The following is a 55,036-nucleotide window of genomic DNA, read 5'->3' as shown; positions in this document are numbered from 1 at the left end:
TAAGTAAAGTGAGTTTCTTAGAAAAGAGATTGGGAGTTACATGTGTTTTGACTCAAATATCCTCCCATGCAAAACAAAACAAATCAAAAGATATACATATGTGTGTGTGTGTGTGTGTGTATATATATACACACACACGGATAACTAAAAATAAGTATCATTGATAAAGCAAAATAAAGAAGGGGAAATGAAACACAAAAATTAAACTGAGATTAGTACTAGGAAATAAACATTTGTAACACTTATGTTTTGCTACTCACAGGCACAAGATGACACCAGGATGTATGTATTGGATAAAAAATATATATATACACACATATGTATACACACACATATACACATACACATATAAAATACACACACACATGCACACACGTATATATGCTGTTACAGATATTTTATCCCTCATTTCTCGGGGAAGTAAATAAATAAAGTACTGCAAATAAAATAGGGAATTTTAAGAATATAAAAAAATAAAATAATAAAAAATAAAAAAATCCCAATTTTTACAGTGCTTTTATTAAGAAGGGCGTATTTTCCATTACTGTGCCTTATAATTACCTTAGAAATTGGCAATTATTTAGAAATCATTCATTTCTAAATGAATGAGAAATTTCAAATAAGAAAACAGTCCTAGATTAAACCTAGATGCAAAGCAAAACTAGGAATTCTTGTTAAGGGAGAGAATGCTAGTGATGGGTAAAAGTTGGGAAGAAGATTTGAGGAATTACCTTAAACACGCTTTTTACACCAAAGAAACCTAGACACGCTATTAGGCTACAACTGGCCCTAAACAATGTTTCTGAAATATAATGCCTTCAAATGTATTCAAGCTGTCATTCTTTCATTTGAATACTATTAAAGTCATGGCATTTAATTTTCCTAACTTTATAAAAAGTAATGAAATTAATGACATTCTGTGTTTTATCTTCTCCCATCTTCACCTCTATCATAGTTCACATAATCATTTTCTAAATAGCACTCTCTATTTCTGTTGATTGCTCTCTCAATTAATTAACTTTTCCTGTGATTTTAAATATTAGTTCTCTATGCTTCTTTAGTAATTTTATGCTCCATTTTCTCAATTAGTAGTTATAGCTACGAGCAATATGCCATCATGAAGAGGGTTCAAAGGTTATAGATTATGATTTTCTTTAAATGTGAAATAACTGTTTAGATGGTATTTGCATGGTAAAAATGAAAGAGAGAGACAGATTTACTGTAAACTTTTCTTCTTTGTATCTTCCTTCAGATTTCTAGCAGATTGAATTATGTTAATATGACAAATATTTTCAAGTACAAAATGCCTTTGAGGAAACAAGAAGCAGTTGATAACTTAAAAAGTCAATCTGAGATTTACTTTTTAACAAATGTCAGCAGTTACAGAACTGGAGTGATGAGCTTATTTATATTCTTTCTCAGAGTCTTAATTTGTTAATCTGATATGAACTTAACTATATAGTTTAGAATAAAACTATTTGTTCTATTAATTTTTGTAGAACTACTTTATACTTTTTTTCAAATTATTTTTTAAAGTCTTTGAAAGTGACTTTACAAATATTGTGCTTTGTGAGGAAAATATCTTTTGTTGAAAATAACAAATAGCTCATTAAGTCTGTGGTAAAGTTGAAATATTGACTAGAACTAAGAACCAGAAATTTTAGGAAAAATTCATTATAATAAATAAACACCAATCATTTTCAAAGTTTACTTTCCAAAAAACACCATTGAATTGGCCTAGTTTTTAATTATACTTCTTTCCTATGTTCAGAAATAAAAGTAAATAGAACTTAACTTCTACCAGGATATACACAATAGGGTGAAAAGTATTTCCTTAAATGAAAAGAAATTTAAAAATTATTATCAAAAAATATTTAGAGCTTGTAAAACAATTCACCAACATTGAAACTCTTTTACTTCCAAATAGTCTTTCAAAAGATTATGTCGGATAAATTTGACTAATTATTTATTATCTTGGTAGCTGTAGCAGGCAGTTTACATAATAATATATGCAGCAGAAATAGCCTCCGAAATTCAGCAGAAAATAACTTCATATATTATTGTTGAGTTAACAAAAATACCAGTCAACTTGTTAAAAAAAAAAATCCCTCAGATGTGATTTGACAGAATTACAGTCATTTTACCAAGGAACGAGTCTGATGAAGACACAATTACCATTGATGCTGGGCCCTGTGTCTACCTTGGTGATTCTATCACTTGATTTGAATGTGGATACTTTTAGAAGTCCCAGTGCTACTACGTCATATCAAAATGATAAGAGTAAAATTAAAAAATAGATAAATTAGATTACATCAAAATTAAAATTTTTGTGCTGTAAGTAATATCAAAAAAGTAAAATGACCACCAATATTTGGGATATTTTCAAGTCATATGTCTTATAAGGGGCTTAGATCTAGACTATATAAAGGAAACTAATGACTCAATGATAAAAACACAGGCTGATTTTAAAAATGGACAAATAATTTTATTCCAATATTTCTCCAAAGAAAATATGCCAAAGGCCAGCAAGCACATGAGAAGATGCACATTATCATTAGTCATTCATGGAATAAAAATTAAAACCACAATACAATGCTACTACATATAAAATTAGATAGTAAAAATCAGAAGACAGAATATAACAAGTGGTGGTGATAATGTGACTACATTGGAACAATCATCCATTGCTAGTGGAATGTGAACTATTACAACCAATTTGGAAAATAGTTTGACAGTTTTCAAACAATTTAAACATAGATTTATAATATGATCCAGTAATTCAACTTCTAATTACATACCCAAAAGAAATGAAAACCACAAAAATCCAGAAAATATCTTGTACATGTTTATATCAGCATTACTCATAACCACATAAAAGTGAAAAATTTCAAAATGTCCATAAATTGGTGAATAAATCAATAAAATGTAGTTTAGCCATGCAATGGAAGGTTACTCAGCAATAAAAAGGAATGAAGTGTTGTACCTTCTATAATATGCATGAACTATGAAACATCATTCTAAATGCAAATAGCCAGTCTCAAATGATGACATATTGTATGACTCCATTTGTACAAAATGTCTAGAATAGCCAAATCTATAGTAAAACAAAGTAGATTAGTGGTTGCCTATATGTGAGGAGGAGAGAGATAGAGAGTGATTGCTAATGGGTAGATTAGACGTGATGAATATGTTCTAAAATTAGGTTTTGTGATAATGGTACAACTATGAGTATTCCAAGGAAGCATTGAATTGTACAATTTGAGTGAATATTATGGTTTTGTATCTCAATAATATAAAATATTATATCAAAATGAAGCTGCTAAAACATGTAGTTCATGAAAAAAATGTGTGATTTGGGGTACTATATAAAATTGTATTGTATGACTAGGTAATGTATGATGGGTTAAACTTTTTCTTTAATCTCAGTCATAAGTAAATGGTGAAATAAAGTTTGTCGGTTTATTAACAGAAGTAAATGAAAATTAACTTACGTAGACCATGTTATCTGGATATACATTCAAAATTTCTCCATCTTTCTAATGTATTGACTTTTTAATCCTTAAAAAAGTCCTGCTTTTACTTTGAAGACATTCTATACATTAAGTATACATTGTTTGGTATAAGTTTAGTCATTCCAGCTCTCTATTGGTTACTGATTACTTGGTATATGGTTTCCAATTTCTTTACTTTAAAACTATTCGGGTATTTTAATTTGAAATATATCACAGGTAGAGGGCAGACAGTATATCATTGAATCTTGTTTTTATTTTATTCCAATCTTACAATCTTTGCCTTTGAACATCATGTGTTTGTAATTTCTGTTTAATGTAACTACTAATATAGTTGAATTTATGTCTGATATATGGATGTGATATATATATATATGTATACATGTATATCTATATATCTCTCACATATGTATATGCATATATATACACATGCTGCCAGCACAAAGAAGCACTGGATCCTTTTAAGTTAAACAAATATTATATTATATCCTGTCTCTATCTCCCATTCCTATTTTCTCTCTCTTGCTCTATTATATGTGTATATATAGTATATAAAGCTTGACACACTACACGAGTTAATATTGCAAAGCTACTTTCATATAAATGACATACTTTTATAGTTTATATAAATATTTATATAGTTCAGATATTACATATTTATAGGAGTATTTTATAATTTACATTATGTATTTTATAAAAAGTTCAGATATTTATATAAATACATGTGTATCTCAACATATATATAGTTTTATAGTCTCCTATCTGCCAACATGTATATGCCATTTCTAGTACTCTTGACTCCTTGTGGATTCCAGTAAAAATCTGTTTTCTACAAACAACTATTCTTTTATTCTTCCACAAATTTCCTACACCCAGGGTACTGCATTTCTTGTCACTTTGTTTGTAAATTACACTTTAAGTTCTGGAATACATGTGCAGAACATGCAGGTTTGTAACATATGTATACACAGGCCATGGTGGTTTGCTGCACCCATCAACCCGTCATCTACATTAGGTATTTCTCCTAATGCTATCCTTTCCATTGCCTCCCACCCCCTGACAAGACCCGGTGTGTGATGTTCCCCTGCCTGTGTCCATGTTTTCTCATTGTTCGACTCCCATTTATGAGTGAGAACATGTGGCATTTGGTTCTCTGTTCCTGCGTTAGTTTGCTGAGAATGATGGTTTCCACCTTCATCCATGTCACTGAAAAGGACATGAACTCATTATTTTTTATAGCTGCATAGTATTCCATGGTGTATATGTGACACATTTTCGTTATACAGTCTATCATTGATGGGCATTTGGGTTGGTTCCATGTCTTTGCTATTGTGAACACTGCAACAGAAAACATATGTGTGTGTATGTCTTTATAGTAGAATGATTTATAATCCTTTGGGTATGTACTCAGCAATGAGATCGCTAGGTCAAATGGTATTTCTGGTTCTCGATCCTTGAGGAATCGCCACACTGTCTTCCACAATAGTTGAACTAATTTATACTCCCACCAACAGTGTAAAAGCGTTCCTATTTCTCCACGTCCTCTCCAGCATCTGTTGTTTCCTGACTTCTTAATGATCGCCATTCTAACTGACATGAGATCATATCTCGTGATTTTGATTTGCATTTCTCTAATGACCAGTAATGATGAGCTTTTTTTCATATGTTTGTTGGCCATATAAATGTCTTCTTTTGAGAAGTGTCTGTTCATATCCCTCATCCACTTTTTGATCGGTTGTTTTTTCTTGTAAATTTAAGTTACTTGTAGATTCTGGATATTAGCCCCTTGTCAGATGGATAGATTGCAAAAATTTTCTTCCATTCTCTAGGTTGCCTGTTCACTCTGATGATAGTTTCATTTGCTGTGCAGAAGCTCTTTAGTTTAATTAGATCCCATTTGTCAATTTTGACTTTTGTTGCCATTGCTTTTGGTGTTTTAGTCATGAAGTCTTTGCCCATGCCTATGTCTTGAATGGTATTGCCCAGGTTTTCTTCTAAGGTTTTTATGGTTTTAGGTCTTACATTGAAGTCTTTAATCTACCTTTAGTAAATTTTTGTGTAATGAAGGGGTCCAGTTTCAGTTTTCTGCATGTGGCTAGCCAGTTTTTGAACACCATTTATTAAATAGGGAATCCTTTCCCTATTGCTTGTTTTTGTCAGGTTTGTCAAAGATCAGATGGTTGTAGACGTGTGGCATTTTTTCTGAGACCTCTGTTCTGTTCCATTGGTCTATATATCGGTTTTGGTACCACTACCATGCTGTTTTGGTACCAGTACCATGCTGTTTTGGTTACTGTAGCCTTGCAGTATAGTTTGAAGTCAGGTCCCGTGATGCCTCCAGCTTTGTCCTTTTTGCTTAGGATTGTCTTTGCTATAGGGGCTCTTTTTTGGTTCCATATAAAATTTAAAGTAGTTTTGTTTTCTAATTCTGTGAAGAAAGTCAATGGTAGCTTGATGGTAGCTATCCAGCTTTGAATCTATAAATTATTTTGGGCAGTATGGCCATTTTCATCATATTGATTCTTCCTACCCATGAGCATGGAATGTTTTTTTCCATTTGTTTGTGTCCTCTCTTATTTCCTTGAGCAGTGGTTTGTAGTTCTCCTTGAAGAGGTCCTTCACATCTCTTGTAAGTTGTATTTCCTAGGTATTTGATTCTCTATGTAGCAATTGTGAATGGGAGTCCACTCATGATTTGGCTCTCTGTTTGTCTATTATTGTTGTATAGGAATGCTTGTGATTTTTGCACATCTAGTTTGTATCCTGAGACTTGGCTGAAGTTGCTTATTAGCATAAGGAGATTTTGGGCTGAGACGATGGGGTTTTCTAAATATACAATCATGTAAACTGCAAACATAAACAATTTGAATTCCTCTCTTCCTATTTGAATACACTTTATTTCTCTCTCTTGCCTGATTGCCCTGGCCAGAACTTCCAATACTATGTTGACTAGGAGTGGTGAGAGAGGGCATCCTTGTCTTGTGCTGATTTTCAAAGGGAATGCTTCCAGCTCTTGCCCATTCAGTATGATATTGGTTGTGGGTTTGTCATGAATAGCACTTATTATTCTGAGATACATTTCATCGATACCTAGTTTATTGAGAGTTTTTAGCATGAAGGGGTGTTGAATTTTATTCAAGGCCCTTTCTTCAAATAGACCAATAACAAGTTATGAAATTGAGGCATTAATTAACAGCCTACCAACCAAAAAAGCCCAGAACCAGACAGATTCACAGCCGAATTCTAACAGAGGTACAAAGAGGAGCTGGTACCATTCCTTCTGAAACTATTCCAAACAGTAGAAAAAGAGGGACTCCTCCCTAACTCATTTTATGAGGCCAGCATCATCCTGATACCAAAACCTGGCAGAGACACAACAAAAAAAGAAAATTTCAGGCCAATATCCCTGATGAACATCCATGTGAAAGTCCTCAATAAAATACTTGCAAACCAAATCCAGCAGCACAATAAAAGCTTATTGACCACAATCAAGTTGGCTTCATCCCTGGGATGCAAGGCTGGTTCAACATACGCAAATCAATAGACGTAATCCATCACATAAACAGAACCAATGACAAAAACCCTTGGAACTTTTTATTTGTATTTGCTTTTATTTATTTGACCTTTCAAGTTGCAATGCAGAAGAATTTGTCATTCTTTAATATTTCTGTGTGCACTTTAAACCTCAGACCAAATATGTTTTATTTATCAAAACCAACAAAATGCTCTACGGTGAAATTAGTCTTATAGTTTATTTACATCTACATGGTATTACTTACTTTGTCTTCCAGGTGTGTGTACAATACTACTTCCTTGAAGGCAGGAAAATGCTTTGGCTCTCTTATTTGTGGACTTTGTATATCAGAAAGAATCAGTACAGCACGTTGTAAATAAAGAAGTTCAATTACTTTACAGAATTGAATTCAGCAAATTAATACCATTATTATTTAACAAACCTAGTTATATTACCTCACACTTAATCAATGTTATTTATGGCATTATCAATGTGAATTTGATACAGAGGAGGAAGATGAGCCAGACATGATTAGCTATTCAAACAGACAAGACTAATGAGTCATAGTCCTTTTCACTAAGTTTGTAAAATCTGCATAAACATATAATGCCACACAAAGATTGAAGGACTGTGCTCGATGTATTCAAAGGGGACTTGGGACACTCAAGGAATAAGTTTTCATTTCCATTGGTAGATGGAAAAGCCATAAAACTTCTTAACAGGAGGATTTTTGAACGATGAGAAGGACATTCCTGCTACAGTAAGAAAAAGCACCAAAGAATAAAATAGCATGATGTGTTTGACGTGCTTTATGTTGATTATTATGGCTGCAGCCCAAATTGCAAGGAGCTAAACAAGTAACTTATGAAGAACCTTGCTCACTGTGCTACAGAGGGTTTGTTCTGCTGTAATTTTAGTGACCTGATTTGATTTCCCTTTTATTAAATAAAAGTCTCCATTTGGAAACTATTAAAATAATATAGGTAAAAGTTGAAAGATGATATTTTACAAATGGGATTCTTTGTGGTAACATCATGATAGACATGAGATAGAGTATGACAAACTTTTAGGAATTATAGTAGAGATGAAACATTACTAAATGTATGTGAACTAAAAGAAAAGCAAAGTAAAAATAAAAGAAAATAAGTGCATTCTGAACTCCTGGCAAAGTTAGATCAGTCAAGGATGAACTTCCTCATAGAGATAGAAAACAAAGTATGATGATTAAATTGAAAGGCAATTGTATAAGCAAAATATTGTTGGGGTTGAATTTGAGATTATTATATGCATAAAATTGATTTGCTGCATAAATTTAAGTAAAATTAGCATACAGATAGTGGTGTGAGAAACAATGACCAGAAGAGTGAATAATCATACCCAGTATAAAAATGCTTAGTATTTGTTGAGCATTTATTTTTTATTTATTTATTTTTTAAATGGAGTCTCGCTCTGTCGCGCAGGCTGGAGTGCACGATCTCGGCTCATTGCAACCTCCGCCTCCCCAGTTCACGCCATTCTCCTGCCTCAGCCTCCGGGAGCAGCTGGGACTACAGGCGCCCGCCGCCACACCTGGCTAATTTTTTGTATTTTTAGTGTAGATGGGGTTTCACCGTGTTGGCCAGGATGGTTTCGATCTCCTGACCTTGTGATCCGCCCGCCTCGGCCTCCCAAAGTGCTGGGATTACAGGCGTGAGCCACTGCGCCCGGCCTTGTTGAGCATTTATTAACTGTCTTTGTATTTTACATGTATTAACAAATCTAACACACTAAACATAAAAGGAAATTAAGACACGGACATTTTAAACCACTTATCCAATTTCACAAAACTAGTACCTATGCTTTTAATCACTGTCGTGTATTACCTCTGAAATAGAAATAATCATAAAGAAAGTAGCATTCAACTGTTATCAAATGAAGTTGCAAGAGAGAACTATATTTTACAATTAATTTACAATCTTGGAAAGATATTTTTAAATGTAGTCAGAAGCGAGTTTGGTTTGGCAGAGTAAATTGATGGTGCCTTATGGTGACATACGTGAGCTGCATTTTTTTTTTTTTTTGCACAGTTGTGTAGCAGTGAAAAAAGAGACTTAGTGTGTAGAGGCTCAGAGTTTAACACAAAGACTATTAAGATAGGAGAGATTAAAATGCTGTGAGATTATGGGAAATTAATTAGTAGACAGAGATTGAATGTATGTGAGAAAGAGGAAAAAATTCCTAGTCCTGAAGAAATTGAAGCAGCTGGAATAGAAATCAGAAGTGAAGGGATTAGTGTTAAGCTACAGGAAATAAAATCACTTTCTCTGAGTAATAAAAAGAAATAAGTACATGTAGAAGTACTTTGGGATTCGGTTTTACTTTTTGGTTTGGGGAAGGCAGTTTAACAGATCTGTTGGCTAAATTGACTATTTCATCTTTTTTTCTTGGTCAATGCTGTAATTTAATATAATAGTTTTAGAAACAATTGGCAGTGAGCCCCCCATCTTATTTGAGTGCAATGTGAGTACATAAGTTTCTTTATATGTAGTAGCCATAAAATCCACCTGTCACTGTTTTTTTGTTTAAAGAAATTATAAAGCAATTATTAGAGTTTTTTTCCAAAGGCATGACTCCTTACTGATGATGATGAAGTGATAAAAGCAGATAAAAAAATTATACTACAAACTCAATTTCTTTTACATTTTTGTGAAAATATTAACTCATAACACATAGATGTGTGTGTGTGTGGGTGGGTGGGTTGGTATTATATATATATATATATATATGGAAAATTGATTATATGAATTGAATCATTCTTGTCCTATCCAACTAAATCAGAGAATCAGGGTCAAGGAGCCGGGAGAAAATCATTCAGAGCACATAGCATCTGCTCCAAGAGTTAAATACTCTACAAGTTCAGCTGCTAAAATCATCTGCTGTAATCCTAAGACCAGTTTTACCTGCCAGTATCACTCACCAATCAAAGCCTGCAAGCTCCCAAAATCTTCTCTGGTGCCAAGAAACTTACTTCCACAACAAAACTTAGTATTTCTCTTACCATTTGACCCAGCCATCCCATTACTGGGTATATACCCAAAGGACTATAAATCATGCTGCTATAAAGACACATGCACACATATGTTTATTGCAGCACTATTCACAATAGGAAAGACTTGGAACCAACCCAAATGTCCAACAATGATAGACTGGATTAAGAAAATGTGGCACATATACACCATGGAATACTATGCAGCCATAAAAATGATGAGCTCATGTCCTTTGTAGGGACATGGATGAAATTGGAAATCATCATTCTCAGTAAACTATCGCAAGGACAAAAAACCAAACACCGCATATTCTCACTCATAGGTGGGAATTGAACAATGAGAACACATGGACACCGGAAGGGGAACATCACACTCTGGGGACTGTTGTGGGGTAGGGGGAGGGGGGAGGGATAGCATTAGGAGATATACCTAATGCTAAATGACTAGTTAATGGGTGCAGCACACCAGCATGGCACATGTATACATAAGTAACTAACCTGCACATTGTGCACATGTACCCTAAAACTTAAAGTATAATAATAATAAATAAAAATAAAATAAAATAAAAAAACTTACTATTTCTCTACTAATAAACCTCCCAAACTTCCCTTTGTGCTTTGGACATACCGAAGACCACACATCCTTTGTGTATGCCTCAAACTGCAATTCTTACTTCCAAAATAAAACATTTTAAATTTAGATATTTATCTCTATATTGTATTTGATTTTGACAGTGTATGTTCAGATATACATATAGTTGAACGTCCTATAAATTTGATATAAAATTTAGTAAAAGAAAAAATAACTTTATAAATTTATATACACTTAAAAATAGCATATCTTTACTTAACATTTTAAGTTACTTTTAAGATGCAATTTTATTCTTACATATGATTATCGTATTAATTTGAAACAGATTCACACACAACTGACTCACACAGAATCAGAGAGATTATGTGCTTATTTTACCCATTGTATTGCTGATGTGGCCATATTTAATATAAAATTCATTTAAATCATAAAGAGACACATCTAATACTTGAATGAGTATATAATTTATCAATAGCACCAACATAATGCATAATTATTATTGTATATGTTTACCATGAATTATATTATTGGTAACCATTACATATAAAAAGTTAAACTTTATACTCTTATATTAATGTATTTTAAACACAATATTTATTTCTTCTGTAGTAAAACACTTGTAGCATGTAGAAAATAATCAGCATAAACATTTAGGTGTAAAATATATACATAAGCAACATTTTTTTGGCTGCCACTACATAAACTGCACTAAAATAATTAATAATGATTTTATTATTTTCTTAAAAATATTAGATGCATATTCTTATTTAATTTATAAACTTACCTCACCAAGTCATATTATAATCTATCCCCATTTTACATATGAGGAAACCAGGGTAGCTAGGTACTATGCTAGGAATTTACAATAGCATAGGAAAAATGCAAAAGCATTATTTGCCTTCATGGAGCATCTATTCTAGCAAGAAAGACAAACACCAATCATGTGAAGAAACAAATGAATTAAAAATTACTAGATAAACAATAACAAAAACAGAGGTGGAGAAAACAGTCCTAAAGGATTGACAGCAACAGTGAGTTGCTTATATATATAAGGAGTTACTTATAAAAACAACCAGAAATAATTTCTTTAAGTATAAAGGAATAACAAGTACAAAAGTTTTGAGTAGAGGGAACAATCCTAGTAATTCTAGTAATTCATAGAATAACAAAGGCTAGAATTCTGTGAGTGTGTGTAACATAATGAAGCTGGAAGGATAAACAAAAGCTATATCTCTTGATCACTTATAACCTGATCACTTATAAGCCTGATCACTTATAACCTTGATAGCCACGAGCACGGAGGATTGAAATTGAGCATTTCTTCCTGTGCTGGGCTGTTACTTTGTACATGCGTACGAGTTCAGAGAGCATTTTCATCTTCTACTTATTCTTCTCTTTCACAGTACTTTGAGCTATTCAGGAATAGGGCCTCCTCTTTATTTATCCACAAATCAGGCCTAATACTGGTGAATTTTTAAACCACAATAACTTAAATGAATGATTTCAACTGTAGAAGATTTAATAATGGCTGTTTCCACTCACTAATGTATATGAATTACAATCAGACACACAGAAAATTTGTAACATCATTTTAAAATTCTGTATCAATTGCTACTCTCCATAAATCATTTTTAGAGTAAATGTAATCTTCGGCCATAAATTTCATATAGTAAGTGTACCATGCCTTTTCATTAAACGAGTAGTGTAATATAATGGGCAACCAATCTGTTTAACATCTTTTTAAAAACATCAAATATTTATTTAAAAATACTACCAAAAATCTTACATAATATTTGATTGTATTGTTTGCATTATCATTTTCTTCAGATATTAAAAGATGTATATTTAAAAATTGTTACATTCATATGGGCCCTTTTGTCTGATAACATATAATACCACTGAAAATTTTTCATAAGGCATTGAGCTTAATATGACTAATTTATGTCTTGCTCAAATTGTATCATTTTGATCTCTCTTCAATGCATTCATATCTATTCCTTTTCGTTTTTATATGTCACAAAAAAAATCATATCACAAAACATCTGCCAACAATTTGCTTTTGGGCTGAGTCTGATAGATAAGAGACAGGGCAAATTTGGAAAGGCTTATTTTTTCCTTGTGATTTTAACATTTTATTTTATATTCCTGTTTTTTGCTGCACTCCAAAGTCATTTTGACCCTGAGCAGAAAAGTTCAGCCAGACTTCTTTTTTTCTGTCCTTCTATGTCTTCATTTTTTACCTTGCGGTTTTATTTTTAAATGTTGCCAATTTCAAAACTTCTTTTTTTAATCAAATTCTTCATTCAGTACCTATTTTCTGGATGTTGCTCTTTAAAATTGTAATTGCCAATTTTGGTCTGATCCTCATCTAGCTTTAGAAAAGCTCCTCTACCAAGAAGGAGAAAAAACTACCGATTAAAATCTAACCTGACGGCCGGGCGCGGTGGCTCACGCCTGTAATCCCAGCACTTTGGGAGGCCGAGGCGGGCGGATCACGAGGTCAGGAGATCGAGACCATCCCGGCTAAAACGGTGAAACCCCGTCTCTACTAAAAATACAAAAAATTAGCCGGGCGTAGTGGCGGGCGCCTGTAGTCCCAGCTACTTGCGGGCGCCTGTAGTCCCAGCTACTTGGGAGGCTGAGGCAGGAGAATGGCGTGAACCCGGGAGGCGGAGCTTGCAGTGAGCCGAGATCCCGCCACTGCACTCCAGCCTGGGCGACAGAGCGAGACTCCGTCTCAAAAAAAAAAAAAAAAATCTAACCTGACTTTGGAGCTAATGGATAGAAAGCCATGTTGAAAATCAGTTTAGAATTGTGAGAAAACAACAGACTGTGCATTTTACGCAAAATTTGTATAAGCCTGTGAGCTTCAGGGGAATGGGCAACAACAGCCAAATTTCATTTAAGAAAAAATAAATAAGAAAATTAGTGTCGTTTTGTTAAATTTAAATGCAACTCGTTCAAGGTTTCAGAGACCCAAAACTTCTATTATATTTCCTTAGTAAACTCATACGATCTTTCTTCTAAAAGGGAAAGCTGCTTTGTTTCTAACACACCCTAACCTTAGTCTCTATGCGTCAACTCTCTTACTATTTCTTCAGTAAAGCATATATCCTCACGCCTACAAATAAAACAAAGTGAGATACAAACTCCAATGCTTTTTTTTTTTTTTATGTCTCCCAGGCTGGAGTGCAGTGGCGCAATCTCTGCTCACTGCAAGCTCCACCTCCCGAGTTCACGCCATTCTCTTGCCTCAGCCTCCAGAGTAGCTGGGACTACAGGCGCCCTCCACCACGCCCAGCTAATTTTTCTATTTTTAGTAGAGACAGGGTTTCACCGTGTTAGCCAGGATGGTCTCCATCTCCTGACCTTGTGATCCGGCGGCCTCGGCCTCCCAAAGTGCTGGGATTACAGGGGTGAGCCACCGTGCCCGGCCTAATATTTTGTATTTTTAGTAGAGACGAGGTTTCACCATATTAGCCAGGATGGTCTGGATCTCCTGACCTCCTGATCCGCCCGCCTCTGTCTCCCAACAAACTCCAATGCTTTTAAGCCATTTTAGATACATGAGTCACTGGATAGCTGCTAAATATTAACCTGGGAGTGATGGTTGATTCTTTTGAAAAAGAAATAGTCAGTGTCAATGTTTCTGTAACAGAGACCAATAAACTGGAGAAAGGCTGATAATTATCTACAAATTGTAGTCCATGATAAAATTCTTACTGTTTAATATTTTTAGGTTTGACATAGAAAATATATAATAAATCCAATTAACACATTCCAAACAAAACATTCTTCTTTCATTAAATGACATGTGATATATTTAACATGATGTCTTTCTAAAAATATATATTATAAATAAAAGTTCAAAGAGGTATGTGATCATTTTTTAACTATGACAAATATCTACTTTTCTTCAGTGTTTCCAATATGACAGTTTGTTGTTCACTTGATCGTTATCTCATTTAATCTTCAAAACTGTCCCATAACCATTATGATAATTTTGCCAATTACTGAGAAGTCATATAGTTTGCTTGTGTAGTTGATAAATACTTCCTTTACACGTACTTTTCTCTTGTTAGACTCACAAAAATCCGAAATAGTATCATCATTTCCATTTTGTAGATTAAGAAACATAGAGATACTCGCTGAAATGCAAATAAAATTTTGATATTCTGTATTAACATCTGCTTTAAAACTTCGAACAATTGCTACCTCTCATACTTAACACTCACTTGATGTGTAATCCAATGATATTAGAACCAATTGTACTATATAGATCATTTCCTTTTCTGTATTGAATAATAAATTGGAGTGTACCAAAAGTAATTAATAGTCTTCATGGTAAAGATCGGCAGTAAATTGAAAGATTCTTTAAACTTTGAGCTTATTCATTCTTCCATTGAACATTGATTACCAGGAGAGCCTGTGATTTTAATGGCATTATACATAATAATTTCAATTTAAATGAGATTTTGAATATTTTAATAAGCTATGTAGTATTTCCAATAGAATCTATAATTGACATCTCAAAGAAAAACTTTCCTTTTATGCTTTTTATGCTTGAACAAGTTTCTAAAGAGCATTTATATAAAATGCATTTTAACATTTTAATATTGATATTAATGTTTGACACCAAAAGTTGGTAAATTCAGTTTTCCAGAGTACTACCTTCTTCAAAGTGAAACGTTAGAGACCATATTGACCCAAATAAATAGGTCAGAATTTCAAAAGAGTTTTCAAACTATCGTTTAATTGCTCTGAAAAATCTTTTCTTTTGTATTTGTTTAGTGTAAGACTTTCATTCCCATCAGTGCACAAACTTACTCTTTGAAATAGCCAAAAGCTACTGTGATTTATTTATAACACTCTAATACAGTTGACCCTTGAACAAAATGAGGATTAGGAGTGCTAAACACCATGAAGTCGATAATTCATCTATAACTTTTGACTCCACAACAACTTAACTTTTAATAGCCTGTTGTTGACTGGAAGGCTTACTGATAAAATAAACAGTCAATTAATACATATCTTATATGTTATATGTATTAAACACTAAGTTTTTACCAGAAGATAACCTAGAGGATGTTACTAAGAATATCATAAAGAAGATAAAATGTTATTCATTAACTGGAAGTGGATCATTATAAAGGTCTTTGTCCTTATCATCTTCACCCTGAGTAGGCCAAGAAGGAGGAAGATAAGTTGGTCTTTCTATCTTAAAGATAGCAGAGGCAAAAAAAAAAAAAAAAAAAAACTTGTAAGTTGACCACAGTTCAAACCCAAGTTATTCAAGGGTCAACTGTAAATGGCAGTTATGTTACTGAATTGGGTTTGAAATATTAGTCATTATTAGTGACATCAGCTAACATCAGCTGTGTTATATCCAGTGTACCCCAAGTCTTATATCCAGTGTACTCCAAAATTCAGTCCAATTTATATATTTACTCCCAAACTTGTGATTATGCTAAGATTGGTGTCTGATTATAATTGAATAAATTATTAATAAAGCAATCATTCTAATTCTTCTCTGAAATATTCATATTTCATAAAATATATTTAATTAAACTTTTAAATATGTTATTTGCAAAATTGGAAGACACAGTGTAGGAAAAATATTGACAAATTAAATTTACCCTTGCTAGATTTTTACCAGAAGTTAATGTTTAAAAAAAAAATTCAATATCAAACAAATGTGGTAGAGGTCAAAGTATCTCTTCTCTCTCAATGAATACATGTAGAAGAAAGACTTCAGAGAATATTTTAAATTGACAGATCTTAAAATGTTACCATTGTGATAATGAAAAAACATTAATAAATTCTCTAGACTAAAAAAGACAAGTGGGCCGGGTGCGGTGGCTCACGCCTGTAATCCCAGCACTTTTCGCCTGAGGTTGGGAGTTCGAGACCAGCCTGACCAACATGGAGAAATCCCCATCTCTACTAAAAATACAAAATTAGCTGGGCGTAGTGGCTCATGCCTGTAATCCCAGCTACTCAGGAGGCTGACGCAGGAGAATTGCTTGAACCCGAGAGGCGGATGTTGTGGTGAGCCGAGATCACGTCACTGCACTCCAGCCTGGGCAATAAGAGCAAGGCTCTGTCTCAAAAAAAAAAAAGACATGTGATGCCCTTTTTTTGAGAATCCTGTGTTCCAGAGATGCCCACTGAGATTGAATTCCTTGGTGTGCCAACAGAGAGGCAAACCTAGGGTAGCTCTCAAATTAAATAAGCAGGAGGCCACTAGCATGAGATGGTCTCCCATATTTTGAGTTCCTAAGTACAAACCGCAACCTAATTTGGGATTATAACAAATGGCTACATCTTGGCCATCACAAACAGTTGGGCTTCAGCCGTTCACAGGCAGCCCACTCTTCACACCATGCCCAAATTAGGCAAACATCTAGCTGTGTGTAGCCAATCAGGTGATTTCCCTACTTCACATCTGTGTTCTTTCTGTGAAATGAAAGTTGATTAGTCACATTGCTAGGTGGAGCTCTTGGAACCTCTTCTAGTTCTGAGTGCTGCCTAATTTACAAATTGTTCTTTGCTCAAGTAAACTCTACTAAATTTCATTTGCATTAGGTTTTTTTTTACAACACACCAGATTCAGTTCAAGCAATTTAGCATTAACTGAGAGGGACCACTTACATCACAGCTATTTTTACATCAATGACATTTTATATGTCCATGAGAAATCCCATATCTCTGAGACAAAAGGTTGAGGGGAAGGAAGAAAGAGAATCAGAGCAATATTTTATGTTGACAGAACTTACATTTTTAAATTTTACTTGGTTTGGAAAGGACACTAGAAATCAAAAACAAGTACTGTCACTGTTTTTCTTATTATTAATCTTTTTTATAGAGATAAACTGCTATACCTTACATAGACGATGCCACTTTAATGCCATCTCTCAGGAAATTTCTGTAAGGCCTGGATCCTGACAAAAATTCAGACCAACCTTTCAACAAATGCTTCCTCAACAGTACCACCTCTGATTCTTTTTTTTTTTTTGAGACTGAGTCTCACTCTATCACCCAGGCTGGCTGGAAGTGCAGTGGCGCGATCTCTGATCTTGGCTCACTGCAACCTCCACCTCTCAGGTTCAATGGGATTACAGACATCCACCACCATGCCTGGCTAGTTTTTGTATTTTTAGTAGAGACGGGGTTTCACCGTGTTGGCCAGGCTGGTCTGGAACTCCTGACCTCAATTGATCCTCCCGCCTCGGCCTCCCAAAGTGTTGGGATTACAAGTGTGAGCCACTGCGCCTGGCTGTGATTCTTAAATTCAACATTCCAGCCACATTTTAATTACAATTTTCAAGCACCCCATTAATCTCACCTCGAGATCTTAGCATTTTTTCCCTTTATCTTGTAGTGTTCTTTCTTCATCTGGTTAATAATCATGTATCCCTCCTATCTGAGTTTCTAGGTCATTATACATAGAAAACAATACTTAATGACTCATAACATCTGTTAGTTGATCTAGTTTACCCCTTCCCTGTGTTTATCTCTATCATAGCATTTATAGCTCTTGGCTGTAAATCTCTTTACGTGCCAGGTTTCACAAATATTGTGTAACTATAATGAAAGCTGAGACTGTGTATGGCATAACGCTGTCTTTCTAGGGTGGCACAATACCTGGTACATAATTGGAAATTGATTAATACATTTTGGATGTATGGCAGATTACCAAGGTGACTTACACAACTATCAACACCTTTTTTTGGTAAACCCATTGAGTTTTAACAAAAGACTTAAAGGAAACTGTCTCTAACTTCCTTTGGTGTTTGACCACGTAAAGAGAAGACATGTGATTTCAAACACATGAAAGAGTCTTTTAATATTTGGCCCAATAAGAACCTTGAACTTATAAAAAAAAAACTTTGGAAATTATGTAGTTTCATTTTCTTAGGGATTTTCTTAGGGGGCGAAACTAAGCAACAAAGGAAGTATGTAATATATCAAAAAATCAAATCATTAGTAATTGACAGATCAAACATAAAAAGTCAGCCTCGAGTCCAGGTTTGGTGACCCCAACTTTTTTCAGAGACTATTGACCTATTTATTTAGTAACGACAAGATTATATAAAGTCAAAATTTCTCAATTCTTGTTCCAACTGGATCAGTTGCTAGTACCATAATTACAAGCTGACCTGGGCAGATTTGATTCAAATGTCAAATAAGAATAATATCATTTTCATTTTTTAAAAGTTATGCAATAGATTTTTTTATTGCAACTTATCTAACACCTTTCTAGTTTACAGTAGAATTTATTCCTCCTACTTCTATGAATGTGATTGCTTTGCATATGTTTCAGTTTGATCAGAGTTAAGAAGAGTATAAGGTAGTAGACTCTCCAAGAATTACCTTGTGTGTGAATACAGTTGTGTGCTGATAGCTACAGTAATCACCCTAATTTTATTGGCCAATTTTCTTACGCTTAATAGAGAATCTCCAGCATTTACTCAATTCCCACTCTAAAAGTTTTCAGAGAGTATTCTCTACAGGATCACAAATACCTCCACTACAGTTAGTCATGTTCAGTGTTTGAGCTGCTCTCGTTACATGTGTTAGATTTCATGGGGATTTGCTAATGCTCCTGCTGTCATCAGTTTCTTAAAAATGTAGCCCATGCTCCACCTGCAACCACTTTCTTTATGAAATGCATCACTATTGTGCAATTCACAATGGTCTCCTACCACAGATGTAGATGTACATACATAGAGTTAATCTAATTTGTACAACAAATTCTACTTGCTACAATCAATAAGATAAATGAATTGAACTAAATTGAACTAAATAAAGATTAGACTGATCAGAACAGATCTTAGCCAAAAGGCCAAAAGGCAATTAAGCAGAGATTAAATAAGAATAATACCCAGTGCAATGAATCGAGCCCAATGGTGGAACCACAGACTCCAAGTCCATATCCTCAATCTTTCAGCTTTTTCATTGTGTGATTCTGGGCAATTAACTTTATCTGTCTCTAACTCAGTTTTCTGGCTGGTGAAATAGAGGTAAAAATTCCCTCATAGCTTTCTAATTTCCCTCATAGCCATGTTATTAGATTTAAACCAGTTAATATTTCTAAAATGCTTAAAACAATACCTGTCATACAGTATTTTTAAAATGTTTTTTTAATTGGCTTTAAGTGGACATCTGTAAAAATTCAGTAACAGGACTGTAAATTAATATTCTGCAAAATAACTATAAACATTGCGACAAAACACTTCTGCCCTAAAATTGATATAGGCAATACCATGTTAGCTCTATTAAGTGTATTTTTGTCAGCAGATTTATTATAGATTTTAATAACAGAATACTGCAAATCATCAAGCAGGGATATAGTATGCATTGTTTCCCAGTTTACTTGTGAAATCCTTTTTTTCATAAAGATTTTATTAAGATCTTTCATAACTTGTGCACATAATCTTTCATAAGAACACAGATGGGAGATTTTGCCTTAAAATATTGTGCTAATAAGGAATATTTCTATATTATACACTACTATACGCAAGATTTATAAATTATCATCAAGAAATTTTTGCTATGTTAATTACAATGTCTCCCAGTGTAAAAGTTATGAATAATGCACTTACAATGCATAGAAAAAACAAGTATAGATCAGAAATAACATTTATCACTTTTAACACTGAAAATTATTGAACTATATATTCTCGAAGTATGAAATAGTCTGGTTTTCCAGATATATGGAATACACCAATGGAAATTAATTAGAGTTAAATACAATTCAGCTAGTACGCAAACCAGTTCAATTCTGCTTGCTTTTATATCATCTTTAGAAAAATAGTAGGCTATAGCTTTTGAAATAATTTTCAAGTAAATTTAGTTCACATTTAGTCACAGTTTAATAATCCTTACATTATTAAATGTTAAATAGATATTAACATATTTCGGTATGAAGACTGTGAGTTAAAATTTTTTTCCTGATTTCACTTAGGCAGATAAAAAAACATACATTTATATTGGTATTATTCAACAATAAAAGCTGGGATATTGAAATTTCTACTTATGTTAATTTACCATCATTTAATATCCTACATTATAATTATAAAATACATAGTGTAAAAAGTGAAAACTAAATTACTTCCATATATAATAAATATTTTATTGGTATTTTAAGCTAAAATGTTCTATTTTTGTGTTTGTCATTATTGCATTTGAGAATACAGTTTATCTAACAGACTCACACATGTGATGAACAGTACAGTTCCTAATGTTAAAAAAACTAACATATAAATATGTATTCATGAGTGCCTATATGTGTATATTTGAACATATTTGCACAAAAGCTCATAGAACATTTTATAATACTTTTATGTGATCTTTACAAATAAAATGTATACATAGCATTTTTAAAGCATTTCTATTCTTAATATAGACATTCAAAATTCATCAACTCAACAAGAATTCTCTATCAATTAGGTACATTATAATAATTTTGTTAACTATTTTTGGTCACATTTTAACTACTGCTGTAAATAATTGAGTGGTAAATAGTATTTAATTATTCTTTTTCACAGGCAGAAAGTACAGTTAATCAGTTACAAATGAAAAGTTTCACTATGGGAACCAATTATCCAAACATTATAAACAGTAAGATCAGATTATAGATTTGAGTTTCAGGTTTTCATTTGGAAAAGATGGGATTACATAAAACATTAAGCAGAAACGAGCTCTTTTTGTTCAAACATTCTATGAATAAATTATTACACTTTGGTTTTGTTGTACTTTGCCACACTTCTCCATGCTTTATTTCATGATCTCTCTTATGGTTGAAAGGAAGAGTCCATGTGGTTAACTTTTCCATCATATTGTAAATACAAATGCCATGTTCTATTTGGGTACATAGTTCTCTATCATCATTATTTACATCAACCTCAGTTTCTTTGATTACATTTTGCTCATTTCCTTCTAACGAATTGTATTCATTCTAGTTTGCTGATAATTCAACCTCTATTTATTCTGAAAATATTACTGATATTACTAACAGCTCATTTCTAAGACCTATTTCTCAATTTCCATACCCTTGTTAAGCAAAATTACCCTCTTTTGTGAATTTGTGGCTTACTTAATATGTGGCTTATAATGCACACATACAACTCAAGTACCTTTCAATACTTTCCTAGCTGAGCTTAAAATCATATATGCATAAAATTATGCTTTATACATGTTTACAGTATTCTTCATGAGGTATTTAGCATATGGGGAAGAAAATTAGTGCTTGAGTTGGTTTAGTACATCCAAAAGTTTTAGAATAAATATCCGAGAAAAGCTGAACCATAATGTTCTCCAAGTTTATCCAAAGTGAAGTAAACCACTAACAGAAAGATAAATATTGCATGATTTCACTTATATGTGAAATTTAAAGAGTTGTTCTCATAGAAGTAGAAAATATAATAGTGGTTACCAGAGGATTTGGAGGTTATGAGAATGAGGGATATGGTGAGAGCTTGACCAATATGTACCAAGCAATTGTTAGGAGAAATAAGTTTTGGTGTTCTATTATATACTGGAATAACTGGAGTTAGCAATATTTTATTGTATATTTCAAAATACCTGTAAGAGTGATTTAGGTCCTCATCACAAATAAACGATAAATGTTCAAAGTGATAGATATGTTGATTACCCCGAGTTGATCATTACACAATGCATACATGTATTGTAACAATAGGTTTACCCCATAAATATGTAAAATTATTATGTGCCAATCATAAATTTAATAAATAAATAAAAGCTACGGTAATTATTAAAGTAATAGCTTCCAAGTTTCATATATCATTTTCTTTAAAAAGGAGGAATGTCATGTCAGATTATTATTTTTTCTTTGTTAATCTAACTAATAGCTTAACAAATCCAATTTCTGGTCAGTTACTGTTATCTAAAATCTGATCTAAAAAGAACGTAAAATGAAGCTGATTTTTAGTGCTAACGAATTAGCTGTCGGTAGAATCAATTGATATAAAGTGAAATGATACCTGTGTTTCCAAGATGGCTTTTTCAGTTGTTACCGTCATAATGCAATGTTTTTTAATATCGATTAGATGAAAAAACTATGATTTTTATAAAGTTTATAATTTTAAAAAAATTAATTTTTATGGGTACATAGCAGGTGTATACATTTCTGGGGTACATGGGATGTTTTGATACAGGTATGCAATGTGAAATAAATATATCACAGAATGAAGTATCCATCCTTCAAACATTTATCCTTTGAGATACAAACAATCCAATTTCATTAAGTTATTTTAAAATGTACAACTAAGTTATTATTGACCACAGTTACCCTGTTGTACTATCAAATAGTAGGTCTTATTCATTCTTTTTATGTTTGTCTGTGCCCATTACCCATCCCCGCTTCCCTACCCCCAGGCCTCCCCTACCCTATCCAGCATCTGGAAACCATACTTCTACTCTCTGTATCCATGAGTTCAATTGTTTTGATTTTTAGATTCCACAAATAAGTGAGAACATGCAATGTTGGTCTTTCTGAGCCTGGCTTATTTCACTTAACATAATGATCTCCAGTTCCATTTATGTCATTGCAAAAGACGGGATCTCATTGATAATAGTTAGAAAAAAAATCATGGAGCATTGTAACTTCAGTTGGTATATTTGCCTCTTTTTTGACATTAAAACAGGTGATTCCAACTCTCTCCATTTTAAATTAGACATAAAAGTTAAATTTATCTCCACCTTGCAAAGTATTTTGATTTAACTCCCAAGCAGACAGATGGATAAGATGTGATTTCATGTAATTTTGGTTGTTGTATTCTAATTTGAGTTTACAGTTTAAAATCACATTGAAAAATCTCCCTCTTTTTTTAGTCAAATACAGTTACAGAATTTTAGGTCATTAAAAGAATTGTGGCCGGGCGCGGTGGCTCACGCCTGTAATCCCAGCACTTTGGGAGGCCGAGGCGGGCGGATCACGAGGTCAGGAGATCGAGACCATCCTGGCTAAAACGGTGAAACCCCGTCTCTACTAAAAATACAAAAAATTAGCCGGGCGTAGTGGCGGGCGCCTGTAGTCCCAGCTACTTGGGAGGCTGAGGCAGGAGAATGGCGTGAACCCGGGAGGCGGAGCTTGCAGTGAGCCGAGATCCCGCCACTGCACTCCAGCCTGGGCGACAGAGCGAGACTCCGTCTCAAAAAAAAAAAAAAAATAAAAAATAATAAAAAAAATAAAAAAAAAATAAAAAATAAAAATAAAAGAATTGTTATTTTTACCTAGATTTCCAGATCACTGGTTGATAACATTTCAAATTGAGTGAGTAAATAGACTTTGGTTTGTCAGGAATTTAACTATTACTTTCAGGCTACTGATTCTAAAATGTTTATATTTATATTTAGGTTCACTTCCCTGTTCAGTTTCCATGTCAGTCTGGATACCTAAAAAGTTAATCTTTCCATCTTGAGCATGTGATTTTCTTATTTAAAATCAAATATTTACAGTACAATAATATAGTAAAAAGTGAAAATGGGAGACACATTTTGTCTGATGTAAGCATTTGCATCCGTAACTACTTTGTATTATTCTCAATATGTTAGTTTGCCTAAGAGAAAATAAAAGTAAAATCTGTTGTATTTTAAAATACACTTAGACTTTTCATTCAAAATAAACACTATTTATTACTAAATTTATAAGAGTACTCTTAATCAAATTAAATCTGTATAACATTAATAAAATTCTGCTAAAGCATAACATAAAGTATACCAATAGAAAATGTACAGATGAATAAATTTACAGAAACTACATGTAATCCAGCACCAAGACCAAAAAACATAACACCACCAATACCCAGAAACATTTTTGAAAACCTTCCAAGTCACTTCATTCTCCCAGAGGAAAATCACTTTTTCTGATTTTTTACATCACAGATTAGCTTTGTCTGGTTTTGATCTTTATACTAACGGAATCACCTAAAATGTATTATTTTGTGTATGACTTTTTTCATTCAATATGTTTGGGAAATTTGTTCTTATGTGCAGCTGTAGTTTGTTTCTTATTACTGTTTATATTCCACTATGAAAAAATAGCACAATTTATTTATTCATTCTGCTCTTGATGGTCATTTGGGTAGTTTTCAGATTTGGGCAATTATAAATAGCACTACTAAGAATATTTGTGTGTGTGTGTGTGTGTGTGTGTGACAGAATCTCGCTCTGTCGCCCAGGCTGAAGCACAGTGGCATGATGTTGGCTCACTGTAACCTCCGCCTCCCGGGTTGAAGCAATTCTCCTGCCTCAGCTTCCCTAATAGTTGGGACTACAGGCACGTGCCACCATACCCGACTAACTTTTTGTATTTTTAGTAGAGACGGAGTTTCACCGTGTTAGCCAGGATGGTTTCGATCTCCTGACCTCGTGATCCTCCTGCCTTGGCCTCCCAAAGTGTTAGGATTACAGGAGTGAGCCACCACGTGGGCCAGAATATTCTTGTCCATATATTTTGCAGAATAAATGCGTGATTGCAGTTGTTATGTGTGGAGTTGCTAGGTCCTAAGGTGGGTGTGTGTCTAGTTTGAGTAAATACTGCCAAACAATTCTCAAAATAATTGTATCAATGTACATTCCTACCAGCAATATACAGAAATCAATTGCTCCACAGTCTTACCAAAAATTGTCATTTTCTGCCTCAAAAAATTATAGGCTTTATTGAATTCTGATTTTAATATGTATTTTCCTTGAAGCAGGGGTGTGGGAGTAGAAAAAAAAGTATTTTCTTTATGCCTAATAACGTTAACTGTGTATTTTAATGTGAATAAAATAAAGTAAAATACACGAAATGAAATAAAATTTTTAAAAGTGTATCTTTTTTCTTCAAGTGAGCTCCTCTGTAAAGTGAGTTCCCTGTAAAAGAAGCAAGAATTTGTTTCTTTTAAAACAATTGCACCAATAGCCATTTGGATAGTCAGGTTGTGAGGTGCAAAGTTTTTTTTAGTTAATTTTATTCTATGTCTCTCATACCCTATTGGTAGCCAAGTCTGTATTAGATGCTGAAGTTAGAAGTTAGGAAGCAAAGAGGAAACACATGTACATACTAAAAATAGATCTAAGCAAAAGTGCAAACACTGTCTCATGTCCTACAGATTGTACCTAAAAATTCCTATTTAATCAATTTTATTCTTGACATTATCATTGCAACCAACTCTCTTTAGAAAACTCTTATTATTTGACTCTAAGTTGTGTGCGGTCTTCTCATTGGGTGCCTGATTTTGCTTTTTTGTACATATAATTTTAATCTTTTCCCATAAGAACTAGACTTGGCCATGTTATTTTATTTAACCCAAGAAAACGTAAGTTGAAGTGATGTGTCATCATTCTGGGCAGACATGTTAGTGCTATTCACCTTATCTTCTGTCCCCCGCTTTTGTAATCACGGTGGCATGTTTTGAGATGTAGCTTTTGTCACCTACATTTCTCAAAGACCACAATGAGCAGAGACTTTTCACTGAAATATGATGGAAATGTATTATAAAAATAATTTAATTATTTTAATCCATTGAGGTTTGTGTGTTCCTGGTTCCTTTCACATACTCAAACCTTTTCTGACTTATAGTTTCCCTGCCAACTTCCATTCTGAAATTGCCCAAACCTTTTTGATAATAAGATAATATATTATCATCTTAATCATTTCTCTAAAGCTCAGTTCCTACTATGTCTTCAAAATATTACATATTTTCCTACAACCTGTTAAGTCAAATACAAACACTTTGGATCTAAACTTGAGATTGTTTTTATGTTCATATTTGACACTTTGACAGAAGTTGTGATATATTTTGGATATATCCAATTAGACCTGGAAAAGAACAAGTCACAACTTGGCATATCTTCTTCTATAACATTTGTTGAAATTAAAGAAAAATTACTAGTGTAGCTGCCAAGACTGGCTCTGAATCAACAGAGAAAATCTCTAAAGAGAATTACTCTTACGGGGAAAATACCGCAAACACTTATACAATCATATATACAGGGACAAATAATTAGGAATCTAGTTGAAAGACAGTGAAGTTATAAAAACTAATGGTAATCAACTTTTGACTGTGTAATCACTGTCCAGCTACAGAGTGGATAACTGATGAAAGTGGAACTCAGGACAATACCAGCATCGCGTAAGATTGGATATGCAGGTCAGTCAAGCTAAATAGGAGAATTTTGTAGAACCCCAGTTTTGGGGTTGAACAAGCAATGTGAAACAAACCATTACACAGAGATTTTATTTTTCACTTTTAGTATTACCTTCTTTTCAAACTCCTAACTAATGCATCTTAAGATTAAAACAAAATAATCTTCATTTGCTTTCTTCTTGTTATAAACATTTTTGCTAAATGTAGAGATTGATTTACTCTGTCATCAGTTGTTCTATGCTCTATTTACAGTACTTATAGTATTTTTCATTTCCACTCTTGTTATGACACTCATATTACTGTAAGTTTTCTTTACGTATTTTCTGGTTTTTGAAAGTAAGTATGCTATATGGTAATCATATCTAATTCAAACCAAGTAACTTGCTTGTTATTATTTAATGTACATCTGCAAACTGATAGTGATTGAACTGATACATTCTTATTAAAAACGGAGTGTCACAATTTTTTTTCCTTTCACATCCAGGATCTATTATCCATTCTTCTTCACCCTTCCCTGTGTTTTGAGCGGCTGACCTATATGAGCTCCACCTAGTAGCATCCTTGATCTCTGGCTTTCAGTTTGCTTTGGTCAATGAGGAGCCCTAGAAGAACACTAAAGAAAGGGAATAAGTGTAGATTCAATTATTTATTCTCATGAGTCTCTCCTGTTCAATAGCCACTTCTGCTATGCACTTGTGTGTAATTTACTACTTCTTCCCAGAACACTGTATTCCTCAAGGACACAGTACTGTATTTCTGGATTCTAGATTCTAGTAACCAGCATGAACCCTCTTTCTCCAGGAAGCAGTCACAGCTCCATGACAGTAACTGCTCTCTCCTTTGTGTTCTTCTATACCTCATCCACTCTTTCATAAATGACCCCTTAAATTTTTCTACTAATTACTTTACTTGGAACAGACTATTGGTTTTATGATGGGATGCTAACTGAAATAGCAGTTTTCGATAAATTCTGACTCAATGCTGAATATTTGCAGTTAAAAAGGATTTCCATAGGGTAATATTATTACATTTGAGATAGTATTTTGAAAAAAAATTGAAAATAAAAACACACTTCTGGTTAGAATGCTAATATAATAAGAAAAGAAAGTCTTAAAAATGAGTTCTTGACTCACAATTAAATACACAATGTTTATAAATATATTTGTTTTTAAATATCAATGAAATCAAGCTTTAGGAATTATCTGTGGGTATATTTCTATTACAAAAATTTTAATCAAACTCCAGAGTGAGACTATATGCTCACTAATAATTCCGTCACTTGGTGGGTATCAGCCCAATGATCACAACCAAGGAGGATTTAGTAAGGAGATTTTATTACTTGCAAGTAAGCAGAAACATCAGAAAATGAGGCATGATCTGATTGTATCTTGCAATGAGGTGATGTCAAGAGAAAGTACCTGACTGGATCCTGCCATGGGGTGAAGCCAGAGCTTGATCTGGTTAGATCTTGGATCCTGTCATGTGGAATCCACTTCTTAATTCTGTCCCCACTCCTCAGTCCTAGCACTTAGATTCCCCCTGAGGTTACAGGCTTGGTTCCACCAATCTGAGGGGCCACAGCAAGTGAAAAACAACTTACCACTTTGTCACATAAAAGCTAAACCAAATAGGTCTGGTGTTGCTACAGTTTCAAACCCTAGAAGGAGACTGCAGGCTCTACAAAACCATTGAAAATTAGAACCTAGAATTTAGTCGCAACTTTGTTTGCCAGGTGGGGGTGATATAGCTTATTCTTTTTTCAGTCCTACCATTGCTCCAACTTCTCTCTTTTAAAAACTGTAGCCAACAATGATTCTGTCTTTGAGAAATTGTAAGCATTACTTTTCTCTAAGAAGATAAACAATATAAAAATAATAATTATTAATAATAAAGTAACCATTATTTTTGTGTAAACTTCACCATTTTGTCTATAGAGGAAGTTATAAGGTAATGAAAAGGTCTCACCCTTCAGTTTTTGATTTAAGACTGACGAGAAATTAACAACAAGAGGATAACAATGCAATCCCTGACAGAAAATATATGCACGGTGGAGGTTCAAATTTGTCTGTGTTGACTGTCCGGGTATGCAGAATAGCCCAGGTGGAGTTATTTACTTTTCCAATGTAAGAGGAAGACAGTCACATGTCTAATGTGGATATTTAAAAAAGAAGAAAAGAGAAAACAAAGAAAGCCAAACTCCCCTTTCAAACTTGTTCATTCTTAGCCCTTTTTTTTTCTTTCTGTTTTGAGATCTAATCATTTAGCAATGGGAATTACAATATGTTTTGTACATTTCTTCCATTGATAATATGTACTGGACAAGAAGTATGATTTTAGAAATTATAATTTTAGAAAAATTTATGAAAACACATAGTTTATAAAAGTTTTTATAATTCAGCTATTATCTAAATGTTTTTATTTATACATGAATATGGGTACATATATATGTATACATGTACATATATATGTATGTGTCTGTATTCTAATCTATTTATAAATATTTTGGTTCCAAAATACGTTTTATAATAATTTAATGAAAGAACCTATATTATACCTCACTTAGATTTAAAATTTTTATCTGGTGTAGAGTAACACACATAGAAATAATCAGTAATGATAATAATATTAATAAAGGTAAATGTATTGAATACTTCATACACATCAACAGTTATTGATTTTCATTCTTTTTTCAACCCTATGAAGAAGTTATTTTATTTTAGTAAAATTATAATGTTTTATTTATGAAATTAGGGACCAAAATGAAAGAGTCATATAATGTTGGTAATGGTGGTAAATAATTAAAGAGGCTATTAGAAGAAAAATGGTATATTTTACTCCATCTCCCACAAACAGGCACTAGACTTTGACTCTTTCTTAAACAAAAACAAACAAACAAAAAAAACTTTCTCAGATAAAATGTTCTAATTATTTGTATAGTATAAGTTAATGCAAAATAATGTGGGTTTTGCGATTACTTTTCATTGCGAAGGCTGCGATTACTTTTGCGCCAACCTAATAAAAGTCCTTGACACATATGTTAGTCCATTTAGTGCTGCTGTAACAGAAAAACTGAGATATAAAGATGGAGTTTATAAAGAAAAGACTATTCGGCTGACTCTTCTTGTGGCTGGAAAGCTCAAGATTGGATGTCCATATCTGGTGAGGGCCTCAGGCTGGTACACCTCAAGGCACAAAGCGGAAAAGGATCACAAGGTCAGAGCGGAAGCAAAAGAGAAAAACTACAGAAGCCAGACTCTTTTTATCATCTCAACCTTGAGAGAGCAAGAATTTCCTCACCCCTGTGGGAGGGCGTTAATCTCTTCATGAGAGATCAACCCTCATGACTCAAACACCTTCCACTGGGCCCCACACCTCCCAACATTACCACATTGGGAATCAAATTTTAGTGTGAGTTTTGCAGGGAACATAGCAACCTATAGAAACATGTTAAGTCTTTGCTGCCATGATTAGACATGTTTAATAATAAATCACATGCACTTATAACATATATGTGATCTTATTTATTTCAAACTTAATAGATAAATATCAACCAACCACAATTTGTATGCAAATCACAATGTTACAAAGGATCAGCATTATTTCTAGAAATAATAAAAAAGTCAATGGGGCTATAGCACAAATATAATTGTTTATGATCTGTTTACAAGTACTTATGTATATCTTTATTTCTATTTAATACCAATAGAAAAATATAACAATTATAGGTTAGTATGTGTCTTATGTTTTAGATATCTGACTGAAGTGTCTCAAAGGCAAACAAGTTTTACCAAAATTAATCCCTTTTCAGTGAATTGATCAAATGGATGAATTCTGACCCTCTCGAGTTCCTTTCCCCAGTTAGAGTGGGGAACTGGGTGACTGTTAACTGTGGGATTCATTGAAGCATCTTACCCTAAAGGCACCGGAAGACTGAAATGCAACCTGCAGAGCTGGGATTGATTCCAGAGTCTCAGTCTGGCCCCCACTGCAGGAGGCTGCCCTACTCAGGAAGAGATTTAATAGGGAGCTGAAGGAGTCCTTAGGGGGCCAGGGAGATGTGACTGAGACTAGTTTTCCAGGTGAATGAGGTTGGTGGAGGGTTTGATGCTACAGTCGGTCGGAAGATTTGCAAATATAAACACATTCCTGTGTGAGGCACTTTACCCTTTGTCAGTGATTGTGAATATATGCATTTTAAGTGATAAGATACAGCTGGTCAGACTGCTCTGGGCAGTCTCAGTGACACATTTCCTGTGCTGTGATTGTTCTGAAAACAGAGTGGCTCTAACCACTGTGAGAAGCCCAAATAAAAATTGATCCAATAATAATAATAATAATAATAATAACAATAATTTTACTGAGAATGGCAAGAGATAAGCATATGTATCATATTAATTCCCTTCTAAGTTTCTTAAGTGACTTCAATTTCAGCTAAAATTAATCCTTTTACTTGGTAATATTTAAAATAAACTTTGTATTAAAGCAACTGAAGAAAGATTGTACAGTTTTTTTCAAAGCTATGTACATTCAACAATACTATAAGCATGTTGAAAATTAAACATAATTCAGTAAAAAATGTAGTACGTTCTTTTGCATTTTAGACTTAATAACATTTAGCATTCCTTCAACTGTTAATATTAAAATACATAGAAAAACTATAAATACAATATGTTCAATTCCAATGTAAAATCAAGTTTCCCAAAGGGATATTTTTCTAACTCAATGTAATCCAAAAAACTGGGATAAAATGTTGTACAGGTGAATCAAGAGAGTGTTATACAATGTACAGCTCTAAGAATCTGACACAGAAATTTTCAACTTCTATTTACGAATCCACAAAAACTAAAAATCATTTTTAATGCTGAAACTTGCAATTTTATTACAATTGTCTAAATTTCTACTAAATGAATTATCCCCATGAATTTGTGCTATGATTAGATTGTTCTTTACTTTTTTAAACTTATGGTCAGATATCAAATCATACTGCCACATTCTAAGCATCAAGTGGGAATAAGAAGGAAACAAACCAGCAAAAATTAGTAGTTTCTGAAAAAAAATATTGGCTTATAATAAATATCTTTTGTTGGTTTGATCTCTTTACAACACTTAAAGCATAAAAGGTAGTGATAGAAATGTAAAGACATAAAAATTACTTTAAAAATGTTCCATATTAATACAGCACATGACAAAAGAACATTTGTATTTACATGTTTCTTTTGATTCTGATTGGAGATGCAATGATGTTTATAGTAACACAAATAACTGGGCCGCCTAATACAAATTTTGACATGAATGATGCCTGACACAGGATAAGTACTCAATATCTATCAAATGAGTCCTTGATGAGTAAGTTATGCTAAATATGCTTGACCTACTATTGTATCCTAGTCAGTGCAATCAGCATGACTTATAATGATACATGCTAATCGCTATAGTAATTATCATATAGCATTATAAGTATATGCAAAATAAAAAATATGTGGCTTTAGGATAAATCATAACTTTAAACCTAATTGCAGTTATTATAAACATCTCTTTAGAAATATACACACTAATCCTAATTGGAGTCTAACTCAGAGTTGTCCAAAAATTACAAAGTTTGGTGTTGAGGTAGTATAAAATTTTTGGCATAAAGTGGGAAAAAAAAAACTTGCCTGGGAATTGGGCAGTAACTGAAATAATTTTCTATAAGATGGAAACATAAATTTAATGAGAATTTAAATTCTCCATGTTGTATGAAAGAAACTGGAATCTATTAATGAAATATTTAATTTATAACAGTTTTTAATGATTGCCTCTTCTATTTTGCATTCACTACCCTAGCAAATATTTTTATCCATGCTTAGTGTTTGAAACTGTGCAATACTGTGGGTGTGTGAATTACATTTATATGGATTGAGAGCTCTTCAAGTGTTTTACCAGCTAATAACTTGACGATACCCACATTTCAGAATAAATGGAGGAGAAGATATGAAAAAATGAAGTTGAAAAAGACTGACAGCAGATGAATCAGGAATTCATTGTAATAGTACAAACAAACTAGAAGAGAGGCCTGAGCTAATGCCATAAAGAGTAAATGATTTTGATGAATTTCCTTTATGATAATCAGCAAAAATACATAAAATTCTTGGACCAATTAGATGCAATATTTGAGTAAAATTAAGCTGTCTCATATAGGTGTGAGAACATATGAGGCTACATTTCTTCATGTAATATATTTTGTCTAAATACATGCATGTTTTTGGCAGTGCTTGAGACTGGTCATGTGTCCATTAAAGATTATTTAAAAATAAGGTAATGATATTTTGTGGATCTAAATAATCTTCTAAATTATTTTCAAGGCTTAGATAAATAGCGTCCAAGATTTAACAGTATAACAGTGCGTAAATATATGCACCGTTGGTGGTAAAGAATATATGTGTTTGAATTTCAAATGGAATATTGGTGCTTTTTATTTGCTCTATGTGTGGTTTATCTGTCTATTCAGCTATACATATCTGTGAAATCATAGCTAGCTTTTTTTATTGTTGTTGCTGATTTTCATAAAACCTGGAATTGAATAAGATGTCAGAATTTAAATCTAAATGGAAAATTATGATTCAGTGTTGTTTGTACAAGGCAGGTATCTGGATCAAATGAAAAAATAGTTTTTATTCATTCTGATATTACTAATTTTAGTAGACACAACCATCTGCTGTTTGACTGAAACTTTTCAATAAAGAGTATTTTAGTAATATATATCACATGCCAAAGACACAGTCAATTTGAATACATTATTGTAATTTGATTAACTGCAACAAATTTGTTACCGACATCCCTAAAGGGACCATGTTTTATTCAGTTTTAGAATATTTGCATTCAGCAGGTAGTAAGTAGTCCACAAATTATTACTGCGTTAATTACATAATATATGTATTACTAAATTAATATAAATATAATAGTTACATATTTAATGCCATTTAAAGTATTTATGTTTCGCAAATCCAACCAGTTTAGAAATATTTTGTATTTGAAAATAGACATGCCCTGTGACCCAGCAATTCCGTTCTTAAATGTACATGTGAAGTTATACCTAAGTGGAAAAAAGACATTTACAACAATGTTCTTAAAGACATGAATACTAGTAGTTAACGTTGAAAACAAGTCAAATGTCACAATATAATGGTTACAATAAATATATGCATTATGTATGTTATATATTATACATAATAGATATTTATAGATGAGATATATAATTATATAAGTAATTATATAGAGAGAGATATACATATGTTACCAAGGTTATAAGAATAAATATGTACAATATGGAATGTACAGTACTCTGTTGGTGCATAGAAAGTGCTTTGTTTCTTTTGGTGAATACATTATTGTTTACTAACCCCAATTGCATCTCTCCTAAAAGTGAAATGTTGGCAAACAGATTTAAGAAAAATATTGATTAACATACTTTTTGAAATCCATCAATAAGTTTTTCTTAATCAGAAAACACTGAAAATAATCGTTTTAAACTTTATTTCATTATATATATATATCTAATTGCAGATACTTTAGACATTGTGACTGTGTATGCACATGTGTGTTTGTGTGTATATATATAAACAGATATATAAATATATACTGATGTACTTTTTAATATTCAAGTTATTTGCAAATTGATTTTAAAATGTTAATGAAATCTAAGATAATTTAATGTTGTTAAAAATGGAATCAACTACAATATTTTATCCAGAACTTGAACTAGATATCTGCAAAGGTTTTTTGGAAACTAATCTATTGGGCTTATATGTGTCATGTATATGTTTACAAACACATATGAGTTCTCATATAAATGTATTGATACATAAATATGTATATAGATATAGATATACCCACACATCTGTTATTACTATATTTTGAAATACTAAAAGAAGGCAAATGCAAGCACAACTTTGAGCTGACAAATGTATGCAATTAGAAGAAGTACAAGGCAGATGATTTTCTAATGCAATAGGTAACAGTATGGAAAAAGTAATACACTGCCTTCAGGCTCAAAAACTTTGATCTGAAGCAAGATATTTTCTATAATGACTTTCCTTTCTGTAACCTGAATGAGACAGATTTACCCCGAGGTGTATTCCAAGCTAGATGAAAACACTTCAGTTCCCTGAATAATTAGTATTGTGAGAAACTGAATTCGATTAAATAATCATCATGCTACACATCCTAAAAGTGACTAAGCGAATCATTGCCCTACTGGGCAGGAACATCCTATTGTAGTATCAGGCTGTAAAGTCAAAGTGCCTGGCGGAAACTCAGCTACAGAACTGACCAGCTATGTGAACTTAACTTTATTTAAATTCTTTATGACTGAGGCTCCTGATCAATAAAATATGGATCAAAATAACAACTAACTTCATAGTATTTCTGTGATGACTAAATATTTTTGTGATGAACAGTGTATTTTAATATTTAGTATCTAGTATATTTATAGTTCAAGTGTTATAAAAATATTTCATATCATATACTAACTTGATAAATGTTATATATTATTAACAATACTAATGTAGTAATAAACATTATCAGAGAAAGAGAGCAGACCTCTACAAAGTAACTTTTCCAGTTAATGATTTGCTAAGATCATACAAATTAAAAATATATAGCAAATAAAAAATGATTAAGAATATGTTATAAATATCCCAAAGTCAATATTATTCTACTTCATGTATTCAGCAAAAAGTCCAGAAAAAATGTTGATAAATAGCTGGTAAAAGTTAAGATCAATTATATATTATTTTATAAGTTTTTATATATTTTTCACCTTCTCAACAGATGGTGAAATATCTGCTTATAAATATATACCTACAAACACACATGTAAACATGCACATACCTATACATATATCCTTATGCATATGCATGTATATATAATATACATGCATATATACTGACACACATAAAACAAATACATATTCGAACATATATAATATAGTAACATAACACTGTACTGTAAAAATAATTTGTTATAATTATTTTTAACAAATAAAGATCTGGCAGAGGCATAACATTTCTGAAAGCAGAGAAGATAACATTTACGATACCTTTAAAAATGGCAGAAATATGTTTTGCTCATTATTATTTGGATTTGTCTCACCAAAGGGTCATGCATTTCATATAAGAGCTACAAAAACAATTGGTGAAATCCACACACTATGAATTGAGAGAGCTGGATTTGAATCTTTTCTTTTTTGCTTTTTGTGGAGAACAACATCTTGCTTTGTTGCCTTGGCTGGTCTCGAACTCCTGGGCTCAAGCTATCCTCCCTCCTCTGCCTCCCTAAGTGCTGAATTTGAATCCCAAATGCAACAATAATCTTCAGTGAGTTACTTGTCATTCATTTCTGAAGTTCTATTTTCTCATTTAATAAGTAAAGATAGTAACCTACAACTCCACTTACTTACTATATGAAAATGATGGTTGTATATTTAGTTATGTCGAAATGGTAATAACTATTATTATTCTTCAACCAGATTTGTTTTATATCAAAATTTACATTGTAACCCTACCTGAAAAACATACCACTTAATTTTACAGATTCACAATAATTTGGATTGTTTTGATAGTTTATTACTATGACAGGTACTCATTCATGCGTCATTATTATGCAAATTATTTGATACTTTCTATTTTCCACATGCCTGTTAATGAATAAGACACAGTCTCTCCTTTCAGGATGCTTTCAAACTCATATGGGAGGAAGAGAAATCAACAGGAAATTTAATCAATTATAATCAATTTTGATATTAATAAAAGCCAAAAAGATTCATAATTATAGAAGAGAAGTGTTTCATCAGTTTCAGAAGTCATCTGAAAATGTGGTTTATATTACAGTAGGTAGCTAGTCAGGTGTGAGCAGGTGATATGGTTTGGCTGTGTCCCTACCCATATCACATCTTGAATTGCCACGTGTTGTGGGAGGGACCCCGGGGGAGGTAATTGAATGATGGCGGAAGTCTTTCCAATGCTGTTTCCATGATAGTGAATAAGTCTCACAATATCTGATGGTTTTATAGACAGTAATTTCCCTGCACAAATTCTCTCTGTTTGTCTGCTGCCATCCATGTAAGATGTGACTTGCTCCTCCTTACTTTCTATCATGATTGTGAGGCCTCCCCAGCCATGTGGAACTGTAAGTCCATTAAACCTCTTTCTTTTATAAATTGCCCAGTCTCTGGTATGTCTTTATCAGCAGTGTGAAAAATGGACTAATACAGCAGGGCTGGAAAGGGCTCCTCCTACACCACCAGGAAAGTCAGGTGACCATAAGGTGAGGGTCAGGTTGTTGTTTCTCTAAAATAATAATTGGTCACAACCAGCACCAGGGAAAGGCAGTTTCCTGACAGATAAAAACACCTGACAATGGTTATTGGCAGCTTCTCAATAAGATCTCAGAAACTTGGTGAGTGAGCTCCCACATGTGCATTAAGAGGCAAAATGGTAGAGTTTAACTGGTATATGACCTTCCTGGGACATTCCCCTGGAAAAGGGAAAGGGAAGAACGCCTCAGGTGAGCACGCGTTCAACTCCAGTAAACACGATGTGCATGCTCCCCTCCAGAATGCTAGCAAGTAACTGCTCATGCAGACAACCCACCCTCTTGGGGGAGAATGAGTGCAAGACCCCAGAAGTATGCCAACATATAAAACCTTAAGTCAAAAGGTCAAAACCTGCCCTTGTCCTTCAAGTTGCCTGCTTGGACCTCTTCCAAATGTACTTTCTTTCCTTCCTTTCATTTCTGTTCTAAAGCTTTTTAAATAAACTTCCACTCCTGCTCTGAAACTTGCCTTGGTCTCTTCTTCTGCCTTATGCTCCTCAGTCAAAGTCTTTCTTCTGAGGAAGCAAGAATTGAGGTTGCTACAGACCCATACTGATTCAACACCTGTAACAGTTTATACTGATTACAGCAAAATGAAATAGTGATAGCTAGGCAATTGGAAGGGAGAGTGTTGCAGACAAGGAGAACATAAAAAAAAAAAAGCCTCATGCCTGTAATCCCAGCAGTTTGGGAAGCTGAGACGGGTGGATCACCTGAGGTCGGGAGTTCGAGACCAGCCTGACCAACATGGAGAAACCCCGTCTCTACTAAAAATACAAAATTAGCCAGGCGTGGTGGTGCTTGCCTGTAATCCCAGCTACTCAGAAGGTTGAGGCAGGAGAATCGCTTGAATTGGGCAGACAGAGGTTGCAGTGAGCCGAGATCATATCATTGCTCTCCTGCCTGGGCAACAAGAGCAAAACTCCATCTCAAAAAAAAAAAAAAAAAAAAAAAAAAAAAAGCTACAAGTAATTAATTATGACTGGATCATATAATTTATGATAACCAGGAGTGTTGCCTTCAATGGCATGTTCTTTGTAAAAAGTGCATTTATGTTAAAGATGAGAAGGCACTGACAGATTTTTTTAAAAAAAGTGAAGTGAGAACTGAAATATTAAATTATGTATTTTAGAATAATCAATTAAAATTGTATGGAGAAAAGTGTGGCTATAGTCTGGGAGAGTTATTAATAGGCGATTTCAATTATTTAGGCAAGAGATCACAATAAGCTATTTTTTTCAAAAAAAGCATATCAGATAAGAAGTAAATGATTTCAAGAGACATTAGACAAATATTTGGTAAATAATTGGTTTAAGAGTGTAAAAGACTACGTAGGAAACTTTCAGTAATTTAAATCTTTTATGTAGGAGGAATATTATAAGGGGCATATGATGTCTGAATTTTTGAGGATATATCAAAGGTAGAGAAAAATTTCTTTAATTTCAGGTCTTAACCCACCAATTTCAGGCAACTTCCAAATTAGAATAGGAATGTACTTGAAGTTTTAGATTTAAGGTTTGTCAATGGAAGCAAAATACAACTTTCTAAACCACTTTGGAATTAGTTACAGTAAAAATAATGTACAGTATAGTGATTTCAGCTAAGTTTATGTCTTTTCGTATTTGAGATTTAAAAAGTGTGATCAACTGATTAAAAAAAAATGTTTATGCTCAGAATTGGTCTGATGACCAAGGCTAAAATTGTAAACATTTCTCTTTTAAATCCCTGTGATGGCAATGTTTGGAAGAACAAGCTTTGGTTAAGATAGTAGGAGAACTGAACTAAACAAAACACAAACATCAAAAACAGAAACAACAGAAAAGGAGAGGTTGGACGGGAGAAGAAGTAAAAAATGATTATTCCAAGTTTATGGATACAAAATACACAATTAGTGATATGGGAGGGGATCAGGGAAGGGCTGGGAAGGGAAAGGCATGGTCCCTGGCTAGGTCTCCACCCCCAGGCCTGTGCCCAGGGACCTAGGTGAAGACAGGCATTTCTGTTTTCCTGCCCACATGTTCCATTCCGCAAGACCATCCTGGCCCATCACACCCCCATCCTGTGCCTATAAAAACCCCGAGACTTTAGTGGGCACACACACAAGCAGCTGGACATCCAAAGGAACACACCAGTCGAAGACACAAGCAGCTGGACATTGAGAGGAACGCACCTACATAGGAGCACACCAACAGTCACGGACAGGCCATCGACTAGTGGAATGATGAGTAGTTTGGCCAGGGGAGAGCCTGGCCACTAAGTGGCCTGACTCCAGGGGATAACCACCTTTCCACTCCATTTCCCTTCTGGCTCCCCCACCTGCTGAGAGCTACTTCCACTCAATAAAACCTTGCACTCATTCTCCAAGCCCATGTGTGACCCGATTCTTTCAGTACCCCAAGGCAAGAAAGCCCGGGATACAGAAAGCCTTCTGTACTTGTGATAAGCTGGGGGGTCTAATTGAGCTGACTAACACAAGCTGCCTATGGACAGCTAAACTGAAAGAGCACCTGTAACACACGCCCACTGGGGCTTCAGCTGTAAACATTCACCCCTAGACACTGCTGTGGGATCAGAGCCCCACAATCTGTCCCGTCTGCATTCTCCCGCTAGAGGTTGGAGCAGCGGGGCACCAAAAAAGCGGACCATACGTGCATCGCATGCCCTGCAAGGGGGACAAGGGAACACTTTCCATTTCATTAGTACAAGGAAATCACGTCAGTAAATGAGAATTAAAATGGGTGTAGCAGAAATAAAAATAATAAAGGGTCATAAATGTAAGTCTCTCAAAAACATCAAGATCTTGCCATGATATTTTAGTTATAGTTGTTTTAAAGTTTTAATATAGACAGGTTTGGGGCTAAAAAAGCAATCAGGAATTTAGTGGGGTATCATGAAAGAAGGCAAGCTGCATAAATGGCATGACCAAAATTTGCATATAACATTCAACAAATAACTTGCCTGAACACTAAACAATGCCTGTCTGGAAATCACCATAGCCCTAGTGAAAGTAACTGAAAGCTGGAAAAAAAAAAAAAAAAAAAAACGGATACTAGATGTTAGATTTTTCTCTACTACTAGGAGACTAGAATCTGTACCATACATCCAGTCAAGAAAACTCCCTGCTACTATACGATTTCCTATTAATAGAACATAACATAATCCAGTGTATCTACAGGATATTAATCATATGGGCCTTATTTCAACAAAAAACAGATATAAGACAAGACAGAAAGTGCAACCCATGTTCAAGAAAAAGTCAGTCAATAAAAAATGACCCTAAGGAAACCTCAATGTTGCAATTATAAGATGAAAACTTATAAAGAGATATTATACCTATGTTCCAGGTTTGGGGTGGGGGGAAAAGCAATGAATGACCAGATGTAAACTTTCAGTAGAGAAATAGAAACTATAAATTACAGAAAAAACAACAACAAAATACACCTGAATTTAACACCTAAGGAGTTAAATGATAATTGAAAAATGGGCTTAGCTGGAAGAAATAGAAACAGAGGTAGAGGGCAGATAAAATGTTTCAAGAAATGGGTTCAACAGCTCACTAGCACCCAAGCATCCTTACAAGCACCCAGATCACTGCCTACCTGAACCCAGGGATCCTGTCTGCAAGCACTGAGCCTAAACAGCATGACCTTACAAAACTCGAGGCCCTGCCTGTTTCCAGATCGTATTGTTCCTGCTGTCTTGCCCTTTGTTCCCTTGCAACATATCTCCCCCTTTCCTCTAAATAAATCTGCCTTTCTAAACTTATTACTGTCTTGGTAAATTCCTTTACCACCCACGCACCAGCCTCAGACAGTGACCACGACATATACTAGCACTAAAATAAATATCCTGTTGATGGATTAGAGCAGACTGCAGGTGGGCCAGCCCGGAGTCAGTGATTTTGAAGATAGAACAATTAAAATTACCCATCTGAAGAAGAAACAAATATTAAATATAAAAAGCTGGAGCCTCAGAGCTTAGATGGAATTTGATTTCCCAAAGAGGAGTCATAGGATGGGGCAGAAATATATTTGAGTCATAGGATGGAGCAGAAATATATTTGAAGATACAATGGCCAAAATTTACTTAAATATAGTGAAACATAATTTATATATCTCAAAACCTTAATACAACCCAAGCAGGACAAACACAAAGAATATCACCCCTATGCACAAAGTCATATTGCTAAAATCTAAATATTAAACACACACAGACACACACACACACACATACACACATACAATCTTGAAAACATAAAAGTATATGTGGAACCACACATTACATACAGAGAAAAAACAAATAGCCACGATGGCTAATTTGCATAAGAAGTGAGAAGACAACCAAAAAGCATATTTAAAATATATAAAGAAAAATTTTTGTCATTTCAGTTTTCTAGGCCATAACAGCCAAGACTAAAAACAAGTAAGTCCATCAAGTGAATGTTGAATAAACAAATCATCGTGTAGTCTTACAGTGAAATATTATTTAGCAATAAAAAGAGGGCTGCTGACACATGTAACCTGATTGAGGAATTCATACATTATATGAAGTAGAAGATACACACACACACACACACACACACACACACACACGAACATTACGGTATGACTCAATCTACATGAAATTTTATAACTGGAAAAAGTATATGGTAAATAAAAAATCAGTTGTCTGTGGAGAGTGGGATGTGGGCAAGAGAAATTAGCAAAGTACAAGAAAAAATGTTTGAATAATTGGAAATAGATTTTTATGATTGGAGTGAGATTCATATAGCTATACTCATTTTTTAAAAATATACAGCTAAAAATTCGATATTTCAATGTATGCAATTTTGAATTTTAAAAACCTATAAAATAATAATAATCACTATTATCTAGAGAGGAGTGAGGAGCTGATGTAGGTATGGCAGATGGCAGAATATTGATAATTGTTGAACCTGAGTAATGAGTAAATTTGAAGCTGGTAGTTTATAACATTTTTTTTTACTATTGTATCTAAAAATTTCCATAACAACTGCTAATTTTTTAAAAAACTACAAAGAATCATTTAACTGACCTCTGAAAAAAGATAACATTAAATTATTTATACTGTCATTCAATAAACATGTCCTGTGTTGTGGGCATGAGACTTAGCATACTGACTTGAATATAGCATCAAACTAAAAAAACAGCTTTATAGGGTCAATCAACCATTTCATCATTTGCAAACCCTCCATGAGGCTAAAAGGGCAAAATGTAATTCCAGAATCCATATTCTTAACCCATACTCTCTAAGAGCTTACTCATTACTGTAAAAAAATCTTTACTTAATAGAACTATACCATGAAATTTATAATTTTTAATTAAATTCAAATATTTTGGTATAAATAAGTAAATGAACCTCAGTGAGTATTTTTTAAACATTTAATAGTTTAAACTATATTTTTAAAGTTGAAATATTGCTTAAAATATGAAGCAAACTGTCTAAGAATTCTGCTGTAAGATATATTTTTAAAATAAAAATTCCCAAGCCAACGAATAAACCAAAAAAGAAGCTCAAACTATACATTAAAAAGAAAGCATAATAAGAAAACTTAAAAAGTTTTTCTTATTGTTCAGGATTGAAATTTGTTATGGGTTACTGAGTCTTCCATAAAATGAAGCATAAAGTGTGAATAAAGAAATCAGATTTGTATGGTCAGCATTTATGGAGAAAATAATTTTGCAAATGTTTCATCTGTAGAAGCTTTGATCCAAGGATCTAAAAAAATGTCTAAAACTATTTCAGTTTTTACTAAACTTGTCAAGTATCTAATTTACAAACAAGATTGCTCTTCAAATCATATATTCATGTGATAGTACTTGCTTCTTGCCTCTAGTTTTGCTAGTTTATTTAAGGCAGTTTCAGTGAGACTAAAAAATGAATAGAAGTGAACAATAAAAATGTAAAATGCAATGACAAATTTTTAAATTTCTTAAACTAAATAACCTGTCATTGTTCTGGGGAATTTAGAGCAGAAATCATGCAACAAGTATTTTTAACAAAAGCTAGAGTACTTTAAGACAAATAGAAATAAATATACAAGCAAATCATTTTGTTTAGAATTTTAGAAGAAAATAAAGTGAATACTGAAGTTTCAACATTACCACTAATTGCCTAACTTCTTCTTTGGTGTCTCTCTTCCTCAAGGAAGTGTTTAAACTAGATGCTATCTAAGTTTGTTTTCAGGTCAAATATTCTGTGATCTTGCTATAAATGTAAATAACATTAGAAAAGGGACATCGTCTCTGGTTATCTGTATGGATAATTACTTGTGTAATAAAATACCCCTGCACCTATTGGTGCTTTTTAAAAAAGGGAAATTCATATGCATATTAGATAACTTTATTTCAAAAACATTTTTTGCCCAAATCAAAAGCAATTAAAATTGAATTAAACATTTTTTTTAAATAATGATTTTTTAATAGAGAGATGTAAGATACTCCTCTATTAATACCCAGAAATGCAGCTCCCTGGAAAAGAAACACATACCCAAGTTTCAGAGGAAATATGATTCTTATTGCCCTTCCTCTTCCAAATATCATTCTCATTGAGGAAATAAAACTGCTAACAACTTAGGAGTATGCCTTATTCTCTTTAGCTTATTATCTCTACCTCTCTACCAAAGGAGAAACTGATAACAGTAAGCTCTTTAACACTTTCTACCGTGACCACATTTTGGAGAATATTGATACTTTAACAATACTGAGTCTTCAGAGGAAACATTAATATGTTAAAATTTTCAATTCAATTTGTTTAGGTATTAGCCAATTTATTTATATTAGAAATATTTTCTAACATTTTCAAGTACTCAGTGTACAGCTATTGCATTTTTGTTTAATATATAATATTGTGTGTCCTCTTATAAATGGTAATGTTTCTATTTAATTTCTTTCTTTTTTTTTTTTTTTTTAGAGGGAGTCTGGCTCTGTCGCCCAGGCTGGAATTCAGTGGCATGATCTTGGCTCACTTCAACCTCCACCTCTTGGGTTCAAATGATTCTCCTGCCTCAGCCTCCTGAGTAGCTGGGACTACAGGAACACACAACCAGGCCTGGCTAATTTTTGTATTTTTAGTAGCGATGGGGTTTTGCCGTGTTGGCCAGGATTGTCTCGAACTCCAGACCTCAGGTGATCTGCCCACCTCGGCCTCCCAAAGCGTTGGGATTACAGGCATGAGCCACAGTGCCCAGCCTGTTTTTATTTTAATTTCTGATTACTTATATTGATATAAAGAAATGCAACTAATTATTATTATTAATGATAATATTATTATCATTCTATTATCTTGCCAAGATCACCTGTTAGATTTGGTAGCTTTTTGTGGGTTTCATCAGGTTTTATAAGTAACAATATTGTCTGTGAATAAAAGAGTTTACCTGAACCTTTCAATAAACACTCCTTTTATTACATTTTCTTTTTTTGGCTTCTGCAATGGTTGCAACCTAAAATACAATGTTGATGCGGTGTGATGTGATTGGAAATACTTGCCTTAATCTTGACTTTAGGAGAAAAGCATTAGAAATTGAAATGCTAAGTATTATGTTAGACATAGTGATATAGGAGTTAAAAAGAAATTACTTAGGCAGTTACTGAGGGTATGGGAGTCCTCGATAAGGTTTTCCATTTAATGAAAAGCAGCCCTCAAATCATTTTCTTGTCTAACAAAGAGTAGCCTGTATAATAGAGCTGCAGACAGAGACAAGCAAGATGGAAGCCTGCATGCGTGAAGGCCAGCAGCCGTGTCAATAGGAAAAGGCTACCTGGGGACTAGGCATGTGCAACATCACAGCTCCATCTTCCCTTCTTGCCAATCATGTGTGCAGTAGGAAGAGGACAACACGGTGCAGGCCAAGTAAAAACTCATTTGCATATTAAAAAGATTAGGGACGGGCAGCCAGCTTCTTTGTCTGCTATGTTAACTTCACACCTAGTCCAACCAGTTTTGGGGCCCTAAGTAAATCAGGCACCACCTCCTCAAGCCTGTCTATAAAACCCTACACACTCTTACATGGGCTGGAAGTCCCACTTGGGCACCCTCTCTCAGGAGAGAGAGTTATTCTCCTTTCTCTTTCCTCTGCCTATTAAACCTCTACTCCTAAACCCACTTCTTGTGTGTCAGCATACTGGATTTCCTTAGTGTGAGACCACGAACCTCCTGTATTTACCCCAGACAGTGACGCTGCTTCAATAGTTTATTTAGGTGACTTTTATCAGGTTGAGGGTATTCCTAGTTTGAAGAATGTTTTCTATCAGGAATTGATCCAAGATTTGACAAATACATCATTTTAAATGTTCTACAATAATTATTATTTTTTTCATTTTGGTTTATAACTATGATGACTTGCATTGATTGATTTTCAAATAGGAGGCCAACTTTACAATCTTAGTCCAAACTTTACTTGATCACGGTGCATATGCATTTTAAATAATGTTAGATTTGTTTTGTTAAAATTTTGTTAAACATTTTTGCATCTAAGTTCTTGATTGATATATAGTTTTCTTTTCTTGGAATGTTTGTGTATGTTTTTGGTGTCAGAGCATTTTGGGTTATAATTTCTTAAAACAGATTTTCTATTCTCCTTTTTTTTCTCTTTGTCCATACCAATTACACAATATGTTAGGCTTTAGAAATTACTCCAAGCTTAAATTGATATTGCTTGTATTTTATTGTTGCATTTTTTCTACTTTTTGTATCCTTTTGTGTATTTTCTCTTCTTGACTTCCAGTCCATTATTCTATTTTTCTGAAAAAAGTTCATTCTGCCATTAATTCCTTTTATTTCTAGAAATTTGATTCACATATTTTGTAGAATCCACATATCTGTTTAACATGTTCAATCTTTTCTCTAATTTTTATCAATAAGATATATAATAATTTATGTGAAGTCCCTATCTGCAATCTAGACTCTTTATCAGTTTGAGTGCAGTTTTTAGTGATTGATTTCTCTCCGCCATATGTGTCATATTTTTCTGCTTTGCTCATTGTCTGATTGATAATTATTTCTTGTATGTCAGATAATTTCTTCTTGGATGCCAGTTTTCACTTGGATGCTGGTGAATTTTACATTTTGAAGTTTTAACTAAGTTTATAAATGTATGTATATATGCGCGTGTGTGTGTGTGTGCGCGCGCACGTGGTGGCGCAATACGGTTTCACTGCAACCTCCTCCTCCTGGGTTCGAGCGATTCTCCTGCCTCAGTCTCCTGAGTAGCTGGGACTACAGGTGTGTGCCACCATTCCTGGCTAATTTTTGTGTTTTTAGTAGAGACAGGGTTTCACCATGTTGGCCAGACTGCTCTTGAACTTCTGACCTCAAGTGATCCACCACCTTAGCTTCCCAAAGTGCTGGGATACACACATGAGCCACTGCACCCAGCCTTAAATTCTCTGAAACGTAAAAACATTCCAATATTGTGGGTCCCTACTTTTAAGATTTGTTAGGTGAGACAAGAGCATAATTTATTCTAGCCATAATGATTCTGCAGTACTGTCTCCAATTCTTCTTCTCTCTGCTCTATTTTACATTCCATGACTTTCGAGGCTTTCTAACGGGTTTGTGAAAATGGGCATTATCTCAAGTCTTATGTCGCCTCCAGATACGAATCGCAGTACTTCTTTTTGGTTACTTTTTCTCTAGCCTTGAACATTTTTTTTTTTTCACATTCATGCACTAATCAGTGTTCTGCTGAATGCTTGAGTTCAGCAGAACTCAAGCTGAACTTGTTTGTAGGTATCCATGGTTTTTCTCTTTGTGCTTTTATCTTCTTTCTACTGCTCTTTTCTTCAGTTCCTATCTATCTTGTTCTCCTTGAATTCTCACTATGTTTATTCATCTCAGAGTTCAGTGGATTACCTCTCCTTTTGCCACAGTTTGGAAACTCTGTCAAGGCTACTGCCAATTATAGGCCTCATCTGGTTTCTTTCATGTCTCCCTAGGATAACTGTGTTTCATGACATGACTTCCAATGTTTGAAAACTGTAGTTTTTGTTTGTCTGGTTTTATTTCTGTCAAGTGATGGTACGTGTAAAATTTTTCTGTCACCTCATCTTGTTAAACAACAGAAGTGTACTGTATTGGCCTTTAGTATCTGCTTCTCTTTAGCTTTCCATTTTTAAAAATCCATGACCCCCTTTTTTAATGTGCTCACATCAAAAGTTTTCTGCTTCTTGCTCTTGCACACCATATCTATTCATGAGCAAATCCTGTGGGCTCTATTATCAAAACATATCCAGATTAGACAGCTTTAAATCAGGTTCTTCTAACATTTTTTCCTAAGTCTACATTATTCCTCATAAATAATGAAAAAATGTATATAATAGTTCTACATCCATATTTCCCCCCTTACATTCAATAATCTTCACAGCAGGTATAGTGATACTCATAACATTGTTTACTGCATATCATATTTTTGCTCAAAATTCACCACTTCATTTCTATTTATACGAGTGAAACACAAAGTCTCTTCCCTACTCTTTCAGTCTTCTCTGGTATTGGCTTATTACTCCCCATTCTTCATTTTCCTCCAGTTTTCCTCATATATTCTTTGACATTAAGACACACCAAACATGCTATTAATTTTCCCTGGAAGCATGCAATCACAGTTCCTGCAGGTCCACCTCATCATTGTCTTCCATAACCATATTATGAAATGCATAATCCCATTAATCTCTGTCCCACTTTAGCATATTTGTATTATAACCAGCACAATTTAACATATTAAAAACTTATTTTCTCTCCCACACTTCCCTAATTTGAATGTTGAAAGCAGTACATATTTAAAGGTTGTTTCTTGCCATAGTCCTATCTGTACCCCAGGATTCAAGGTCCAGTATCTGATACACTTCAGTCAATAGCAAATATTTGTTATTTGTATTAAATAGATGAGATTAAATAGATCTACCAATCTAATAAATTATTTTTAAAAATATTCAGAATATTTGTGTCACCTAATTAATCATTTGAAGAGCCAAGAATTTAATTCAGGAGAAATAAATAATTTATTATATATAGCTACTAAGATGCATAAAGTTACATTATTCACAAGGTACCTAGGCAATATGAATTTATTTCAGGCACATAGAAACAAGTCATTAATAATTGTCTTATTTTTTATAATTAAAGATTAAATTTGTTTATTGTAACTTTCTATTAATGTGAGATGTAGTTTATCCTGGTATTTGAGACACTTTGTGAATACTATATTGGGTCTTTGGAATCATATCGATCATCAGCTACATGTACTAGAAAATAATGGATGTGTTCTATGTAGAAAACTCTTTCAACTTTTAAAGGAAAATGAGAAACAGTACAGGTAATTGATAACATATAGTTCTTGTGTTCCAAACACCTAATAAAATGTCTCAGTTAGCTAGAGTTTTATGCAAGAAGTATCTCCATTTGCTTATTACATGGTTCAATATATCCATTAGGCCAGTAAAGTTGATAGAGGTTTTCAAATCCTCTCTGTCCTTATAGAGCATTTTCTCTCCTTGATCTATGGAGAAGCTCTAAAGTAGAACTATATATAGATGATTTAAAAAGTGATCAATTTATTTTTATCTGGGCTTTATATATCTGAAGGTGTATTTTTGAAAGCTTAGCGTTATGAAATTATGTCTTTTGGTGAAAATTTTTTTCTCATGTAACAACAGTATTTATCACTATCAATAACTGTACCACTTTAATCTATTTTATCTATTAGGTGCATGTTTTAGCCTGTTCTCACATTGCTAATAAAGATATACCTGAGACTGGGTAATTTATACGGGAAAGAGGTTTAATGGACTTACAGTTGCACACAGCTGAGGAGGCCTTACAAGCACGGTGGAGGTGAAGGAGAAGCAAAGGCACATCTTACATGGCAGCAGAAAAGACAGAAAGTACAGGGGGACTCGCCTTTACAAAACCATCATGAGATGAGATGAGACATAATCTCATGAGACTTACTCACTATCACGAGAACAGCATGAGAAAGGCCAACCCCATGATTCGATTACCTATCACTGGTCCCTCCCACTACACTCAGGAATTGTGGGAGCTACAATTCAAGATAAGATTTGGGTGGGTACACATATAAACCATACCATTCTGCCCAGGGCCCCTCTTAAATCTCATGTTCTCCCATTTCAAAACTAATCATACCTTCCCAACAGTCTCCCAAAATCTTAACTCATTTCATCATTAACTCAAAAGTCTACAGTCCAAAAGTCTCATCTGAGACAAGGCACGTCCCTTACACCTAAGAACCTGTAAAAACAAAGCAAGTTAGTTACTTCTTAGACATGATGGAGGAACAGGCATTGGATAAATACACCCATTCCAAATGAGATAAATTGGCCAAAATCAAGGGGCTAAAGGACCCACGCAAATCTGAAATCCAGTGGGGCAGTCAAGTCTTAAAGCTTCATGATGATCTCCTTTGACTCCATCTCTCACATCCAGGTCATGCTGATGCAAGAGGTAAGCTCCAATGGCCTTGGGCAGCTCTGCCCCCTTTGGCTTTCCAGGAAATACCCCTCTTCCTAACTGCTTTCAGGGGCTGGCATTGAATGTCTGTGGCTTTTCCAGGTGCACGGTGCAAGGTGTCAGTGGATCTACTATTCTGGGGTCTGGAGGAACGTCGCCCTCTTCTCACAGCTCCACTAGGCAATGCCCCAGTAGGAGCTCTGTGTGGGGACTTTGCCCCCACATTTTCCTTCCACACTGCCCTAGCAGAGGTTCTTCATGAGGGCCCCAACCCTGTAGTAAACTATTGCCTGGGCATCTAGGCATTTCCATACATCCTCTGAAATATACCTGGAGGTTCCCAAACTTCAATTGTTAACTTTCCTACCTCCTCAGGCTCAACACCACATGGAAGTTGCCAAGGCTTGGGGTTTGCACCTTCTGAAACAACACCAAAGCTGTACCTTTGCCACTTTTATCCATGGCTGGAGGGGCTGGGATGCAGGGCACAGAGTCCCTAGGCTGCACAGAGCAGGGAGGCCCTGTGCCTGGTCCATGAAACCATGTTTTCCTCCTAGGTTTTCAGGCCTGTGATGGGAGGGCCTGCTGTGAAGACCTCAACATGTCCTGGAGACATTTTCCCCATTGTCTTGGCTATTAACATTTGGCTCCTCGTTACTTCCACAAATTTCTACAGCTGGCTTGAATTTCTCCTCAGAAAATGGATTTTTCTTTTCTATGTGATCGTCAGGGTGCAAATTTTCCAAACTTTTATGCTCTATTTCCCTTTTAAAACTGAATGCTTTTAACAGCACCAGGTCACCTCTTGAATGCTTTGCTGCTTAGAAATTCCTTCCACCAGATACCCTAAATCATCTCCCTCAAGTTAAAATTCCACAAATCTCTAAGGTAGGGACAAAATGCCACCAGTCTCTTTGCTGAAACTTAGCAAGAGTCACCTTTACTCCAGTTCCCAACAAGTTGCTGATCTTCATCTGAGACCATCTCAGCCTGGACTTCATTGTCTATATCATTATCAGCCTTTTGGTCAAAGCCATTTAAGTCTCTAGAAAGTTCCAAACTTTCCCACATTTTCCTGTCTTCTTCTGAGTCCTCCAAACTGTTCCAAACTCTGCCTATTACCCAGTTCCAAAGTTGCTTCCACATTTTTGATTATCTTTACAAAGCACCCCACTCTACTGGCAACAATTTACTGTATTAGTCTGTTCTCCTGCTGTTAATAAAGACATACCCAAAACTGGGTAATTTATAAAGGAAAGAGGTTTAATAGACTCACAGTTCCAAGTGGCTGGGGAGTCCACACAATCATGGCAGAAGACAAGCAGGAGCATGTCATTCCCTTTACGGATGGTGGAAGTGGAGAATGAGATCCAAGTGAAAGGTGTTCCCCTTATAAAGCCATCAGATCTCATGAGAAGTATTCACTACCACAAGAACACTATGGGGGAACAGTATGGGAGCCCCATGACTCAGTTATCTCCCACTGGGTCTCTCCCACAAATGTGGGAACTATGGGAGCTATGATTCAAGGTGAGATTTGAGTGGGCACACAGCCAAACCATATCAGTGCATAAGCCTTCTTTGCATTAGTATTTGCTTGGTATACATTCTTTATCATTTATATTAAATAATTTCAATATTTTGTGTCCATGCTTTTAAACTACAGAGGTCATAGCTAAATCTTAATCACTAATTCAGACTGATAATCTTTGGTTTTAGTTGTGAGAAATAGCAATTGTCATAACTGAGTACTAAGCTTTGGTTTAACTATTAAGTATTCTCTCCCTCCACACTGGCAGCTAGGTGAGGATAGTTACTCTGCTACTTTTGCTTTAATTGAAAATACCTAGAAATTCTTAATAAAGATATACTTAATAAAGATTAATAAAGATATACTTAATAAAGATATGGGTATGAGATACAACAAATAAATGAATTACAGTTTGAATTTGAATCCTCGAATATTTGCTCTGCTCTCACTAAGACACACAATTGTTGGTCTGTTGATAAAAACATTATAAAATTTGATATTTATTATGTCTTATTTATAATAGACAATATATTATAAATAATAACTTAGGCCATTATTTTTCTCTATTGTAAAGGATAAAAATATTTCAATCAATATATTTATTGTAAATAACATAACATAATTTTCTAGGATCTTACAGAAAAACAAAATTTTAATGCGAAATCCTCTCTATTTGGACAATATACATTTTGAGTGTAGGATTTTAATTTAACAAGTCATAATTGACTTTATTCTATTTGCTTTATCCAATAAAGTTGTGATTTGTTTCTCAAAGTCGTTTTACTGATTAGATAAGATTTGAGTAGTGTTATGAGAAGAAAAATTTAAGTCGAATTTCCTTACCTCTGCTCTGTGGATAAAGTTTTCATTAAGCAAATTAAAATCAACTGCTGAACAAGGAAGACCTAAAAGATAAGTGATCATAATTATTATTTATTTATAGCTTATTTGGATTAATTATGGAAGTATTTGAATGCCAACTATACTTTCAATTAATAGCCTACAGTATAAATGAATTTCCTAATATTTATATTGTGCCAGTATTTTCAAATTGGATAAAGTTACAATGTTTATTATGAATGAAATTCATCCTTCTGATAAGGTCTATACTGGCCAAATAAATCAAAGAATGAATATCTATAGAAGATGTCCCGCTTACACATTCATTAAACCACTTGAAGTCCAAGTCATTAAAGCTAAAATAAAACATCATAATACCTTCACAGAAAAATGGAATCATATTGCTGCCTTGAAAATTTTTTTTAAATCTTCTAACCAACTTGAATGTTCATTTATGACAAAGTATGTTTGAAATTATGAAAAATAAATTGCTGTAATGCTCACAGTTAATAGACTAACCAAAGAGGAATATAGCAGAGTGTATGCTTTTGGCAAACATGACAAAAAAACAAAATTTAAATAATATAGCTCAAATGCTAGTGATTATTTTGACCTTATACTAGATAGGAGAAAATAAAGAGACATTAAAAAAAGTCATACAAATAAAACATGAGGATCATTTGAACTTGGCAATATGCCCTTTGGTTCTCAAGTTTCTTGCTCTTGATAGAATGATCACCTCTGACCATAATACTCTCACATGCCCAACCCATAATATTCTTTTGCTTTGTAAAACCTAATAGGTTTCAAATCTTACAGCATTCTTAGTCTCATTTATCAATCGTTTCAAATGCAAGCCTAAAATTGCTAGCATTTATTTGAATATTAAAAGTGAACTTCACAATTCTTAGAGAAAAACTCTCCAGTCAGATTCCCTTGTGTTTCCTCACCCTCCTTCTCCCAAACCAGTTCCCTTTCTGCCCTTCACCAAGATTACTGTATTTTCTATTTTTTTTTCTTCTAAGAGATACATGGAAGAGGAAAAATCAATGAAAGCTTTTACCCTAAATCTTTTAAAAATATTTTGAAGTGAGAACATCTTAAAAATGGGTTTTTGGTGGGACACAAGAAGATTTAAAATTTTATAAGGAAGGTTAAGAAATGTCAGGTGGAGTTTTTTTCTCCTAAGCATTCCTTCTTCAGATTCTTAGAAAGTATGGTAAATATTAATCACAGGACAAAGAGCATCAAAATTGGTTGCAGATTAGCAGACATTCACTCGACAGTTTGTGGTTAGCAAGATGGATGGAAAGAAATAATGGATGAATTATTTGCAAGGAGCAACGTGAAAATTATTTCATTCTTCTGTGAATAAAGAATTGAAAATCGAACCTTGCATCTGTCATGTGCTTTCTCGGATATATGGGCAAATTGTTAACTGTTTTTGAGTCCTTATTCCTCACTGCAAAATATGTCTAATACTTACTTTATAAAATTTTTAGAATACGATGTAAGATAATATATGTACAATACGTAACAAAATATATAGTATATAGAAAACAAATAGTGGCTACCATTTGTATTAATAGTGGGGGAGTTTTAAGGGTTTCTTTTTGTGGTATTAAAACTGTCTCAGTCAGGTTCTATCACATTTGAGATGAATCAAACCTGAAAAAAAATTTAGGAGTGTTGTGATAATTCCATCTGTTACCATACTTTGTCAAGGTTCCTTCTAGAAAATTCCTGAGACCAACCCTCTTCCCTGCTTCTAGCATCCTTCATCTCCGATCTGGGTAATTTAAGTTGCAGTGGCTCACAGCTAAGTTCCTTACTTTCAGTTTCTAATTCATTTAACAAATATATGCCAATGGCAGATAAAACTTGCCCAAGAGTAATTCTAATTCTGTTTAAAACATTCAATGCCTCCTTATTTTCTACAGGAAGACCTAATTCTTTCGTTTTGCATTCATGATGATCTGTTCTATTGAATTGTCCCAAACAGTTGCCTCTACCTGACTTCTGAGCTTCCTTTCCACGGTAACTTTTGTTACAGTAGGTAGATAGATGTAAGCAGGGCAGGAGAGAGGGCCCAGAAATGTTGGGCATTTGTCAAGCCAGGGTCAGGCAGTTATAAATGTGTACTCTGAAATGGTGAGCAGGACAAGGTAGGGACCCCAGAGTTGTCTGATTCTCATCGAGGGGAAGAGTAGTGGGCATAAAACTAGGCCTCTAAGGTTGTAAATGGCCCATGACTGGCGCTGGGAATAACAGGGGTCTTACAACAGACAGAGGACACCTGAAGTTAGTAAGCCTGACAAGGTTTCCAGCATGTACAGTAAAAGTGCAAAAAAGTCAAATTTAACCAGTACCTGACCTTCCTTTGTGGGCCCTTGACCTTTAAGGACGAATTGCCTCTAATGGGCCTGCGCATGACTTCAGTAAGCACACTGCGCATGCGGCCCCAACAAAGTGCTGGCAGAACCATGTAATACACCATAATTGAGCGACAGACTGCCCAGAGGAAGAACGAAGGGTGGAGGCAAAGAGCCCAGGAAAAGATAAGGGTTATAAAAACTCAGAACAAAGATGCAGCCAAGGCACCTGATTTTTCAAGTTGCCTGCTTGGCTATCCTCCAGGTGTAATCTACTTTCTCCAAGAAACTCTCACTTCTCTTGAAATAAACTTTCCCTCCTGCTTTAAAGCTTGCCTGTGTATCTCATTTGAATTATTTCCTTCCAGAAGACAAAGGACTGAGATCTGCAAAGTCTCCCCTCTGGAGTTTCTCAGGATAACTGCAGACTCACATTCCGGTAACACTTTGTACCAGATAAATTGACGTATTTATTTCCTGCCAAATATGCCTTATAACTTCTTATATATATTTCTCTGCTTATTCAGTTTTCTTTATTCAGAATTTTTTTTCTCTGTACAAGTTAAATATCAATGTATACTTAAACCCTCTAAACAGCTATCTTCTTGTTCAAAATTATTTTCCGCATACCTTAATATTGAAGTGAAGCTCTTTTTCAGTTGA

General features: G+C 34.0%; 1 long non-coding RNA gene across 1 annotated transcript; it reads right to left on the bottom strand.

Moving 5' to 3' along the window:
- Window positions 1–27,178: 27,178 nt before the first annotated feature.
- LINC00430 (long intergenic non-protein coding RNA 430) lies at window positions 27,179–54,385 on the bottom strand. Its single transcript, NR_132371.1, has 3 exons — window positions 54,376–54,385; window positions 52,005–52,066; window positions 27,179–27,410 (listed from the first exon to the last, which is right to left on the bottom strand). It is a non-coding gene; the product is annotated as a long intergenic non-protein coding RNA 430 (long non-coding RNA).
- Between the last annotated feature and the right edge of the window lie 651 nt (window positions 54,386–55,036).

Source organism: Homo sapiens, chromosome 13 (genome assembly GCF_000001405.40).
Source record: "Homo sapiens chromosome 13, GRCh38.p14 Primary Assembly".
NCBI lineage: Eukaryota > Metazoa > Chordata > Mammalia > Primates > Hominidae > Homo > Homo sapiens.
The sequence above is the reverse complement of the archived record's forward strand: the minus strand, read 5'-3'. Positions and strand labels throughout refer to the sequence as shown.